Source organism: Adiantum capillus-veneris, chromosome 21, assembly GCF_014529385.1.
Source record: "Adiantum capillus-veneris isolate H3 chromosome 21, ASM1452938v2, whole genome shotgun sequence".
NCBI classification, from domain to species: domain Eukaryota; kingdom Viridiplantae; phylum Streptophyta; class Polypodiopsida; order Polypodiales; family Pteridaceae; genus Adiantum; species Adiantum capillus-veneris.
In genome coordinates, this window is record NC_140951.1 from 38,220,243 (window position 1) to 38,292,331 (window position 72,089).

General features: G+C 41.2%; 2 protein-coding genes across 2 annotated transcripts; both read left to right on the forward strand.

The window, feature by feature from the left end:
* The first annotated feature begins 15,737 nt into the window (after positions 1-15,737).
* On the forward strand, positions 15,738-19,603 carry LOC147430804 (putative serine/threonine-protein kinase PBL7). The gene is made up of 7 exons (XM_086493366.1): positions 15,738-16,863; positions 17,502-17,752; positions 17,979-18,111; positions 18,280-18,538; positions 18,625-18,757; positions 18,826-18,915; positions 19,020-19,603. The coding sequence occupies exons 1-7, from the start codon at positions 16,671-16,673 to the stop codon at positions 19,218-19,220; spliced, it is 1,260 nt and encodes a 419-aa protein (XP_086349492.1). The 5' UTR covers positions 15,738-16,670; the 3' UTR covers positions 19,221-19,603.
* Positions 19,604-20,258: 655 nt separating this feature from the next.
* Positions 20,259-45,353, forward strand: LOC147430805 (uncharacterized). Its single transcript, XM_086493587.1, has 4 exons — positions 20,259-20,320; positions 20,492-20,774; positions 28,849-28,914; positions 44,967-45,353. The coding sequence occupies exons 1-4, from the start codon at positions 20,259-20,261 to the stop codon at positions 45,072-45,074; spliced, it is 519 nt and encodes a 172-aa protein (XP_086349713.1). The 3' UTR covers positions 45,075-45,353.
* The last annotated feature ends 26,736 nt before the right edge of the window (positions 45,354-72,089 follow it).

Sequence of the window (72,089 nt, forward strand, 5' to 3'; positions counted from 1 at the left end):
AACATCATGAGCTTCTGTGAGGGAGGCACGGCATACCTAGCTAGGTACGATTGGGGACACGGGACCGCCGGCCCCGGTGGGGGGGCCGGCTGTCCCCTGCCCCCAATTGTACCTAGCTAGGTATGCGGTGCCTCTCGAGCAGAAGCTCATGATGTTATGCATGGTATGAAAAACACTGAAAAAAGACTCCGTTTTCCTACATGAGAATATTTCTAAATCTTCTTGTGAGAGATTCCATCATCTGAGTTGCCCAGTTGTAAATGATTGGGGCTATCCCACCCTCTACCTATGGGATCCATGTAATTTTCTTTTTATCTTTCTCAATATAATTATTCCACTCTCTTCATAAAATTAAAAAAATAACATTGGAAATGTATGGGTTGGAAATGAGGGGTACTTAAGAAGCTTGGCGTGGCGGCTGTCCACAAGTGTTATACTATAAATTGACCTCACCAACTCGGCATGGAAGTAAGGAGCCTTCATTGGAGTCAAAGCCCAAATCTTTGTGATTTTCAACATCTCTCACACAATTTGTATTCCCAAAAGGTCAAATTACTATCGTAACTTTTGCAAAAGATAGGTTTAGAAAGTTTGTCATGCATGCATCGTTTATTAGTAACTAGTAAGGCCGGCTGTCTTCGGCAGCCTCTCTCTCTCCCCCTCACTCACCGGATGCAGCAAACCTTGACACGTGGCACTGAAAAACAGTCTTCTTAATATATAGTATAGATGTGTTACTAGTGCAACTATGTCAAAACCAGCAAAGTTGTAAGAAGATTTGCCTACTTGCATATAAGACAAACTAGTACAAAGGCATCGCCTTTGATGGTAGCACCCCTATGTGTGTGTGTGTGTGTGTGAGTGAGAGAGAGAGAGAGAGAGAGAGAGAGAGAGAGAGGGGCCTAACTTGAAGGAAGGAGAGAAAGAGAGAAGGGGGGGGGGGATCCCTCCCCCTTATAGATAACTTGTGCAATTGTAAACATGCATAACGCACAATTATTGCAAAAAGTAACTCATAGGTGTGCATCACGTGACCACTGCCTCAATATGTGCAACAACTCAATTAGAGCTATGTAACCTTTCAATGAGGAGTGGAATTGGGAAAGCCACTTAAACGAGCAGACACCAAGGCTCCCCATGAAGTTAACGTCACAATGTACTACTTATCTAAGAGAGTACTGATTGAGCAAGATGCATAATTTTGGATTTTACACTCCTTGGTTTCACTATGGTTGCTGAAATGATTCTATTGTGATCCATGATGGTAGTATGTCTGTACATACATACTACTGGCTCTACATACACGTTATTAAAGCGAATCTTTCCAAATTCTCTCCCCCTCTATTTCACCCCTTCTGCAAGCGTGGCGTCTTGCACGCTCCACACCCCCGTCAAAGTCCAGGGGAGGGGGTTGCACATTTGAACCGTACACTTACTGGCGATTAAACTCCATAATTTTTTGCCTAAGCCACTGGATAATCGACACATCAGCAGGCGTAACATATTTCTTGAAAGCCAATGATTGGCATGCACATCAGCCCCCGTAATCTCCAATGTCACTTTCACTGTGCGTAATTTCCCAACACGTCGCTTTCAGTGCGCGGAATGCGTTCGCACGTCACTGTCTGGTCTCCCTTGCCCTGGACCTTTGACGACCGGGAATGGTCCCCTGTTTTCAGCGCTCCTGCCAATGGCTCCCGGCATCCGCCGATCGCCATGCGGTCGCCCTGAAAATAGGGAATGGTCAGCAGGGGACCATTCCCTACACCTTCCTCCTGCACTCCTGCACTATCGAGCTCTCCCCGCCCATCGACAATCCACTACAGCCCTTGTCCACGCCTTGCCAAGCTCCTCGCAGCCCATTGCACAATGCTCCACCTAGGATTCCCCTATCTAGACCTCTCCGGTGCACTCGGCATCTTCTATGTTGCAGGCGACTTGCGCTTTTCAACTATAATCACCCCCTACAGACCTCCTCCCGCTAAATATACGTCCGACCCCCGTGCAAGTGAACTCTAAAGCAAATGGTGTTGCCATGTCCCTTCTACAAAGCCCCTGTCCAACCCCCTTCTCTCGCCCCTTTGCCTTGCTCCGTTGCAAGCGCCCTCCAGAGGCACAAAACTCTAAAAACCCCTTTTTTCCATGCATACAAACTTGCACTCACCCTTGCCCTTGCCATGGGCAAATTAGCACCATCAAAATTGCAATGAAGCTCACATACAGTGTTGTGTGTTTAGGCTACTTCCTCATCACGGCTCTTACCGTGCCTGGTAAAGCGCCCTTCCACCGCTTGTAGGCTCAAAACATACAGACAAGTCAAGCGTGGATGGCAAGACGCATGTGGCAGAGAGAGAGAGAGAGAGAGAGAGAGAGAGAGAGAGAGAGAGAGAGAGAGAGAGAGAATTTTCTTTCACAATCAGTCTTCTCATGAAAAGCCACAAATTTTTTTTATTTTTGGACAAATTTACTCACAACAAGAGGTATTTTTGCAATTTTGAAAAGTTTGAAGGGTATTTTGGGAATTTCCACAAATTAGAGAGGTATTTTGGAAATTTGCCCTTAGCAATAATGAGTCCTCCCTTGCTCACACACATGCTTTCCTATTCAAACTAAAACACTTAGCTTTAGTTTTATATCCCTTGAAACAAAGGCGTCTCCCCGGATTCTACCTAAATAAATGCTTTCAAAATTGAACCGACATACTCCGACATACTGCCCGCATTTCTTTTGGTGAAATCAAAGGAGGTGCTCCTACAAAGCTAAAGGAAAGGAAAAGGGGGGCACGGGGGGGGGGGGGGGGGAGGCATGTTGAGAGAGATGGTGGCACATGGCGGGGATAACAGGCAGCGTGCGACGGCGGGGAAGGTAGCACATGCTTTTTCTTAATTGTTGTGTGGTGCTCATCACAGCAACCAATCGCTTGTGGCACTGTGGTTAGCTCGGTTGATGCAGATCTATGGCAAGAGGCCCAATTTTGATGTGCAGCCAAAGTATGGCTTGTGGTTTTAACGACTGAAGATGAGTAAACACAAAGCTGGAATTGTTGAATATTCCACCTAATGGAGTCAGATGGAGCGAGTATACTATAATAGGTCACAAAGATTTTGGGTTCATTAGTTTAGTGAGAATCCGGGAAGATGCCAAAGAAAAATGGCAAGATAAAGGGGAAGCAAAGAGAGAGTTGGGGTGTTGAAGGAAGAGCGTGCATGAGAGAGAGAGAGAGAGAGAGAGAGAGAGAGAGAGAGAGAGAGAGAGAGAGAGAGAGAGAGAGAGAGAGAGAGAGAGAGAGAAAGCCAGAGATATTTTTCGTGTTGCCTGCATGACAAGCAGAGGAAATGGAGCGAAGGACGGATCTGGCAAGGAGGGAGGATGAGCCAGAGGTGGTGGCCATGGAGGCATCTCTCTCTCTCTCTCTCTCTCTCTCTCTCTCTCTCTCTCTCTCTCTCTCTCTCTCTCTCGTTTTGCCATGATGCATTGTGGGCTATGCCTCATTCGTCTCAGCTTCTTGCATGATGTCTTGCGGCAGCTTGCATGCGTGACCTCATGTGCTACCATGCATCACAAGACAAGCATGGGGGCAAGGGCTAATTTAAATTTTTTGGAATCTGGAGAAGTGGAAGGTGGTGTGTGTGTGTGTGTGTGTGTGTTTCTCCTTGTGTCTGCATCAAGGAGAAGTGTGCAGGGGGGAGTGGGGCTACTATTTGGGAGGTGGACATGGTGCAGCAAGGAGGGCACAAATATGGCAGTAACCGGGGGTTTGTGGGGAACGTGCTCTTGAGAACCACGACGATGGGTGATGACCGGGGTAGGTAGGAGTCTGTGGGGGAATGGGCGCTTGAACAAAACGAATCTTTAGGAAACCTTAGTGTGTGCATTATGAGCTTGGAATCTAGTGAAGATTCCATATATAAATTGAGAATAGATCGAGTACGTGCTAGTAGTATGTTTGATGCCTTTTTGAATCCCAAATTACTCGTCAAATGGATCGTTTCAGTATGGAAGCTCCAAGGGGTTTTTTTTTCCCGCAAAACTCACAATGGTGAGTGAATTATATTGATAGATCCAAAAAATTACATATTCTTGCCATGCTCGTGACGAGCCATGATCACTTCAACGAATCATATATAGTTCGATTAATGACCATAGATGAGCCCACACTTTCACCTTTGCACGTCCATAATTGCGGCCCCAAGGGTCCTCTTCCACTCCTCTGAGTTCCTTTGCTTTCCAATGGTGATGATCGTTGCCTTGCTTTCTTGGACTATCTTCGCAAGCTTAGCTACTTCTAGGGAGTTCTCAAAGATCTGACAGTCCTTGTCTTCCAAATGTGTTTAAAATAGCAATACCTCACGATTTGTGTAGCAATGAGCAGTGTATGGCTCTTGAACGTACTCCCTCCCAAGAAGAGATTGTTCTTGAAGAATCCTATTTTCCAGGTCTTTTGGACCCATTTGCAAATCTTGCCTACAAGACCACAAATCATCAGACACTCCTTGAATAGGTGAGAGAGGTCTTCACAAGCCGTTCTACATTGCGAGCATCTATATGGACCAATTCCCCTGGCAAGGACCTTCACTCCAGTGGCATGGCTCCCAATAGCACCTTCCATAAGAAGAACTTCATCCCATATGATCATTGACGGCACCATATGTTCTTGATGACCGTCTCCCACCTTCACCCTGGCCAATTATTGCCCCATTGTTCATTAAGCGGGGACAACCAATCCTATGATTCCATAAGGGCAAGATACACATCCTTTTTTGGGGTTTAAGGAAGTGTATGTTTGCATGCCAGTGCCAAGCTTTCCACTCGATCTTGGATTCACAGCCTGTTGATAGATACCACCTAGTGAGCCATTCATGGGCTCTATTGATCAGTAATCTTTCTAACCCATTGAGGCTAAAGTCATCTAATATGTTCCTTTCCAACATCTCTGCTATAGTCCCACAATTCGAAGTTTTCAGCCCAACATTCAATACCAAACTCGTAAAGAAAACGTTATAGCTGATGCTTTGAGTAGAAGACCCTCACTTAATATCAACCATCACGGAAACTTTATTTGACACTATGCCTGACACTTATGCACATGATGATGAATTCAAAACGACATCGTTGCATATGATTGACAATTTTGTGCACACATTTCTTGAATACACTATTCAAGAAAACTTCTTTATTTCAAACAAAAATTGTGTGTGACTAAACCTTTTTGTACATTAATTATTGAAGAATTGCACAAACCACCCTATGCTGGACATAGAGGGTTTGTTGCAACTTTTCAAAATTTATGTTGCGATTTCTATTGGCCTACTATGAGAATTGATGTTAAACAGTATGTCTCAACTTGTTTGATTTTTCAAAAGATCAAAGCAGCTACAGGTAAGAAATTGGGGCTTTTACACCCTCTCCCCGTTGTTGAGAGACCTTGGGAACACATTTTAATGGATTTTAATGGATTTTGCAACCACTTGTATCTAAATGGTAACTCAATTTATAACTCACTTGAGTACTTTAAAAGAGTAACCACAACTAAGAGGTGTCTAAAGGCATAACCAGTTTTCAGACTTTCTGAAGGTACTGGAATAATGCAAGAAAACCTTGGCGCAACTCTCCATGAATTTGTGAGCAAGATGTCCAACTCGCGTGAGTATCTTGAAAAGTTCATAGCTACAAAAGGATAGAATAGGGAGTGTACTCATGTCAGACTTCTAAACACTTTGGAACACACAGAACTCTATGTTCACCCCTAATGTAGGTTACATGCCAACATACTTTGTCAGTACACCTACTAAATCCTTGACTTATGAAACTATTGAAACGGTATCCAACCCCACCATGACATGTGTTCAAAGTTGAAAACCTAACCGAAGCAAATTCTAAAATAGGGAGAGAATTGCCCATTCAGAATGCGTTGTGCTAACGTATGCGCTTAGCAGATCCTTTAGCAAAGAATACGTGTAAGTTTTCCATCCAATGCGGGATGAATAGCAATAGTAAGAGTGAAGTACTTCCCCCAACCACTTACAGAAAGTCTTCCCAGATGACTGGTAAACTGGGTTCACCATATCGTACAACCTTGCTGATGAATCAACAATTTCCTAAATAACCATCTTGGTTATCTTGGAACATCCACAAGCACCCAAACCGAGCAATGAACTCTATTGGTGATTGGTAGACCCAAAAGTAATCTCGTAGAGATACTGCACATAGAGTGCAAAATGCTTCATAAGCAACTGATGTAATGAATATGCATGTTGCTCCAAATCAGCCTTTGCTAAACACGAGGGCCCATAACACCTAGTGTGCATGCATTTAGCAAAAAACAGACCCGAACCTGTATATTTATGATCATCTTTGCCAAAACTTATGGCGAATGTGATGCTCCTAGCACACATTAAAAAGGAATGTAAATAGTTATGAAAAGAAACTAAATACTTGCAGCTATCATTTGCAAGCCTTGTTGAAACGTTTAAACCATAATAGAAATTGAAACAGTAATCACTTCTAGGTACAAACAATGAAACCTTTTCATTAACAACTCATAGCCTTGCTATATGCATAAACAACCATCTGTAATGTTGTTTAGCTGCACTTGTACCTTAACAAGTCATTCGAAGTATCCAACAATTTCTGGCCACCAAAATTGCTCATGACATTCGTGCTAAAAATGGTCCAAAAAACAGATTTGACCATCACCTAGGGACATCGTTGCGACACATAATTGAAGTAGCGGCGCCAGTGTCTGTCCCAGAGACTGATATTCTCCACATGTGGAATACGTCTCAACTTAGGATGTCTAAAAAAAGAGCATCCTTCAAGCACGAGATGTACTAATGAGTGGAGGTAACTGCAAACACGATGCACCGGGCGTGAGAGGGACCCTCATGAATCATGCTCCACACTGGCTAAACTAAACTCCTTGAGTGCCTAGACCACGTTGTATCCCATGTGATAACGTGTGTCAAATAAAACCCTACAAGTGGGTCCATAACTGCATAATGCAAAAAATGTATTTTGGACACAACGGCCCAAAATTATTGGCTCTTACATGACCTTGTCATCTCGCTGGAGGTTGAGCATAGTGTGCACTTATCTGGAGGGAAAAGAACCTGCCCAAATTTCCCACGTGCAAAGGCCTAGGAACACTAATTAAAAATGAGTGAAATGCAAGTAGTATTGCACATGTAACCTTGGGTGTGTCAAACCCATTGGTTAAACGTTGCATGAAAACTGCTCAACAAGCAGCCGGCCCGTGGCCTTTGTCCATGACCCCTTGGGTTTGCCCGTGGCATTTCATTACTTTGGAAGTTGAAATATTTCCACTACCCCTTGGCAGTTTGTGGACTTCTTTCCTTGAAAATGCAAGTGTTAAGGTTCCAAGAATAGACTATCAACCCTTACTTAGTGATTAATAATCACGTTCTTGGTCTTGCCCTAGATTGTACTCATATAGGCACTCCTAGTGCTAATAAGAGCTCCACTGAAATTGGACACCCAAAAATCCATAATCGTGGTCTTGTGTGAACAACCGTGCTGTCAAAATGATGGCTTCATCCATACACCTTGGTAGAGATAAGCTCTTACGAGTTTAAGACGGTCAAAAAATCAATTAGACTGGCACATGTAAAGTGTGTAGTGCTAAAATAGTGCCCAAAAAATCTCTAATGGCAAGACCCTTGCTTGTCCATTATAAGCGATGGGTACTCAACTGAGTAGAGTTGGTCGATCTTGAAAGCAATCACTGATGGATTACAAAAAGATGGCTCTTAGCCATTCCAATATAAGTGTCAATAGATGGCGCTTAGCCCTTACTGTTACCGTATTGACATAAAAAGATTTCAACAACATCATGCCTAGTTTCACTTTTCTTGGAGAGAAGTGGGAAAGAGAGAGAGAGAGAGAGAGAGAGAGAGAATGCTGCCTTGAGGAAATCCCTGTATTCTAATGTGTTGTACGCCCTTTTCAAATATTCTAGTGCAGACTGTGCATGTGTCATAGCTTATCCTATAAGCGTACAACAGTGTAATTGTACCATACCCTAGTAGAGAGAGTTACCAAAGTCACATCTTGACCAACTTACCTGGTATGTGATCGTGATTGTACCAAGGTGACTTTAAATACGGCACTTTGCCGGTGAAGAACATAAAAAATGTTGTAAGAGATCAGTGACTTATCTTGTCCTTGACGGAGTATTGAGTGTTATAGCGGAAGCGTATACAATGATGGAGTGTCATACGTCCAGCGGACTAGTATGCCGTGCATACATAGGAACAAATAGAATAGTAAGCCCTTGGCTGCAATGACAGTCTCAACCATGTGAGCCCTTGGTATACATGCCTTGCACGATGACAGTGGCATGGATACATCACAGTGCACCCTTGCGTAAACTATGAGCTTATATCCACATAGTGCCAAATATGTGTGCTATTATCATTGATCCGAAGTCAATCGATAATAATATGGCACATAAGAAAAGCCGTGCTTCACATGAAGACATGCAAAGCAGTGTGCTTTACACAGTTGCTTCGTATGGAGTCTACCCAAGCACTTTGCTTTGCATAGCAAAGAGATCTCGCCCAAAATGAAACGTAAAACATAGACAAAAACAAACATAACTTGAAAATGTACTAACCTTGTCACCTAGTTGTGGCTAGGTTTCTGGTAGTTTGCTGGAATCCGGCTCATAGCCATATATAGTGCTCGAGTGAATTAGCATATGTATCATATACACCCTCGTGTGATGTAAAAACCAGCTTGGCTTGCTTACTATATCCTGGAAGTTTGTGTAGATAGAGCCGTGCTCCCGTGATATCTTAGAAACTCATCAGATCATGCTTATCAACAATGAGTGGATCATATTCGTATCAGAATGCATCATGGGCACACAACTTGCCTAGCAGTCAAGCCCGAGAACTTGTCAAACAGTTACTTGAAATTGTAGTTAATGGTCGGCCATATCGAGTACCTGCGCCTCCTTCATCAAGGCTAGCAACATGCCTTGCTGATCTCTACGAGATTCTCAAACACTACCATGTCCCGACCTTTGCCAGGCATGGGAAGAAGCCTTGTTTTTAGATGAGATCATTGCTCACTCAAGCCTTGCTTGATTTTAGTCGTCAAACCAATCATTGATCTTTGGGCAACCAAAGTTTGCTAAACACAAACCTTGGCATGAGCCTACCATACCTGGGTTTGACGTCGTGGATAGGCCATGCTCAAATTTGATAACAACACGGTTTGCACAAGCCTTGCTTGTGTCTTGATGCAATATGTTCTGAAGGAAAGTGACAAGTGAAATTGAAAGCTATTAGTGACCTCTGAAATTCCCTCGAGCAACTTGTCTTGAGTCAAAGCCTTGCCAATACCTGCATACGGAAATTGCCAATACCTACCTTGCCAATCCTTGCCTTGCCAATACTTGCATATGGAATTGCTCCATACCAAAAGATATGGCTTTAGCATCGGCAGGTTGTTGGGCGTCCTTGAGATGGTGTGCAGCTTTACATCCCTTGCAGGCTGTGTTTTGCATGTCGTTCATGGCTATGGATACTCTACATGGTCCTTGCTATTAGCCATGCTAGTCTTAGACCATGCCTTGTCGACCCTAGTCGTGGGCTTCAACCCTTAAGTGGGTGGGGGCACCCCCAAATTAGGGTGGTCATTTAAAACACTTTAAAAAATTGAGCTTTGTTTCTTAGAAGCCATGGCGGCAGGCAATGAAGTAGCACGTGGCCCATAACCACAGTTGCGTGGCGCATAACCATAGTCTCGCAGTGACGCCTTTTCACCCTCTCCCCAACACGGCCTCAGTGAGCCTAGCAGTGGCTCAAATCGTGCAAGTCTTGGCTGCATGCAGGAGGTCGTTCCCGCAGGGGTGTTTGTCAGGCCCGTCCTTGCTTAGTAGTCCCTCATATGCGGGTAGCCGAGAGACTATTTTTCCACCCAAGGGGCCATGCACGCCCTGTAGCATCAAGAAAGGCATAGGGTTCTCCTCATGGAGCTTGCCCACGGCCATGTAGAGAGAGAGAGAGAGAGAGAGAGAGAGAGAGAGAGAGAGAGAGAGAGAGAGAGAGAGAGAGAGAGAGAGAGAGAGAGAGAGAGAGATCACACATGCAACACCATGCATCGAACATGCAATACCTTCCCCTTTCTCCATAGCTCTCCTCCACCGAGCTCTGATACCAGTGAAAGACCATGGGGAGACTGAATGCCGGATCCTCCTCCCAGCCAACCTATTATAGGAGAGCCCATGGCCCTTTGCCCTAAATGGATCCCCTATCCACACCATCAGTCCGCACCTTCCCTTGTAGACCAAGAAGAGCAACTCATCCCTGACACAATAGTTGATCACGAGACCATCACTACACGCACTGGCATGGTTTATAACCGTTACCTTTTGAATTTCAAGGGCCACCCTAGAGAGGATGCCAAATGGAAGCCTCAAAAGTTTTTTTGGAACTTCCCGTCCTTGCAAAAAGCCTCTAGCTCTTCAGGAGATAGTTTATCTTTACCTTTGTAAACTCACTTCTCCTTCGACTTATTGTTGTTGGAATTGCCTTGGAACTTTGAGCATTGTTCTTCCCTCTTGAGTCATTTTGGTCTTTGTTTCCATGGGCTTGGCATTCCTTTTAGCCCCTTGTTGGTGGATGACTTTGGTGATAGTAGTAGGCCGTTGTGAGTTGACACACTCGGCCATTCCTTCAGATAATCCCGCACAAAATTATTATTTTGCTCGACAAAGTCTATCTTTGGAAGAGTGTAGCTTTGAGATGTAAATCCCAAAACTTGTCCACATATTTGTGGATAGACTCGTTGGAGAGTAGCTTCAAACTCCGCCATTCGGTGAGCACTTTATATTTGGCATCGCTTGCAAGGAATTTCAAGAGATGCCAAATATAAAGGAATTGCTTCATGATGGAAAATCGTAGAGTTTTCCATGTTTTTGGAGCTTCACCATTGCCACGAAGGCTAGCCCACCATTGTCGAGCAGATTTTTGGAAGTGCGTAACTACACGACGTAGCTTGAAGGACTTTGTGAAGCCTCCGTCTCCAAAGGCCGCATCAAATTGCTGGATGAAGGCCAAAATGTTGTCGGTAGCACCAAAGGTGCCATCATAGGTGAGAACAGAGATGCTCTTTCCTCCCTCCTTGAACTTCTTAAGCTTGTAGGACCTTTTACAAGCATAATAGGATTTGCGATGTCCTCCCCTCTTGTATTCTCTAGAAGAAAAACAGCCGCTTTCATTAGAAGAGGAGGAAGATGGAGAAGAGGGCGTCCATTCTTTTGCCTTTCTCTTTGTTTGATTCCTCTCTTCCCTTTTGAAGTGATGAGGAGAAGGACTATAGGGCAATCTTTTCCTCTTGGGAGGAATTGGAGATCGTCGAGACCGCCATCTTTGTGGAGCCACATCTTCAAAGGAATTCGGAGATTTACTTCTTTCTTGTTCATTGGATTCCTCGTCTTCTCTCACAGGAGAGAGTCTTCTTTTGGAAGTGTCTAGAAGAGGCTTCCTAAGCTCTCTCTCCTCTTGGAGAGGTAGGGAAATCCCATAAGCACGAAGTTGTTGGATAACTTTGGCTTGCAAAGCACGGTTGCCCATAGCTTGTTGCAACCTAGTAACAAGATAGTTCACCCAATTTCAGTGACCAAAATTTGTCGGTTACTAAGCAAGGCTTGCTTTTATATTGATGATGGATACCTACTCCACAACCCCAAGGGGCAAGTTTGTGTAGCAATGGACACAAACATTCGATGCCCAATTCTTTATGAATGTCGTGATAGTCCAAGTGTAGGAAACCCATGCATAAGGAAGATTTATGCGCTCGTATGATGACAATTTTATTGGCTACACTTACATGGTCCTCTTCAAGGCTATGTCTTGCATTGCCAAAATTGTCAACTTAATAATGTAGAGAGCTTAAAGGCAGGAGGTCTCTTGCATCCTTTGGAAATTTGCAACCATAAATAGGTATCTCTATGGGTTTTATTGTGGCTCTACCAACCACCGCACAAGTCATGCGTACATGGTCATGACTCCATATGGGTGATTGTAAATAGATTGACTAGACCATGTAAGTTTATTCCACCCAAGTCTACCATTAAAGCTCTAGAGGTAGCCGGGTTGTTTGTTGACAATGTGTATAGGTTATATGGATTGCCTAGAAATGTTGTGACTAGGATCCCAAGTTTAATAGTCATTTCTACAAGCTTTCTTTAAAGGATTGGGAACACAACTCAATATTAGTACTTCAGAATAATTCAGAGACGGATGGGTAGACGTAACCTGTTAATCAGGTGCTAGAGGATATGCCAAGAGCGTCTACTAGCAAGAAGCAATTTGATTGGGAAGGTTATCTCCCTATTTTGGAGTTTGCTTAGAATAGTGCAAAGCATGCTATGACTAGGTTTAGTCTATTTATGCTTATGTACGATTTTTAGCTTAGATCACCAATTATGATGGGGTTGGCTATTAAGAGAAAATTCAACAAGTTAAGGACTTTATCTAAGATCATACGGATATGCTAAAAATTGCTTCTCAAAATGTTTGACAAGCATAGCATAAATACAATACGTATGCTGATGAGAAACATCGGCAAGTCACTTCCACACAAGGTGAAGAGGTATTCTTACGTATTCTAGAGCGTTCAGAAAGTCTGAAAACTGGCCCTACACCTAAGTTATCTCCTAGATGTTGTGGCCCATTAAATATATTTACGTGAGATGGGATATAGCCTACAAACTTTGTTTACCTGCACACTCTTGTAGTTATCGATTTTTCATGTAAGTAGTTTACGTAAACGCTTACATAGGGACAAAAAAGTAATCGATCATTAGGTTTTGGTCAATTTCATTGAACCTCCAACCCGGTTGCACGAACCCGAGTGCATTCTAGAATATTACGATTTACGTACTCATCATCTTGTGCATCATCGAGCATTAGTTAAGTGAAAAGAGCGACATGAAGAAGGTGCCACTTGAGAAAACATTAGTGTTCTTAAGAAGAAATACTGCACTTTTGTTAAACGAGGACAAAAACACTTCTCCAATGGGGGAGTAATGTGAGGCCAAGGGATCAATGAAAAATTGGCATGGGGGCCTCCCTATATGTAGAGAGCAATATGACTAGATGGAGCATTGGTTTCCACTTCCCCTAGGCTCTCAAATGCAGAGAAGATAGACTTGCGTTTTGAAGAGGATAAACTTGATTTCAAAAATGTGTAAAAACCTCTCCTTACAATCAAGATACAATTGTGTGAGAAAAGAGGGTGAGGAGTCAGGACTTTGAGTTTTGAAAGGCACACATGCACAAGAAGATTTAGAAATTTTCTCATGTAGGAAAACAGAGTCTTTTCTAATGTTTTTCATACAATGAATAACATCATGAGCTTTTGCTCGAGAGGCACCGCATACCTAGCTAGGTACGATTGGGGGCAGGGGACCATCGGCCCCCCCACCGGGCCGGCGGTCCCCCTGCCCCCAATCTTATCTAGCTAAGCATGTGGTACCTCCCTCACAGAAGCTCATGATGTTGAGGTAAGTCACAATGTGGGAATTATTGTGAGAATTTGTCCAAAACTTCTTGTGATGGAGTTTGGGGCTCACAAACGTATGTGAATGCACCCTAAAACATGAAGGGTAGAAGGGGTGTCCAATAACTCCCATTAACCACATGGGCAAAGTTTAGTAACATGAATTTATTGGAATTGAAGTGAGTTTGTGTTGGCATAGGAACAAATCTTACACATGTCACTGTTGTCGTTGAAAATGTGCTGCATGATCCCGATTCCCCTCTTCTTTCTTGCATTTAAGAGGCCTGATGCGCCCATACACCTAACACTTTTTACCACATCTCAAAAAAAGCCCATGGGTATTACACTTTATTGTCGACATAAAAAGCAAGAACGAAAAAGCCCATATATTATACTATAGTTTTTTTTAAAGAATTATTGCATTTTAACCTTTCAGGGCATAAAAGTCCACCAAATTATTGGCTGAGGAATCATTTTTTTTTTCTAGAAGGTATTCCTTTGAAAAAGGAGAATAATAATCGCTTGGGCCAAATAAATCCTCTCTAGCCAAATAAACCCTCCTCTCGATTTATCCTTTTCCCCCCGCCAAGCTTTATTTTGTTCTGGATACTCAGAGCCGGATCGCACCTCGGGTGAGTGGGGTGAGTGATTACTGAAAACAAAGGTATCCATGTTTTACTGCAGAGAAGTCGTAGCTTTCAGCTTGCGCTACTAGAACCTATAAAATACACTATTTTCATGTCAGAGAAGTTCTCTCCTTGTTTCCAACCCTCCAATCGCCAAGCAGATACACGCCATGTTCCATGTAAATGAGTTTAACCCATTCCCTGCAATACATCTTTTGGGGTGAGACCCTGTGCAAATTTCAACCCAGCTTGACCCTGCTAGCATTAGGTGCAACCCAGCTCTCAGAGAGCAAAGCTTGCCGCAATGCCTTTGGAGAGAAAGGTCGTTGACTCAAAGGATGCTCTCTCTCTCTCTCTCTCTCTCTCTCTTGGGATTGTTCCTACGACTTTTCTCTTCTTCTTCTTTGGCACGTCTGGTAAAGGTCTCTTTCAAAAGGCATCAAAGGAGTTGGCCTAGCGATAGAGGCAAAGGGTTTTAAGCGCACTTGCTATGGTCTATGGTTCAATCATTGTGACATGCAGGGGTGTCAGAGCATTTCTTCAAAACTAACTATTGCGAAGCATCAACTTGCCATTAAGAAAAGAGATTTCTTTCAAAAGGCAATGTGCATGTTTGTGTTAGACATGCTTGTTACTATGGCCATCGTGCAGGAGGTACCGCATGACTAAAGAACACGGGGTCCCTTTAATGAAGACCCCGTCATGGGATCGACGACAGGTGTGGCACGCGGGAATCTCGAGGGAGATGGACAACCAACAAAAAATGCAAGTCAACGCCCACTCGGTGATTCGAACCCGACACCTTGGCCATGGCTACTTGGTGAGCTAACCACGCATGCACATGCATTTTGGTGTTAGCAAAGCGCCAAATAAACTATATAAGCTAAACTTAAATGGGGAAAAGTAAACACGAACATAAAAAGTAAACACGGACATGTCTGTTTAAAATCAGACGGTCGGATGTGCCTCTGCTTTTGTGCGCATAGCTGCTTGCCATGGATCCCATGACGGGGTCTTCATTTAAGACCCCGTGTTACTTAGTCTTGAGGCCTTAGGTACCCCACATGGAGGGGGGTAATCGTAAAGTTCCACCTCAAAGAGGTGCAATGAGTGGAGGGTGTAATTGGGGGTACCCTTACTCGTATCAACCTATGTTCATTGGCATCCAAACTTCGTTCTTCGTAGTTGGACCGGCCAAGTGTTGGCTTGATGAGAGTTGAATGTGAATTTTCTCATCACCACGGTGGTTAACCGTGGGACTCGGCTGCCTGCAGCCTGCTCAGGCAGCCTGCTGACTGTCCAAATCCTTAATTAAAAAATTGTCCATTTCAAGATGCAAAAATTAATATAGTTAATCATTTCATTAGCTAGACTTTAATTTTCCGAGTCCTAAAAAAATATAAAGGCTCGATTTTTTTACTGGAACATGAGGTTGGCGTTTTGCACCCTTTTTTCCCGCCCATACAAAGACACAAGGCAAAACAACTGCGTGATTCTCTCTCCTCTCTCTTCCTCTCATGAGCTCCCAGGCAACAAAGGATCCCCTCTTTCTCTCTCTATGCCCCTCAGGGAGGAAATTTGAACTTCACTCTCTCGTCTCTCTCTCTCGCTCTCTCTCTCACTGTCGTTCCTGCTGGGTTAGACCTTGCCCAACTGTGCTGTGAAAACCCTGAGATGAATTGCATTGATTTGTATAGCTCAGCTTCTCTCTCTCTCACACACACAACCCCCCCACAGCTTCTCTCTCTCTCTCTCTCTCTCTCTCACACACACACACACCCACAACTCTTTAGCAGTGACCGTTTCGGGACGACTTCGCTGTTCTCGTTTCTGCTCTCATGTAGTAGGTAGGCGCTGCTGCAAATTGTAGCTTCTCTTCTCTCACTCTCTCTGTGTAGGTGATTTCTCTCATGCATAACCGAAGCTCCTTCTCTCTCCTCTCCTACCACATTTAGTCTCTGCATTCTCTGTCTTCTCAATCTCAAACGCTTCCGCACTCGCACACCCACATTGGTCGCTGATCTCTCTAGCCTACTCAAGGTAGCCACCACAATAGACTCCTGTTTCCCATCGCCCTCACAGATGCCATCCTCCAGGTAGGCTACTCACGATATCGCACATCCTCTCATAGACGCCAAGTAGTACACACAAAACACACACACACACATACTCGCAAAACCTCTCTCTCTCTCTCTGTCACACACACACACACACACACACACACACACACACACACACACACCATCTGTGCGTAAATTGGTTCACCTACACTTGTTACAAGCTCTCCTCTTCTTCACCCTCCTCCTCTGTTTTCTCTCTCTTCCCCTGTTCTCCTTCCCTTGTACTCTGCACATTCTCGTTCCAGCTGCAATGGGGGGATGACAACATAAAGTTTTGCCCACGAAGGAGGTGCACAAGCAATTTGGCTCAACAGGTAATTGAATCCAACAGCTGATCGAACCGGGAACCCTACAAACGCTTCTCCCACAGGGGTACCTACACAAGCAGGTGTATATGATTCGCAGCTTGCTACAGGTTGAAGGAGCTCCTTCTGAGAGCCAGCAGCCGCAGGATGGCGGCAGCAAAACCAACATTGCACTCATTGTGTTGGCTGTCATCGCTGCACTGGCGGTCTCTGCCCTACTCATCGTCTTCGTCTACTACTGCCACATTCGCTGCAAGGTTAAGAAGAAGTCCCAGAGTCAGAGTAAGTTCCCCCTCTGTTTTTCCAAGTTACTGTGTAATGTCTTCGGTTCAATGGAAGATGAAAAACTATCTGTGTATCATTGTTCTTCTGCAATCGAGGTCTACATGTTCTGCCTTCATTGAACAGAAATTTTTGCATGCTACAGCTTTCTCTGTTGCCGACAAGGCATGCATAGCAAAAAATTAATCTATGTGTGCTTTACCTGAAAATGGTTTTTCAATTTTAATGTAAGCACTGGCTGCCTTAACTCTACACTTTTGAGATGTTGCATGCACAGCCCTATCTCTTAGCCCATTAGTGCAATGCTAATCGCAAATTGTGTATAAAATTATTGAGAAAACACTGGCTTAGGCAAACTTTCTAGCATCCAAACCATTGTTCTGTTTTTTCAATAATTTTATTCACAAGCATACACTAATATGCTTGTGTTTAGTGTAGGCTCTTAACTATGTATTAGGTTAATTGTGTGTGTACGTTACCATATGGTACCAAGCTTTTTGTGTGTGTGTGTGTTGCCATTTCATGCATTAACAAAGATAGAGAACGCTCTTTGATACTAGTTTCTTTGCTGTTATGCGATGCCTATTTGGTTTATATCAAGATTGCCTTCCTGATTATGTAATTCTCTGCATGAGCAGGGTTCAAGAGCAAGAATGTGCAATTGCCAGATTCTACCACGGTCTCAACTGTAAGCTTGGAGCAGAGAGAGTCTCAGGTGTTTACCTTCAAACAATTACAGGGAGCTACCTGTAATTTCAATCAGGGCAATGTAGTCGGTCATGGTGGATTTGGATCTGTTTTCCGAGGAGTGCTTCCAGACGGGCGACAAGCTGCCATCAAGCAGCTAGATCGGTCAAGCAAGCAGGGGGATCATGAGTTTCGCATAGAGGTGCATATTCTTGTGTTCGATGTAAAACATGTCTGTCTACATGTGGAGTACGGTTCATGTGGGTGTGAGTGGGCATATGTTGGATGCTGGCATTCTATGTGAAGCTAGCTATAGGTTTATGGAAGATGGAAGATATTCTGTATGAGCAAATTGCAGTCTTAGCACTTATCAAAAGGTGATTTTGTGAAATTTACCTAAGTGGTGACCTTTCCTAATTGTGGGACAGGTTGACATGCTCAGCCGCCTTCATTCTCCATATCTTGTTGGTTTGCTTGGTTATTGTGCCGATCAAGATCACCGGTTACTGGTCTATGAGTACATGCCGAATGGAAACCTTCAAGAACACTTGTATTCAGATGGTATGGGCCCTCGTGTTTTCCTGAACTTATGTCCTTAACAAGAAACGAAAAACGCGGAGAGTGTGTTCACTAATGGAGCCAATCTGAGGCTCATGTTGTGTTAGCTCCCGACATGTTTTAACAAGCATACTTCATGTTTTGCTCTCAACTTATCGTTAAATGGTGCAGGAACATCTGGCAATCCTCCAATTCTCAACTGGGAAACTCGCATGAGAATAGCTCTAGACTCTGCAAAGGGTCTTGAGTACCTCCATGAGTGCGTGAGTCCTCCGGTAATACATCGCGATTTCAAAAGCAGCAACATACTTCTGGATTCCAATTTCAATGCCAAAGTGTCCGACTTCGGTTTAGCTAAGCTTGGATCTGACAAGGTTGGAGGGCTGGTTTCAACTCGTGTTTTGGGAACCCACGGCTATGTTGCCCCAGAGTAAGAATGAAGAGAAATTATGTATAGGATTTGTAGATCTTTTGAGCTCTTTCAGAGTTTCTTGATGTGCTCCAATGTCTCTGAAGGTATGCACTAACGGGGCATTTGACAACGAAGTCCGATGTATATAGCTATGGCGTGGTTTTATTGGAACTTCTCACAGGACGCGTCCCAGTTGACATGAAAAGGCCACCCGGGCAGGGTGTTCTTGTATCTTGGGTAAGCTTCAAATGGGTGAATGAGCATTCTATACTTGCAACACTTTTCTAAGGTGACATTGCTTCCAGGCACTTCCTCGACTCACAGATAGGGACAAGCTTGTGGAGATGGTGGATCCGGTCATGGAGGGACAATTTGCAGTAAAGGACCTAATTCAGGTTTGCTTGCTATTTGAGCTTGTAGGTGTTGAAATGGGTGATTCTGGATAGAAAATAGTAAAGCAGAAACTGAAGGATTTTGAATGACAAAAAATGCTGTGCAGGTAGCTGCCATAGCTGCAATGTGTGTTCAGCCTGAGGCAGATTATCGTCCTCTTATGACAGATGTTGTTCAATCTTTGATTCCCCTTGTAAAGCACAAGAAAGGGTCCAAAATTGTGAGCACTCCGGATTTTCATCACAGAATGGTTACATTAAAGTCGTCATCAATTGACAGTGGCAGTAGCGGAGCTGGAGAGAATTGAGTGAGGGCCATTTTTCTTAAGTTGGTCTCTGTAGCCCTGTTGAGCGAATTTTTGCCAGTAGAGCTTCGCTTGCTCTAAAATGGTGTCCTTTGCCATCATTCAGCTGCAACCTTTGTATGATATAGCCTGCTTTGAAGACGAAGCTGGCCAGAAGTTTTCACTATTTTTGTAGCTCTGCACTTTACCATATCCATGTTCGTTCTTCCATATAGGCGGTATCTAATTGTATGTCAAAATAGTCTCATTATATCAGCAGGCTGCAGCAGTCATGCTCACATAATGTCGTGTGTTGACGGAATTATGGTAACTGTCAGCCTCGATTGGGTCTCCTTTTGTTTATGTCTGTTGCTTGTCCTGAGTAAGATTGTATTGAGTCTTTGCTAGCTTTGTGCAGCGCATGTAATGATGGACAAATGGCACCTACCACCTTTGATCAGGTGTGCTGGTAAATTTATGTGTTTGTGGTAGTAGAACAAGCGTAGAGTCATACATATGATCAACTCGTTGAGTGAACTTGTACTAAGCCAGCTTTGTGCCAGTATATTTGTCATCACAAGTCACTCACACAAATTGCATTGGTCAGATGAGAGTGGTACCACCAAAATCAAATTTTGCAGAGTAGGATGAGATGACAATGCTTGCGTCGTTTATGAGTCGAATTTGATCGCCTTTACAAGCTCTGCAGTTGAGTAACCCTCAAGCAATCTTTCATCGTTTTGATCCCCCCCTCCCCCCCGCCCCTCCTTTGATCACAATGCTTACACTGTTTATGACTCTAATTTTATCGACTTTACAAGCTCTGCAATTGAGTTAATCCTCGACCAATCTTTCATCCCTTTGTCCGTTGAAATAGCTCATAACAGCCTTGTGTTTTTATTGTTGGCATGGGTTCCTGAAAAATGCAATGGTCCATGTGAGTTTTTCTTGTTCTTGAGTCCGTGTGTGATTGTTCACCTGGTATATCTTGTTTTGGCAATGCTGGTGGGAGTTGATCATGAAGCTTAACATTCGAGGATGCTGGTGTGAACTCTACCCTTAATGGGTTTTGTATCCCATAAAGGCTGCAAAGGATTTGACCCAGTGAATCACAAGGCCAGGAGGTAGTATAAAACTGGTGAAAAGCACAGAAAGTATGGAAGTTTGGAAAAGGAAGGAAGCTTTTGGCAGTTTAAACTCTTGAAGGCTGAAGGTGGTGGGGACACACATGCAAAGCTTGAGGTGATCTTTTCTCATAATCTCCTGTGTTGAAAAGATGCCTTGGAAAGCTGCAGCAATTACGCAGAAGCATGTGCCTCCCCCACGCATCCCAAATTGAAATCGGAAGTAAAAAAATATAATGATGGGTCTTGGAACTCTCGAAAGGTGCTTTCTTTCAAATGCAATAGGCCTCCCTCCGCGACATCATCATTCATCATTCAAAAGCCTCCCCCCCCCCCCCCCCCCCCCCCCCCCCCCCCCAACGAGAGAGAGAGAGAGAGAGAGGAGCATAGGACGGACAGAGCCATCGCAACCGAAGGCAGCGGCCTCTGGTTTTCATCCAACTCACGTTTCGAGGTAACACACACACACACACACACACACACACACGAAGTTTTGGACAAATTCTCACATTTTGACTTACCTCGGATATGTCGTAAGAGTTTTAAATTTTGATATTATGATGAATAGATATCTTCGCTATTATCTCAACATAGGGCATGTGGCATGTATTATTTGATCCCATAGGCCATAATATGACTTGTGAGGATGGAATCCAATCTCTCTCTCTCTCTCTCCCATGTGGTTGCCATATAACAAAATTTGGTAGATGAATATATATTTTTTTAAATTTTTTGTGAGGGGGAATAGTTTGATGAATAGATATCTTAGTTAGGTTAGCCTATAGACATTTTTTTTTCTCTTGTCTACATGGGTATTACCGAAAGGGTATATCAACTTCAAGAGCTAGTTGCTAATGGCCATGGATCAAATTCTTAAAATTTGACCCAAACATAAAGGTCACTTGTGTAACCTTTTTGTATAATCTTTTATTAATGATAAAACTGTGTTAAGCATGACGTTATGTCTGTGTATTTGCAAACTCTATCTACTCTTCACACCCTTGTTAGGTGTTGCCTTTTGATTCGAATTGCTCCTACACATTGCTAGGTAAAGGCTCTTCAAGTTGATGTAAGTCTCTTGCACTATTTCAAATTTGTTGGCAAGCACCTACAAACTGTTTGATGCCATAACTCAAGATTGACCAGCTATCAATTCCATAGGGTACCTCTATTTATTCCTAAGATGTAGGGTGACTTAACACAACGATTTTGATCTATCAAAATTAGGGTTAGAGTCCATTATTGTTTTTATGAGCTCATGCTATTTGGATGATCTGAGGCCATATGATTGGTCTTCCTAATCCTCTTAGTCATCCCTACAAGTTTGGTTGCATTTGAATACCATCTGGCCAATCAATTGATAGAGATTGACTAGCGGGCCAAACTAACCTTCGATGATTTGGGAGCACTTGAGCTTGAGTATGGATTGTAGCTTGCATTGATATTGTTTTTCAAGGATTTGACACATCCTTCTCGCTTCCTTGCCCAGACGTGTCTACTATGTCATTCATATTGACGTTAACATGAGGTTCTCACTAATCCTACAATAAGATTAGAGCAGGTTTAGAAAATTTTTGATAGGCTTCCAGAGTCTTTGTTGGATTTTTCACTCTCAATGCTATAGTGTCAAGTTTTGCACCCTAAATGGGCCCAGAAAGGTTAGCAAAAGGGGGTGAAATAATTTATTGTTAGTTGGAATTTTGGGGGGGGGGGGGGGGGGGGGGGGGGGGTGGGTGTGTGGAAGGCTACTATGTGTGGCAACCATTTATCCCATAGGTTTTGTGAGGCCTTGATAGGGCATATATATATATATATATATATATATATATATATATATATATATATATATATATATATATATATATATATATATGAAACCCAGATTACTAGCAATCCAAGAGAATGAGGCTCCCTTTTGGGAGCTCGTGCTCCTTGGCTATGGTGTGGATGTGTTGCGCATCAGGGGAGCCTTGTAGGCTTGCATGTTGCTATCGTGGTTGTTTCTGAATTTGTCTTATTTTCCATCATTGGTCGTTGGGCTCTTGTGTTCACAATGAGGGTGGCCACCCGTTGGTTTGGCCTACTCCCCTTGTAAGGGGCCTTTTCCTCGCGGCATAGTGGGCCATGTTCGTAGCGCCATGATTGATATAAAGATAAGTGAAGATGGATGACTCTATGGGAAATTGAGCTTGAGGCCAAAAGGGATAAACATAACCAGCTTTTTTCTTTTTGGCTAAAAATAGAAAGAGGTATAAGTGACATTTTTTGTGTATTATTTTTTGGGTGGGTGCTTGGAGGAGATGAGACGAGAAGAAGAAGAGGAGAAAGACAGTAGAGACTTATGAATGAAGGGCAATGAAAGCTCATCTTGGTTGTCAAAGTGGTCTCCATGGTTTGAGAAGAAAAGTAGAGTAAGAAGGAAGAGTCGACACTAGGTGAGGATGTTTTTTTGGTTCTCTTCTTGATCAAGATGGTTGTTTAGAGAGTTAGGGTTTCCCCATTGTTGGAGAAGCTTTTCGAACTTGTCGATAGCTTAGGGTGAATTTTTCAAAGTGTACAGATTGAGATCTCAAGTATATATTTGAAAGTATTGGTTTGGATTTTGGATAAATAATAGACATATGGTTCCTTGATCATCTGTAGTTGGTTAATCAAAATTATCATAATTCTCATATTAACACAATCTTAAGTGCTCTAGCTTAACTCATCTCACACCCAATGAGTCGATGCCTACCGGTCTCCCTACAAACAAAAGTTAGTTCAACACGGATATAGAGCATGATCTTCTAGCTTCTTTATTGTTCTAGAGTTTAGCCACTGCCTATTGTGGCTACAGTATGCTTTTCATCAATTTTAGCTTTTTGTGTATTGTTGGACATTATAACTCCAAAAAGAATTACAAAGCACTAGAAGAAATCTTCATGCATAAATCAAGTTGCTTTTTAGCCACTTTTAGAGGTGACATGTAGAATATAAAGGCTCCCAAGTACGCATCATAGAAAACAATCCTTCAAACACAAAAAGCCGAGGAGGAGTGATCGGGAAGAATCATGATTGAGTGTCTAGAGGTTTACCCCCCTTTTGAAGCCAATAGAACCATACGACATGCCATCTGAGTAGCAAATTTGAAGTTAGAGCTTTGTATCACTTTTTGGATATAAAAGGATGAAATGGACTTGGCAAATGAATAGTTCATTGAAAGCAAGGTTTTTTTATCGGATTGGTTTAGGTTATTTTGAGTCTTTAATCTCTTGTAAGTGTGTGGTTCTATCTCTCTTTGATTAATAATTAGGATAATCTTTAATTCTTATATGTGATCTACCTATTCTTATATTATCATCGCTAATTTATTTATCAAATGTCTTTACTATCATAATCAACAAGCCTTCCACTATTATTCTCACAAACTCCCGTTGCCATATACTAGGTGTCTTCTTGGAATAGTCGCAAATTACCTTGACATTTTTTTGGTGAAGCCAACATTAAGCTGGTTGGGGTGAGAATTTGTGATGATGGTGAACGAAACAGAGCTTTTATAAATTATGCAATGAATATAAGATACCAATTAGACATACAAAACAGAAAATCAAATGAATGAGCAGTGGAAACAACACTTGATGCAGTTTATAGTCTCACATCTTCCAAACATATAACATGGATGGATATCTTAATTTTATGAATCAAAGATGAACTTTAAGGGGCTCCAAAAGAAAAGATTATCACAATTTTTCAACAGCTAGTGGTTCCAGATGTAAAAAATTCCAAATGATTGCAAGGAAATATGATGCCATATACCTTGAAGTGACATCAAAGTGTACAAAGATAGAGGTGCTCTCAAAGGGGTGCAACATGATTTGCAACCCGGATAGGGTTATAATGATTATTTTGAAAGGGAAGTGGATGCTATCTTTCAAACAAATAATAAGTTCTATGTAGTAGAGGTACATCGTTACGAAGGTTGAGGAGCAGTTTGAGGGACATATGGTCAATATCGATGTTACATGTGACAAGGATTCTTGCCCTATGAGATAGGTAGTTTGGAGGGACCACATGATTTGGGACATGCCTCAAAACAACAAGAGGAGGAGGATGTTGAGCTTAAATAGTGGTTTGATGAAAGATGGGTTGGAATGGACTATGAATTATTTTCAAGGATGGATATAATGCAACTAGTCTTGAATGCATGACATTTTTTTGTAATACCTCATGTATGGAAGTTTTTTATATTAATTTATGATCCAAGTCGGGCTTATAACCAAGGTATGGTCTAAATAGGTTTACCAAGGTGGTAGAAATTTAATTTGAATGCACGATGGATGATGCATGAGACATTTGATCAGAGAGGTTGGATGGTGCATGAAACAAGTTTACCAAGGTGGTTTATTTGGAATGGTGGAGGATGATGCATGAAACATTTGATTCGAGAGGCTGGATGGTTCCATGATGGGTTCATATCTTGAATGTGCCAAGTGTCTCAAAATTTTGGGTTTATCCTTATAGACCGGGTTCAATTTTTTTTTCTTCTGATTTCATGGGGTTAGCTTATCTGTGGAATCATGTGGGATGTTTCAGAGCTAGAGAGGATGAACCTATTTCACCAATATTTTTTTTTTCAATGATGGAGTGCAAGCACAATAGTTATGAGCAATAAGAGATTTGGGATATTATTCAAGATTATGTTGGTTTTTGGACAAAGTTTCCACAAGATGGCTGGAATTTCAAGTTGGGTACTCTGAAATTTCTTTAAGGAGACTTTGGATGCTAGAAAAATCATATGTGTGCCTTCATGAACTTGATAAATGCACAGACGTCCACATTTAGAGGGGCAGACACTATGTAAAAACTTATTCAAAGCATGATCTTCTAGGTCCTTCATTAGGATCAAAGGTGCTAGTTTAACAATACATATTGTGGCTACAAAGTGGATGGTTGGAATTTTTAAGATTTCTCATTAATGTAGTTTCCTTTTGGTATTTTTGGACATTATTTTTGTAAAATAAATCCAAGAAGCAGTGTAAACCACTAGGATAGAGCTTCTTGTGCATAAGGAAGTTGCTTTCAACCACTTTTCCAGGTGACATGTAGAATATAAACGCTCCCAATTTTTCATCGCAGGTGATCACAGTTTGAAGAGAGCACCACTTTAGACATAAAAAGCAGAGGATATGATCCAAGAGAGTTTTGACTAAGTTTCTTGGGGTTTTACCCCCGTTCAAAGTCAATGGAACTATTTTCCATTTGAGTAGTAGATAATAAATTAGAGTTTTTGGTGACTTTTTGGATTTAAAAGGGTAAAAGAGGACATGGAAAAGGGGAGATTCATTGTAAGTAAGGTTTTTTAATAAAGGATTGATTTTGGATTATTTTGAGTCTCTAATCTCTTGCAAGTGTATCATTCTCTCTTTGATCTATACTTTGTTTAATCTCTGCCATAATCTCTACTTCTCAAATGTGAGTCTACCTAATCTTGTATTACCATCAACTTATCTATTGTAATATTATCATAATCACCAAGCCTTTCACTTTAATTTGACAAGCTCTCATAGCTAGAGACCCGATCTCTTCCCAACATACTGGAAAATTACCTTAACATCCTTGCATCCTCACAACAAAAATTTTCCAAAGTATTTGAACTTCCATTCTACCTCAAACTTGGCCAAGCTCGCTGTATCCTCACAACAGAAATTTTCCAAAGAATTTGAACTTCCATTCTACCTCAAACTTGGCCAAGCAAGATTATCATTGAAAGGTAGTCTCTCTCTTCTTCTTTGCATTCAAATTAATCCCTACAAGCACAACAAAAAGCAATGTATGTTAGTTACTATGAGGAGGATTAGTGAGTGATGGCCACAACACTTTGCCCATCCAACCCTATTTATAGTATAGGCTTCCCTATGTATAGGGCTCATGTGCATGCCATCTTGGAGCCTTGTTCCCTACGCTCTTAGCCATGGCTTGGAATCTTGCCTTAACATTGTTGCCCCCTTGGAGAGAATCTCGTGTCTTTAAAAAAAGAGGTGGGAAAGTTCTTCTTAAAAACACCCACCTTCTCGGTTTGTCTTTCCACTTGACTAGGAAAGAGTGTGGTGGAGTGCTAATTTGTAGGCCATTTCTTCTTCTCAATTGAGTAATTTGTGAGTAGTTGCATGGGGTGCGTGGGAAGAAGACACACATAGCATGTGATGGAGCGCAACAGGATGAGAAGAAGCCTCATCCACTCCTTATTGTTCTATTAAACCAACATATGAACTATGTTAATGATGGGTCAGTACGTGTTTGACCTAGTTGGCCTAAAACCCCAATAGTCTCCCACTTGAAGGCCAATGTGGCCCAAGTGGTAAAATACGGGGTTCTTAGCTAATGCTATAGCGCTCTAACTATCACAATGAAACACTAAAGTCTGATGAAGGCCAAGATCTCCCACTCGATGAGCTAACCACACAAATTCCTTGCTAGCACTAGAAGCTACAACATACTTTTCCTCTGTGGTGGAAATGAAGTGCAATCCTAGAGACATGACCTCCATGAAATGACTGCTCTAACAAACAAGAATACATAGTTAGATGTGGATATTCATCTATCCACATAACCCTCATAATCTACATCTGTGTAACACACCATGGACGCATCGATATTCCCAAAGCATTAGCAATTTCTAGGTGTACCCTTAAGGTACCTCAGAATGTGCTTCACTGCTTTCCAGTGCTTCTTGCCAAGATTTTCCATAAATTTACTAACCAAACCCATTACAAACACAATGTTTGGTCTAGTGGCTACCATTGCATACACAAGACTACCCATTGCTGGAAGAGTATGGCACTTTTGCCATTCCTCTTTCTCAGCATCAGATTTGGGAGCATAATCTTTGCCAAGTTTTGCATATGCCTGCATGGGGGTACTCAATGAATCCTTCCCCCTTTCATATTAAGAATTTGCAAGACTTTGTGGATATACATCTCCTAAGATAACTCTAGTATTCCACGGGATCTATCTCTCTTGATATGCATACAAGAAAGTGATTTGCATCTCCCAAATACTTCATAGCAAATATCATACTAAGTGATTTTTTTAGGATGACAATCTCATCTTAGACTTCTTAACATGAGAGTATCATTGATAAAGTATTAAGATAATTAGAAAACCATTGTTCAACTTCCAGGTATACAAGTAGTGGTATTGTTGGCTCCTCACATAACCTTGGGATTGCATGTACTTGTCAAAATTTTGGTACCATTTCCTTGAGCCTTGCTCAATCTCATCGTTTTTGTATTGGCTCTTCTACCCTATAAGTAGCTTTGTCTAAATGTTAGGGTGAACACGTAAGGATGTCACCACTCTTGTAAGAGATTTCTTAGCTTTGTATTTTAGCAAATAATTGCTTCCAAAGGTTGAAGTAGACTATTGGCAAGGATCTTAAGGCATAAGCATGTTCTAAGAGTAAAAACCTAAAACTATTATTTTTCTATGTTACCACACCAAGAAGGCTTAGTGCTATGATTTTGCTTTGTCACAAAAAAACAAATGTGTGTGTGTGTGTGTGCGTTTTTGAGAGAGAGAGAGAGAGAGAGAGAGAGAGAGAGAGAGAGAGAGAGAGAGATCCATTCCACTCAATTTACCCAAGCTACTACAACTAATAGAATAGTTCTACATGAATTAAGACACATTGGGCGTTTAACAGAATGGAATGCCAAGCTCCATTTTTGTTAGGGCTAGGGTGGATCACTGAGAGTACAATTCGTGCACTATATGTGTGTATATACGATCAAGGAGAGATAGAGACTCATTGTTGACTCAAAGTAGTCACTAAATTATGATTTTGAGTTAGAGTACAATGTTAGCTACATCTTCAGTAGACTTCATTTTAAGTTTACAAAGCTCTTTCTTCAAACCATTCTTACTTCTTCCCTTTAGCCCCAAAGGTTTTCTCAATAGACTCCCAAGTTTGTGTAGAAGTTTTTTTTTTTTTCAAAACTCACAATTATGAGTGGATAGTATTAAGAACATTAGAAATATACACCAACCTCATAGAGAAACCACAACTACTCCTAGGCTTTACTTATTACAAGATGTCATCATGACATGCATTGTTCTAGACCAGTCCTCTGAGGCTTGTTTGCCTCCGATCATGTGGATCATCACTCTGCTCTCTTGTATGATCTCACAAAAGCTTGCCACAACTAGATCCCCCTCAAACACGTGGTGGTTCCTTGCTTGCCAAATATGGTGAAAGAATTAGTATCTGATTACTTGAGTGTAGACAAGAAGAACATGACTTCTCAACCTGATACTACCAAAGTACAGATCAGTCTTGAAGAACTTAATTTGCCATGTCCTTTGAATCCACTTGCATATTTTCCCAACCATGCCACTGATTGCCTGGCATCCATGAAAATGTATTCTGCACCCCGACGGACCCGAGTCCTCTTTCTTGTAGAAGTTTTAAACTCATCAATAAAGTGCATATAGTTGTCATGCAATGAGGTAATGATAATTCTAATTTTTTTTTTCCTTCACTTGATTTCATGCAGATAGCCCTGGTTTGGGTGCTCTTACTAGATGAAGGGTCACTAGTGGGTTTAACTATGGACCATAAGGTAGCCTCTTTCCATGTATGGACACAATCTCCATTAATTTTTTTTGATTTCCTTCTCTCCCATTGTGCTTGGGAGAATTCTTGCACTTTGAGATTCTCAAAGGACAAGGTTTAAACTTCTCATGTGTGTACTTTCACTAAATCATTCCCATCGATAAGTATACTTGTTAGGACAAGAGTCCTAGGGAGCATGCTCCACGGCTAAACGCCTAGGGAGAATAGGGGCCTATACATAGGGAAATCTTTATGTAGGGGTTGGAGGAGAGGAGAGAATAGTGTTAGGGTTCAAGCTAGCTGGCCGGACACCCATCACACTGACTGTACTAACCTTACCTATTCTTTTGATCATATAGAACAATAAGGAGTAGTGAGGTAATTTTGAACCCTCGCTGAGAGCTCCACTCACATCATGCTCGTGTTCTCTCTCTCTCTCTCTCTCTCTCTCTCTCTCTCTCTCTCTCTCTCTCTCTCTCTGTGTGACACCACTTGGACTCATTTTTCTCAACTTGGATGGTTAAAATGCATCAAACAAAGTGTTTTTGATGAATAAGCTTATGTGCTTGAATATGAAAGTAGATAGCAGTGTCAATTACCACTTAAATGATTTCAGTGGATTGTTTTTGCAATTGACTTGTAAAGGGTTGAATTTTGATGATGAAATGAAATCCATTTTCTTGCTATCTCTTTGTCTACATCATGGGATACGTTTAACACTACCATTAGTAACTCTACCCCTCAGGGCAAGCTTGTTTTCAATGATGTTACTAGTTCTTTGCTCACGAAAGAGATTCGATGTCAGTCTCTTGACACTGGTGGGCATGGTGATGCATACATGGCTAATGAAAGTAGCCCAAAAAACCATCAATGATAAAGAGGTCGTAGTCACAATCACGGTCGTTCTCAAGATCATAAGAATGCATGTAGCAAGAGTTGCAGACATGACACGATGAACATTGAATGCTACCATCATCACAAGAAAAGATATATGAAAAAGGATTGCCATTTATTGTAAAGAGAAAAGGGTAAATCCATTGTCGTAAGTCCTGCAACTCCTAAGATTAGTGTGAAGATAGAGGAGCTCAATGTTCTTGAGTCTCCACATGTTGATGTTGTTTCTAACGAGATGCAACCATCAGATTTGCTAGTATTTAATTCTAATTTGAGCCCAATGGTGTTATTATATCTTGATGAATGCTATGTGCAGAATAGGATTATTGACTCACGTGCTAGTTTTCATGTTACTCCTCACAAGAAGTGGTTCTCCAATTATGCGTCTACACATGGTTCAATTAAGCTGGGTGATTCTTATCATCTTGAGATATGTGGAATGGAGATGTGAAGTTGTGCATGCATAATGGTACCGATTTTGTACTGCGAGGTGTCAGACATGTGCCAAAGCTAACTAAGATCTTGGTGTCAGTAAGACAACTTGATGACACTACAATATTTGGCAATAGTTTCTAGTTTATCAAATAAAAGTAACTTGGTCATGCTCAAAGGCCAAAAGTATGGATCATTGTACTCCCTGTATGTCTCTAGTTTGAAAGAGCTCTATCTATGTAGGCGAGCTACCTTCTACTACGTTGTGGCATAGCCGGCTTGGTCATATGAGTCACAAGGGAATGAAGCAATTGCAGTGTTTTGGCTACATCCCTATGTTGAACTATTCAAGTTTTAGTTTGTGTGAGCATTACATATACAAGAAATAGAGGCGGCTTACCACTTCTCCATTGGATAGAAAATTAGGGAATGCCCTAGCTTTGATTAATAGCAATCTATGCGGGCCTATGCCACATAAGTTTCTAGGGGGCATTATATTTCTTGACATTCATAGATGACTCTACTCAAAAGGTGTGGGTCTACCTCTTGGAGAGGAAAGAGTTTTTGCTACATTTCAAAAATTCCTTGCAATGGACAAGAACCAATCATGCAAGAAGTTGAAGGCTTTGTGCACTGACAATGGGGGAGAGTACATATCCACTAAGTTTAAGGACTTCTATAGCAAACAAGGCATTAAAAGAAACTTTACTACATCGTACACACCTGCTCAAAATGGAGTTGCTAAGTGCATGAATAGAACTATTCAAGAGAGAGTCACTTCCATGCTATCTATGGAAAATTTACCTCAAAAGCTTTGGGGAGAAGCTGTTACGATAGTAGTGCATATAATCAATAGGTCGCCTAGTTCACCTTTGAAGTACAAGATTTTCAAGAGATGTGGTAAGACAAGAAGCCTAATTATGATAGATTATATGTTTTTGAGTGAGACATTCTCGCATGTGCCTAAAGAGCTCATAAAGAAGCTTGACCCCAAGTCACACAAATGCATCTTCATTGGCTATGGTGAGATAGGTTATCATCTCTCACACTCAAAATCTTGGAAAGTTATTTGCTGCTCACAAGTGATCTTCAATGAAGCAAAGATGCATAGAAATCCTATGAAAGAGGTTGAATATCACAAATCAAGATTCTAGGATGTAGCCTCAAGTCCAGTTATGCAAATATCTGGGTCTACTACTGATGTACCTACCATTAGTAATGCTTCAGAGAGAGATAATGATACTCTTGAGAGAGCAGAGTCTAGTAGTTAGGCAGACCTACACATGTATCTTGTACTCCCAAGTGTTTTTAGCTAAGGTTAGACTATTTGTCGGTCGCTAATTTTGAAGAGCCTACCTGCCACCAAGAGGCTATTGAGATGGAAGATAGCATGAAATGGGAGCAGGAAATGCAATTTGAGTATAACTCAACTATGGAAAATGACACTTGGAGACCAACAGAGTTTCCAGAGGGTAAACAAGCCTTGCCTTGCAAATGGGTGTATAAGAAGAAGTACATGGCAGAAGATCCTGAGCCTAAGTATAAGGCTAGATAGGTTTCTAAGGGTTTCAAGCAAAGGAAAGGCATGGACTTTGATGAGATTTTTTCTCTAGTAGTCAAGATGACTACATTGCATCTTGTGCTTGGATTAGTAGTCAATGGGGACATGGAACTTGTCCAGATGGACATGAAGATGGATTTCCTTCATAGATATCTTGATGAGGATGTCTACATGTAACAACCAATGGGTTTTAAGTTAAACTTGAAAAGCCTACGGGGGAAAAACTAGTGTATAAATTGCATAAGGTGTTGTATGGACTGAAACAGAGCTCAAGGTAGTGGTACATGAAGTTCAACAAGTACACACAGCCCCAAGGTTATGTAAGGATTCAAGAATATCACTGCTTGTATACCAGGAGGTTGAACGATGGCTCCCTCATCATCATGATACTCTTTGTGGATGATATGCTCATTGCTGGGAAGTCTAAATGTGAGATTTCCATCCTGAAGAAGTCACTTAGCATGTAGTTTACTATGAAGGATTTGGGAGATGCAAGTCACTTTCTTGGTATGCATATCAAAGGGATAGAAAATGTAGAAAATTGGAGTTGTCTCACAGGAAAAACATATCCACAAGGCTTTGCAATGTTTTAATATGCAGGGTGGGAAGTTACATTCATATGAAAAATTGAGCAAGAATGATGCTCCCAAGTCTGATGCTGAGAAATCAAAAATGGCCAAACTGCCGTATTCTTCAATAGTTGGCAGTCGTATGTACGCCATGGTAGCCACGAGATCGGACATAGATTTTGTAGTAAGAGTGGTTAGCAGATTCATGGAAAATCCTAACAAAAAGCACTGGGAAACATTGAAGCACATTTTGAGATATGTCAAAGGTATTCATAAGTAGCCATGGACCACTTATAAAACATTAAAAAAAGTTTCACCATTAACAACTTTATGCATAATCTGAATGTACTGAAAAACTAAGCATGAGAAATTTGGGCTCCATATTTTAATCTTCTAGAGGATGCTCAATATATATAGGCAAATTTAAAGATCATGATTAGATATGGATGTAAGCTACAAAATTTGCTTAGTTGGCCACTAAAATTAGCAATAATTTGCAGATTAAAGTTGTTAATGTAGAATGGCTCTAATTCTTGTTAAATCAAAAAACTCAACCATGCTTGTATAGTTTTCTATATGGGGTATTGGGTGCCACAAAACTCAAGGAATAATAGTTTCATGTTATGAAACCCATGTGCATAATCAAAATTAACTTTGGATTTTATTAAAATCATAAAAAAAATCATGAATGTGTAAAATTTGACGAAAATTCACTATTAGAAAATTCTTGTATTAGGTCATAACTTTCACAATAACCATTGATTCTCCTTAGAAGCATGAAAACATGTTGAGAACCAATAATACTAGTTCTCTAGCACTATAGATCTCACAAAGATGAGTTTTCATGTGTTGTGGGTGCAATTCTTTTGAAAAAAGACCGAAAACAGTACAAGTTTTCTACATAGTTTAGGTTGAGAAATGCTTTGCAAGAATAAGGTGAAAGGTGGAATTAGTAAGCCAAAAAAAATCTTTTTTTTTTCTCATAAGCCAAATTTGTGGATATATATCACTAAAAGTTTCTTTGTGAAACTTCTCAGATAATACAAGGAAAATGATGACTCACTTAGCTGGACATAAAAGTGTCCTAGGACATATGTGTCCCATTACCAACCTAGTGTTAATTGGGGAGATATCCAACATTTACATCATAATTTTGATGCATTCAAGGAATTGAAAAATGAGTATTACCCTTGAAGACAAGGCCTTCAAGTGGTGGACGATGTATAAACCACAAAATTGTACAAGAAATGTGCTGCTTTTAGAAAGTATTACACAAAGAGTTGCTTCCTACCAATGAGATGGATTGGAGTTGGTTTGATTGGAATTTATATTTGAAGCAAAAATATCAATCATTGAAACAATATACTTCTCATTATTGGGTGTTTATACAAAATTAGACAAGCTAGATGATTTCAAGAAAGTTTGTGGTTTTATTAGAGGTCTTGATCCATAGCGTAAGAACTAGGTTAAGGCGCAACAATCAAAAGACTCTAGATAAAAACCATAGTTCAACATACATTATGATGACCCTAATAATCATAAGCCATTTTTTAAATCATTGTACATAGCACAATACATCATGCATATTAATAGTGGTACTATGTGTTGTTGGCCTCCATTTCTGTGTCTCTCAATTTATTGTAATGGTCACTCTTGTTTTGCTCAAAAAGTTCTCAATCTATTCGTTTCTAATGTAAAACCATGTCTTTTACATAGATACCAAAATAAAAGGGGTCTCTCAAATTGCTTGTTGAGAAAACAATAATCATAAGAGATCCACTAACCTCTATTCCAAAACCCATCACATCCATTCCATGTCTCCTCACAACCAGGATTAGTATTTGATCTTAACGGTGTCCTTTATATTTCATGGATCGAAGATCCTAATAATAAGGATGCTCAGCCGCATGATCTGCAAACTACTATGGTTGACCTCATCAAGAGTTCTTGAAGTATTTTTGCTATATGTATGATATGTGAATGCCCACCAAGAGAGAATTATTTTAGTTTTCATGTACCTCTATGTTTCCAAGGATGCAAAATAGTTCTTAGCTTGGGCTATGGAATGGGAAAATGTTTACATCTGGAGTTCAACAATGTTGGAAAGAGAAAAAAATAGTCAAGGTAGCTTTTGGGTTAATTTGTGGCTACTTCAGTGGATGTGTGTTGGAATTAGGGTTGGAGAGAAACACACACAGCTTGGAGAAGATGAAGGAAGCTCAAGGCACACAAATAGAGAGTGTGTTACTTAGTGTGCAATGGAAAGATAGATAGCCCTAAAGTGATGGGCGTATATACAATGCATGGGGGAAAAAACCTCCTAAAGAGGGAAAAAATGCCTCGGCGGTCCTAGTGTGTTCACACACATCACTACCACATGTATATGGTAACAAATCCCCCCTGGAGTGATGTGGTGAACGAGAGCTGGCACATGAGTGAAGGGAAGTGCCATGCCCTGAGGACAAGATCAGTCCACAAAGGGGAGTAAGCCCAGAGCTTTGCGGAAAGATTCAAGCTTCTCACGAGACAATGCCTTTGTGAAAAGATCTACAAGGTAGTCCTGTGTTGGCACATAAGCCAAGCTGATCTCTCCTGCTGAGAGCCTCTCCCTGACATAGTGGTAATGCACCTCAATGTGCTTTGTGTGAGCATGAAAAACTGGGTTCCTCGCAACTACCAATGCGCTCTGACTGTCAGTGTAGATAGTGTTGGCAGTGTCCTGTCCAACACCCAAATCAGCCATAAGGCGTCTAAGCCATAGACACTCAACCGTAGCTGTGAAGACTGCCCTGTACTCAGCCTCACAACTCGAAGTGGCCACAGTAGGTTGCTTCTTGCTCAACCATGATATACTGAAGTGCCAAGCATGAAACAAAAACCACTTGTGGACACTCGCGTGTCAAAAAAACCAGCCCAATCTGAGTCCGAAAAAGCATGTAAGTCTGGCGGCAATGATCCCCCCTTGGGATAAAACAAGCCAAGATGTAAAGTGCCACTAAGGTAGCGGAAAATCCTCTTGACAGCCTGCCAATGCTTAGACCCTGGGCTATGCATAAATCTACTGACCTGTGAGACTGCAAACTGAATATCCGGCCTCGTGTTGCATACATAAATGAGGCAGCCAACAACAGTTTGGTAAAGAGTGACATCAGCAAGATCGCCAGCATCATGTAGACTCAACTTCAAACATGTTTCCATGGGAGTGGCAATAGGTTTGCAATCCTCAAGTCCAAACTTACATAGCAATGTCTCTATGTAACTTTTCTGACACAAGGCAATACCACCATCACACTGCTTAAACTGTATACCCAAGTAATGATGCAATAGCCCCAAATCTTTCATCTTGAAAGTAGCATTCAAATCAGCCTTAAATTCAGCAATATGTCTCTCATTTGGTCTAGTGATCAGCAAATCATCAACATAAAGAACCACAATGAGAAGTACATCACCCTCACGCTTTACATACAATGTGCTTTCTGTTGGACTGTTACGAAAGCCTTGTTTGACCAAATGAGTGTCAGCTTTCTCATACCAAGCACGAGGAGATTGCTTCAACCCATACAAAGCCTTCTTACATGTGCACACTTTGTCCTCTTGTCCTTTTATGACAAAACCGCGAGGCTGCGTTACATAAACTTCCTCAAATATGTCACCATTCAAGAAAGCAGTAACAATGTCTGATTTATGTACATCCCAACCGAAATGAGCTGCCAATGCACATAGAAAACGCACAGTAGTCATACGACAAGTGGGAGCAAAAGTCTCTTCATAATCTATGCATTTTTACTGTGCATAACCCTTTGCAACAAGTCGAGCCTTATGGAGATCAATCTCACCATCCGGCTTGCGTTTCAACTTGTAAACCCACTTCGTACCAATGGCCTTTTTGCCAGGAGGCAAATCACATAAAGTCCATGTGTCATTCTCTATAAGTGCATCATATTCTGATTGCATGGCAGCCATCCAATTTTCTGAATTCTGTGCTTCGTCAAAAGACAGAGGCTCCTCAACATTATGTAAGCTAGACATAGCCAAAGCATAACAATCTGATGCATAAGATGCATGGCGAGAGCCTGAACGAGTACGACTAAACAAAGGTGCATCCAATTTACTGTCACGCAAAGTGTGCACCAGCCATTTTGGCATACCTCTAGCCTGCTCATTTTCAGCCCTTTCCTCATCAAGTACATCATGTACATCTGCATCAGTAATAGGCTGATCTAAAACATTTTCAGAAACCCCCATAGGCTGTACATTTGCCTCATTGGAACTTACATTCGTATTTCACCACTGAAAAGAGGCAAAAAAGTGTCATAAATGTCATGTGAGCTTACATTATTGTCTCTAGTACATGACAGCAAGGGCTGAACAAAATCTTCCACAAACACTACATCCCGAGAAACCAGAATACTTTTTGTTTGCGGATGATACAACCTGTAACCTTTGCTTTCAGCACTATAACCAACAAAAATACATTTGACAGCCTTATCATCCAATTTTCTGCGCTGCACTTGTGGCACCAAAGCATATGCCAAACAACCAAAAACACGCATGTGCTCAATAGAAGGCTTTCTATCATGCCATGCTTCATATGGAGTAATAGACTGCAAAGCTTTCGTAGGACACCTGTAAGTGGCACACATGATGGCCTCAAGCCAAAAAGAATGCGGCAAAGCTTGACTTTTGACCATACATCGTGCCATTTCCGTCAGTGACCTGTTTTTCCTCTCAGCAACACCATTTTGCTGAGGTGTATAAGGCACTGTACATTGGTGTTTTATCCCATGACTAGCCAGAAATGCATTAAATTCATGAGACATATACTCCCCCCTCGATCGGAACGGAGGGTGCCCATAGTACATTTCGAGACATTTTCAGCCATAGCCAGAAATTTTTTGAAGCACATAAAAACTTTGGACTTCGCTTTAAGCGGAAATACCCATGCATGCCTGGAGTTATCATCAATGAAAGTCACGAAGTACAGGTAATTGCCCAAGGATGGAGTTTGCATGGGCCCACAAACATCACTATGCACAAGCTGCAACCTGCATGTGGCCCGAACTGAACCATCTTGAACTCGATAAGAGGCGTTGTTGGCACAAGTGACTGAATTCCCATGAGGGATAGACTCGAGAGAGGTAAACAATTCACGATGTGAGGTAATGTGCTTTGTAGCACCACTGTCGAAATACCACACATGTGAATCTGCAGCAGAGCTGACAAGCATGCATCATGGACAACAGGATTGTAAGTGCACTCTGCGCTAAAAGCGCATTCTGCATCAACATCAACAACACAATCTCCTTTCACAGAAGACTCAACAATGGCTGCATTTGTAGTGGAACCAGCATTTGTAGTGGAACCACCCTCTTTCTTCTTAGCCTCTTTGGCCTTCAACTTAGGACACGACTTGATCAAGTGATCATTGGCTTTACAATAATGGCAACTCATCTTCTTTTTTCCCTTATCACCAGAATTGCCAGACGAAGTACTGCCACCAGAAGCATTAGGAATAGAATTTTTGCCACTCGCAGCAGAACCATAAGAAGTGGCTGCATTACTGTTACCGCCCTTTCTTTGAGAAGCAATAAAAGCCTGTTCAACTGCACGCTGCCTAGTCGTGTTTTTTCTAGAAAGTGACTCTTGCAAGAGCAATGTGCATAATGCATCAAACTTGACAACTTCAGGATTTCCTTGGGTCATCAGTCTCCAAGTACTAGCAAAAGTCTGGTAGGAATCTGGTAAGGCATCAAGAACAGTCTGCACAAGGGAATTGTCTGAAATGACTTCACCTACATAAATAAGCTGCTCATTGATATCCTTGACACTAGCAAGGAAAGTGTCCATATCATCTTCCTCATGCATAATCTTCGACTCCATCTCTTTACGCAGCAAAGCAATTTTAGCCTCATTGCGGCTTGCATAAAGACCTGCTAAAATATCCCAAGCCTGTTTTGCAGATTTTGCTGAACGGATGTGAGGAACAATGGTGCGCTTCACAGACAACGCAATCAATGCATGAGCCTGCGCATCCTTAACATCCCAACGAGCTTGTTCTACCGTAGGCAAAACAACTCTAACAACTGCTATCCTTGCAGCAAGACCTGCAACATCCTCAACATCGCCTACATTCTTAGAACCAGGACGTACATCAATGCCCTGCACAATGTTCCAGACACCCTTTGACACAAGAACATGTTGCATCATATAAGCCCACATAGGGTAGTTGTCCCCATCCAACCTGTCCTCAGCAGCAAACATCTTTAACACATCTGTGTTGTTGTTGTCAGCCATGGTAAAGGCTGCACCTGATGTGAAAAATGCAAATTTGAATTTATAATTATTCCATTATGTCCCTATTGTTGCTTTGGACTCAATCTATTTTATGGATAGTGTGTTTTTGGTTGTAGCTGTGGATGGTGTGTCAGATAGGTAAAATAAGGCTTCTAAGACCATGCTATGTTTCAACATTGGAGGCCTCTAGTCATTACAATCATGTTGTGTTTTAACATTCTAGCATTAGAAAGTAACATTACAAGTACCAGCCAAGGTACTTGGTGTACCTAATGTGAAAACATGTATTTTAAAAGGGAATTGTGAATCCACCCACAATGGTAGTTTAGGGTACCCTATCTGCAGATAGATACATGTGAAGAATGCTGGGAGACTACCAAATATGACACTTAAAGTACCTAACTTGCACATTGTAAAACATGCACTTAAAACCTGTGATTACCAAGAAACCCCCTTTAAGTACCTGAACAAGCAATCATGTGCTTGGAACCTAAACTATAGTAAGTTTAAACCTACTTTGAATTACACTTGTTGGTACTTTAAGTAAATGGGTGGATAGATAGTTTGCTTTCATGATATAGGCCAACCAATTTTAAATATGCCTCTAAATTCATAGAGTGTCCATAACAGAGACTAATGACACGGAAAAGGAAAGGCACATTAAAGCCAAAATAACAGACTCTTATAATGTGGCAACATGAAAAGTCAACAAAGACTCTCTACTACCAACCGATTCCTTCCCTTCAAACCTGAACACAACACATCTTGTAGCGCATCCTCCTATGTAGTCCAAAAGTCACAAGGCATGATATGACAAACATACATTACAAGGTGCACAATATGATAGAGGATATTGAACTCGGTAAAGATCCCCTTTGCAAAAACAATTTCCAGCACCAGGTTAAAATTACAACCTACTACCCCAAAAATTGTCAGCTTAAGAGATCATAATGCTCTTCTACTATTCCCCCCAAGCCACCTCCTACAAAAAGAGAGCGTCCTCTCCTTTGCAATTATAAAAATGATGCTCTGCAAGAGGGATGAAAAAAGAAAGCACCTCTAAGATCTTTGCCACATTAAAAACGCAGCAAAGAGTCTCTTGGTCCCTTTTATAGAGGAAAAGGTGGTTTTAAACTACCATTAAATGTACATTGGTCATCCAAGAGGACCCTAATAGAATTTACGAGTTTACGTTGGTGCTTTTGAGCACCAACCCCTTTGATATGGTAGTATTACTAGCATCTACATATAGATACTCTAGGTAATCTTCAAGCTAATATATTTCTACAAGGTACATGTAGCAAAATTGGTAGTATTGAAGTACCTAGTCTATGCACTTTGGCCCAAAGCACCGTTGTTTGCTTTTATGTATACTTGAAGTACTTGTTTGACCTCATGCTAGCTTCTACCCAGGGTCAAGGTATTCTTCATGGTTCCAAGTATTTTAGGAGATCCACGAGTTGATGCTGGTGGTTGAAGAGCTCCTATATATTATTATTCCATGAGTATATATTGGTGGTTGAAGAGTTCCTATAGATTATTCCATGAGTATATATTGGTGGTTAAAGAGTTCCTATATATTATTCCTATGGTGCTTGCAATGGTGATAGTAAAATATCTTTGAAATTATATTGGTGCTTCAAGAGTACCAAAAGAATGCCTTTTGGAGCATACACACCTCTGGGGCTTCATAGAAAACATTTTACTAATGTAATACTACCTATATTCAATTACTACCTATACGCATGGTACCTATACTAAAATAAAATAATTTAAGCACTTTTGTAGCATACTTGTGACTCATCAAAAAAATGTAATGGATGGTTTATGCAAGATTTTGGTCCCATACATTTTCAACACACATCCTTTTTGTTTGGGCACACTCACGTCTCCATTTGCCAAAAAGAAAAAACAATGTCTCTTATCTCTTGCGTGATGCAATGACGTTGAGGCTATTGATTTTGGGCATAATTTCAATGGGAATGCTCCTAACTCAACTTGTTTCAATCGTGAATTAGCTGTAGCAAGTTTCATCAATGCAACCCTGTGAACCTTGCACTCTCTAAATTGCTTACAGACCTTGATGGATACCCTTTGCTATTCACCAACATCATGCATAAAGCTCTTCTAAACTTTAGCTCCTCTTCAAACAAGAATTCTTTCACTTTGGTGACTGTGCCTTGAGTGTTGAAGAGTATAGACTTCTTTGATCCACTATGCAACCTTCAAAAAGTTGGCATGTCTAGAGGCAATCAGAAAGTGGCGGCTTAGCTTCTCAATTCATGCCTTTTGTAGCTTCTTGCTAGCAAAGCACCATTGTTTTGCAAATTGTACTCATTTCTGTTAGCATTGACAAGCATGATGCATCACGTTCTCTTTTCCTTTGATGACTCTCTTGTTTCATTATGGACCAATACTGTCGCATCCTATGTGTGGATTTTTGGTAAATCGTGGTTAAGTAAATGCGGCCATGAGATGGAATCCCATCATTTATTGTCATGATCCTGAGATAAGTGAGACCACTCCATTGGTTTTGAAGCTTGCTAATGGTACTCAAAACCATAATCTGCAATCATGGGCTGCTGTCCAATGTGGCAATCATTTGGAGGATGTTGTTGGAGTCCAGCTGCTTCCACAGGTATGGCTACAATCCAAGCTAAAGATTGTGTAGATAATGAGTCAAGTGTAGCACAACCCACTCTTCCAAACTATTCACACCGACAATGGGATGATGCTGAATTTCTTCTCCCAACCTATTGATGCTTGTACTCATGGGATGTCAATGCTCTTGGTGCAACAAAACCTCCTCTTCCAAGCTACTCACATCCACACAAACCCGTTGCTGATGAATTTTCTCTCCCAACCTGCTGACATTTTTATTCATGGGTATGCGAGATAGAGAGGGGTAAGTTGAGCACAATATGACAGAGAGAGAGAGGATAGAGACTAGAGACATAGGATAGAGAGAGCAATAGGAAATTTATCTACTATTTACTCTCTGTATCCTCTCTCTCTACTCTATCTTCTCTCTTTTTTAGTGTGTACTTTGATGGGACACGATCGTCTGCATTTTCCATGGTGAGGTGGCTTGGCCTGTGACATATGGTGAAGCAGTTGCAACACGATTCCTGACATCCCTCCCACTTGAGACTGGCACCAAGACAGGACTTCTCCTGCTCTTGGATGCCAACTCAAGGGGGTGTTATCATTCACTTTTGTCATTTAAGTCCCTTAACCTAAAAACACCTTTCCTTATCGGTTCCACTTACCATTCGAAGTCATTAGACTAAATTAGAACATCGACCTTCTAGGGTCAATTGGTGGGAGTTTACTAAATCACCCTTGGTTCAAGGTCACTGACAATTTTTTCTTGGTTAGGACCGAGCACAGATGTTATTGCGTTCCCCTAAGATGAGTGGAATTATTGGCTACACAAATCTCTCGTTCCCAAGTTTGGTTCCCGCTTTGTAGATTGGATTCCCTTTCCCCATACTTGACTCAACTTACTGGACAACATAAAATTGGGTGTCGAGCCATGACCTCTTCTAGCAAACATTAGTACATCGGCTAATAGGGGGACCACCCCACAACAAAAGTATAACACTTGGATGACTAAGGATTAGACTCTTAACCATGTAGTTCCGATATTGCTACAGTCACAACCTTACTCTAGTCTTCAGAGTTCCTCAGTTTCCCAATGGTAGCAATTTATTCCTTGGTTTCTTGAATGATCTTTGTGAACCTTGCTATTTCAATGAAGTTCTCAAAAAGTCAACAATTCTTGGCCTTCTAGACGTGTTTAAAGTAACAGAGCCTGACAATTTGTGTACTGATTAGAAGTGGTTGGCTCATGAACACCTTCCCACCCAAGAAGAGATTGTTCTTGCAGAACCCAATCTTCCATGTAACCCACTTGCATGTCTTTCCTTCTAGGCCACAAATCCCCGGGAAGTCCTTGAAAAGGTGGGAGAGGTTCTCACTTGTTGAGCTTCATTGTGGGAATCTATTTGGACCAATACCTCTAGCTAGGACTTTCACCCCTGTCGTAAGGCCCCAAAGTACCTTCCATACAAAGACCTTCATCCTAAGTGGCAATTGTGGGCACCAGATGTTCTTTACAATTGTCATCCATCTTGCCTTTGACTATTGCTTTACCCACTGCTTGTTCAGGGGGGAGAACCAATTTAGCAAGACCATGACGATGTTGTACACCTCCTTGAGTCCTTTGTTTGTTAATCTTTCTGGCTACCTCCGTCCAAGTAGGGTTCAACAAGATGCTTATTGCCTTAGAAAGCCAAGGGGACCAATGAAACATTGAGTTGTGAAAGTATCTAGTTACCTCTCCCCATTCCAAGGCCTTCACTGCTCTACTGCACTTTAGAGCCAGCTCACCAAAAAACCCCAAGCTTCAAGTTAGACCACCGAGGGGCAAGCAAATTGTCGTGCAGTTCTAGCCCTTTCCACTAGCCACCTTGCAAGAACAATTTGGCATTGTCCATCATCGCCTTTGTCATGCCAACCCAGCTTGATCTTGCTTCGTGATTGCAACCACAAACTTGGCATGATGGGCCTCCGTGTGAGTAACATGGTTTAGAATTTTGAGACCACCTTGCCCCACCGATCTCACTATAGCCTCCCAGCTTGCCCACTGCCAAGGCAACAAGTTTTTATCGTTGTTTTCCTAGAGGAATCTTTTCACCTCTTTTAAGAACACCTTCCAGTTTCATTTGGCTAACTTAAGCAGTGGGCCATTAATTGCTATATATGGGAGCATAAACAAATTGATCACTTTCAATCTGCTCGCAAAAGGGAGAAGCATATACTCCCACCTACACAACTTGCTCCTTATCTTATCCAACACCCATGAGAATATTTTCTTGTGGATTATATCCACCCCTAGAGGGGCTCCTAGGTGCCTAAACACCGTCCCTTTGGACATAATCTCCCTGGACCACATTGCCGGATTGAAGAGCCATCTTTTGGGAGGGAGATCAATCTAGATTTTTCAATCTTTCACTTTGACTTTAATGCAATGGCATACGTTTGCACAATCTCTAGAGCCTTCTTGTCCACTTGAGGAAAAGCTTTGAGGAGGAGTAGTGAATCATCCGCAAACAATTTTTTCAGTATTTGGTTGTTATTGGGGAGGGATAGCCCTCGAATCTCCCCACTTGAAGCACTATCTTTGAGCATTGTCATTGAGAGATGAGATCCAATGGCAAACAAAAGAGGAGCTAGTGGGTAGCCTTGCCTTATTTGATCTTTTTCCTCAAAAGCCCCCACAATCTGCTCATTAAATAAGAGCTCATATTGGATACCAACACCCAATTTGCTAACCCATCGACACATCCGAGGCCCAAACCCTAGTGATTTTGTGACCTCTTCGATAAAATATTACACCCACTTTTATAAGTGCCTCAAACATTTTTGAGGTGCTTTAATTAACGGGAATCTAATGTGATTCACTTTGACTTTAAAGAAAAAATGAAATTAAAGCAAAAATAAGGTGAAAACTCACTATGGCCTACATAAGGCTATTGAGAAGAATTTTGTAATAAGAGGCTTGTTTGTGAGAGGGAAAAATAGAAAGTGACACTATTATTTTGAAACATGTGGTATCTCAATAAAATATTATGTTTTTTGGAGAAAAGTGTAACAATGAGCTATTTAGAATTCAATATATTCCAGAAGCATAAAAAACAATGATTGAAAAACATTTGGAAGCATCTCAAGAATTTAAAACATGGTGAAGAGGCACAAAGGCTTGCTAAGTTAAGGGGGGATGAGATTTATAGAGAGTAAGTTTAAACAAATACTTACAAAATCACATGGAATTTTTATTGTGTTAATATATAAAATTATATTACTCATTATACATACATAATCACAAGCGGTTTATATATTATGAAAGACCTCATTTAAATAATGAGGTGAAAGGTGCAAATTACATATTATCATTTGAAAAAAAATAAAATATTATTCATTATATATCCATTAATCATGAATGGTTTATATATTAGAAAAGGCTTCACTCAAATAATAAGGTGAAAGATGCACATTGCACATTATCATTTGAAAATAAAATAAAATAAAAAGACACTTTGGAAAACTAAAAACAAAAGAATATTTTAATGCCCTTATTAAAAAGATAGATTTAATAAGCATAGGGAATTGAATCTTTTGTGAAGTCCTTTAATGAAAGGACTCTATATAAACCAAAATATGAAACAAGTATTATTGAACCAATACTTTACATCATGGATATAACTTCTATAATACAATCTTTACTCCTTTGTTCTCTGCTGAAAGGTCAACGTTTCAACAACGCTTCCACAAAGATTCCTTAAAGATTCTCTAAAGATTCCAAATAAAGATGCTGATGAAGTGATGAAGACAAAGATGGATGCTGTAATGTGAAGATACAAGCTCATGGACATCATCGAATATCCCGTTATTGTTATTTTGAGCCATTACGACCACTTTGGTAATGTTTATGGGAACTTTATATTTTAAGTCGGCAATTGTATTTAGGCCACAGATGCTTGTTGGATGAGCGAAGCTAGCTCACAATCTTGTAATTAAGCTCTATAGAAGCCTAGGGACAAATCAAGTCATTTTGGTCGGACTTTAGGTTTTCTAAGGTTTAGTATATAAACCAAAACCTAAAGCTTTGTAAAGGGACTTCTAATAATCTGATCTTCTGTGTCGTTGGGAGACTGCGAAAGAGAGAGAGAGAGAGAGAGAGAGAGAGAGAGAGAGAGAGAGAGAGAGAGAGAGAGAGAGAGAGAGAGAGAGTGTGCTACAAGAGCTACGGTGGTCGGAATCGCAAACGGAGAGCAGCAGTGTGTTGCCCACGAGGAGAGCTACACGTTGATGCTTACATCACGCGCGTTCGTCTGTGTTTTGGCAGATTCACCCGCGAGCTACTTTTGGAGTTTCAGTGAGTAACTGTTGTCCGTTTTTGCATTTCAGCATATCCACGCGATCAGAGCGAGTAGAGCTACACATTAGGCACTTTAGTTTTCAAAAACGTCGACTTGAAAAAACCTTGCCAGACATCCTACGCGTTTTTTGCATGGAGGGTATTGGGTAGATTTTTTGATCACGGACCTTAAGGAGAGTGGCCTATTGGTGTTGATAGGATATCTCTCAAGTTTCGTAACGTTTCGAGAACGTCTAATGGGCTTTTGACTTGCGGTAGCATCATAGGAGACTCTCACATTCACAGAACCGATAGCATGTAGATTTGATATCTCTGTAGGAAGTAGTCATTAGTCGGTCGAGTAGAGGTTGACACCCTTTGCTTGCTTCCACGCACCTGCGGGTCGAGCTTCGTCCTCAGTTGAGATTATATGTTAGGTGAGTTCTCGCTATGCTGACGTCCGTCGAGGCGTATCCGTCCAACATTGGCGCCGCTGCCGAGGACGAGGGCCCTAAGTAGGTGACCGAGACTAGTCCTTGAGGATAGAGGTCCCTCTGGCTTGCCAGAGTACTATTTTACATTTAGATAGGATCGGAGAGAGGTGGAATCTTTTGGTCTTAGAGGGAGTGTAGGGAGCGTGTGTTTGGCCTAGATTCTTCGTCTTAGGTAATATTAGGTGGTAGTAGGTTGTGGTGTAGAGTGTAGGAGTTCGAGTGGTAGATGTGGTGGTAGGTTGACTTGAGAGTCCGTGTGAGGCTAGGAAGCAATCAAGACATCAAAATCACCATCTCGCATGATGAGTAGGAGTAGGGTAAGTAGGATATCTTGATTGCTGATCTAGAGTACTTTATGCATGTCTTATTTGCTGTTAGGCTCATCAGAGAAGTGGAAAACGCTAAGTAGGAAAGACGGTAAATTGTGTTTGGAAGCTGATTTGAAGTCCAAAAGTTTATGTGATTATTGCTGACAGCTCTACAGAGCATAGGGAGTACTACTACCAGGAAAAATTTGCATTTTAAGACAGTAGACATCCTATGCGTAGGATGTCTCCAGGGCACTTTTGGCAGGGAATTTGGGGAAACTGAGGTTACCAGTGGGTTCAGAGGGTAGGTTTTACCCTAGTAACGTATTGACTTGAGTGTTTTCCCCTATTTTTGTTGACCAAAAGCCAAAAGGCGGAGTCAGAAAATGTAAAATTTCAGAAAAGGCTTAAATTGAGTGATTTTTGCATGTTTTTGCAATTGTGAAGCATACTTGCTCTTGCTGAGAGCATAAGGAAGCATCAGGGACACTTCAGTTTGAAAAAATAAGCAGTAGACATCCTATGCTTAGGATGTCTACAGGGTGATCTGGGCACTTTTTTGAAAATATGAGGTTACCAGTGTGTTCAGAAGGTAGGTTCTACCCTATTTTCACCTGGAAAGTGGAAATTTGACCAAATTTTGACAGATCAAAGCCAAAAGACGAGAATTGCCAGACATCCTACCCAAATTGTGTCCAAGGCCTAATTTTGAGACCAAACCATAGGATGACTCCATAGGCATGTTCTAAATGTTGTATTGAGTGCATGTGATAAATTTCATCTCATTTGGGTCAGTGAAAGAAAGATTGAACAGACTTTAGCTTTGACTGAAAAAGGCAGGAATAGCTAGTTTTGGGGTCTTTTGACATCCAAACTCAAATCTAAGTATACCAGTGGGTTGCTGAAGACTAGGGGAATCTTTGGTCCAAGTTTGGGTTCATTCTGAGCAAAAAGACATCCTACGCGTAGGATGTCTACTGCATAATTCTGAAACCAAAATTCTACTGTGACCATACCATGCTGTTATATAGCCTTAGATAAGCCTCCTAGGCAAATTTGGTCCAATTTGGAGTTGATTTGACTTGGGAATTCATCAAAACAGACATCAGGCTTTTGTAACAGATTCTTGATCATTTGACCAATCTAAAGGTGTCAGAATCAAAAAGTAAAAATAGCTGTGAGTTTAGCACATCAAGGGGAAGCTACAGTGCAAGTTTGAGCTAAAACAAAGCAAAAAGACATCCTACGCGTAGGATGTCTCTAGGGTCATAAAGTGGTCAAAATTCTAATGTAGCCATATAGGGAGGTTCTAAGTGTTTCAAGGATTCCAGATCTTTTTTTCAAAAGTGAATTTGGACCTTGTTTGACCTATTTACCAAGCAAAGACAAGAATTGCTATACATCCTACTCTTGGAGTGCACTAGAAGCTTATGCAGCCCAAATCTTGACCTATTGGCATCCAAATTCAATTCTGAGCATACCATTGGGTTGCTGAGCACTAGGAGAATCTTGGGATCAAGTTTGGACAAAATCTGAGCAGTAAGACATCCTACGCGTAGGATGTCTCCAGCTTGATTTAGGACTCCAAACCAACCTATGAGCACACCACTGTGATCAACACATCAAGGAGAAGCTGGGGTGAAAATTTCAAGTCATTCTCAGCAAAAAGACATCCTACGCGTAGGATGTCTCAAGGCCATTTTTAGGTCCAAATGAAATTCTGAGCATACCATTGTATTGTTGGACTTAAGGGGAGTCTTTGGACCAAATTTTGTTAAATTCTGAGCATATAGACATCCTACGCGTAGGATGTCTCCAGGCCAGTTTTAGGGTCCAAATGTAATTTTGACCATACAAGAGTGTCTAGAGTGTCACAGAGATCCAAAATCTTCTTTCAAAATTGAATTTGGACTCATTTTGACCATTCTAAATTGCAATTCACGGTTTTGGCCATAACTTTCACAAACGGTATCGGAAAAAGTTTTTATATCAAAACGTAGCTTGAGAGCGACTCTACAGATCTTAGAGCAAAACTTGAACTAACTGCATGCCCACGGCAACCATTTAGTTCAACTTTGAAAAAAACATCGTTTAAGGCCTCAAAATGCATCAAGAAGTCAGGAGTGTCTAAAACCAATAGTTCAAAAGAATTGTGAGAAAACGGTCATGGTTTTTAAAGACTGCTAAGTTAGCAGATTGAGATTATCTTTTGGGAAAACCATTGGTCACCCGCGGAAAGGTGTAAAAGTTACCTACGGCTTAGTGTACGTCCATACACAAATTTGGTAGCAGTAAGACCATACACAAGGACTCTTGATTTTGCAACAACAGTCGCAAGTTTTGGAGAACTTTAACACAAGATTTTTTCTAGCAAATCACTGCGACTTGTGCATAGTTCTCTTGTGCTAGCTTAAGTTTAGTTTAGCTAAAAGCGAACTTGAAAGTCACTTCCGAGCTCAAGGAACAAGTGTGGCAGTCAAAGGTACATCAAGAATTTTTGCATTCATTGTGAAAAAGTTTGCCAGCTAAATAGAATTTTGTAGATTGTGTGCTAAACTGAACACAGGTTAGCTCGACTCAAGAGTCACTACAAAGGGAGCAGTCGTTGTAGTATAGTGGTAAGTTGCATAACTTATCACAGTGCTTCCACTAGATCAAGGCCTGCTAAAAAGCTAAAGCAAGCAGCCAGACAAGACAATATCAACCCTGGCAAGTAAGGGAGATAAGAAGTTCAAGAAGTTCAAGCAAAGCCCAGTTCGATAACTCAGAGATTAAGGCATCCCCAAAAGCTGAAGGAACTCAAGCAAAAAAAATCAACACAAGGGTGCTAATAATTTTTATTAGCAGTGAGGTAAGCAATTAGAGCTATCACTGAACAAGTACAACAAGGGAGTCAAGAAGAAAGCAATGGCGTCTCAAAGGAATCAGACCAGTCATAGGAAGAAGCTTCAAGTACATCCACAAAAATTACAAGAGAGCAAATTCGGATCTATCTGATTGGATACTACAAAGGACTGCCATGCTATGAGGATGACAATCGGAATTTGTACATCAAGACAAAGAAAGATACAGAGGAAACTCGGACATCTCAATATGTGGAAGTTGAAACAGCGAAGAATGTACTACACCCATATCCAGATTTCATGGAAGACTGTCTGGGATCAATTTACATGAGGCACGGAAAATACATCGACAATGAGATAGAAATGTTGTACAAAGATCAACTTACAAATATCTAGACATATCCTCCAAGTAGTTTTTTGTACAAAGCACAAGATGGAAAACGGAAAATTGGTACTCTCTATGGAGACGAAGATGGTCGATACTACACGGCTGTCACAAGTCATGAAGTTCCTGTAGAAAACAATCATTATTTTGCAGCAGAAGCGTTTGGCTCAAGAGGAGAAGACTACATGTCTAAAGGTGGTAATGTATACCATCTCGTCATGGGTTTACCTCTAACTACGCACTTGGAAGAGTTAACAACGACAACTGTCAATGCAGAAATGAGTGACACACCACATGACACACAACAAGGCACAACACAAGACACAACATGGAAAGACACGGTACAAGTCTCGTGCACCAACACAAAACAAAGCACAAGCACACCAAATTGCACAAACAGGGAATACGCCGGAAGTATCACCTATGAAGATAGCACAACTTCAAAAAGAACTAGCTCGGTCTCAAGAGCTACTTAACAAAGCACAAGAAGTCATATCATCAGGCATTAAACAGATGCCAACATCAGATATGGAACCCTCTCGGATGGGGGGAGGTTAAACTCAACAAAGAGACCCTATATCTTCAAGAGTGGGATTAAGAAGTCCAACTTTACAAGAAGCAGTGTCCTTTTCAGGATTCCAAGTGGAATTTCAAGAAGCATTGGAAGATGCTGAGCCGAAGGAGAGACCACTGGAAATTCACAATGCCCAATGTAGAAGGTCAGGTCAAGATGTCATTGTGGTCGACAAATACGATAGGCACTATGAAATAGCCGATGTGAAAAATATAGACGAGTTTAGCAATTGTGGGCAACCTGTAAGTCACATACTTGGACCCCGTCCAAAAGCACCATCAAGGGAAACGGAAAACAAAGATTCGGTTCAATCTTCACCCTCGGTGCAGAACTCGCCAAAATCAACTCGGAAACATAGCCCTAAGGCTATGCAGAAGCCCCACGTCAAAGACCATATACTGATGGAATAATTAGCATTACAACTGCTAGAAAGCATGGATAGTGATTTGATCTTGTATGCAAGCAATAATGGAAGCTACTTTTAGCTTCTCAAGGACAAGACGATGAAGGATAAAGAGAGAAAGCCAGTGGATACACCTAAGTCAGTCGTAATATACAGGTTCATGCATGCAAAGAAGAGGTCATATCTGTATCTAGATACCATAGGAAACCATTATCAATAGTATTATGGAGAGCTGCCTCATCCAAAGGGTGCACATTTTGAGATAACAACATATTGCGACCAATGTGCCATTGGTCATTTAGTGAAGGACTGCCCAGCAAAGCTCTACATGGAAAAGAAGAGGCAACAAGCCAAAATCAAAGTTCAGACAGTGACAAGGGAACGAAATAAAGAATCCCCAACAAGATCTCCGGAAAAGAAGCAGATCTTGTCGCAGAGCACAAAAGGTAGGCTCAAGACACAGTTGCTTGAGGTCAAGGGTGTCAACGACATTATCATAGAGAATCAGGCTTTCAAAAAAGATCAATTGAATCAGCTAATTCAAGATTGTTTAAGGAACCTCAGTGAGGACAAGTCAAAGCATCCACAAGGTGACGAAGATGAAGCTTGTAGTTCAAGGTTCGAGAGAAAAAGAAGCCAAGATTCTGGCGATAGTGAGCCAACACAAGAAGAGGTGGCAGAGGTAACAAAAAATCTTAGTGCCACGTCACAAGTGGAAGACATGCAAATAGAGTCAATGGATGAAGCTGAAAGTCTACCAAATAAATTTTCTATTGTGGACTCTTCATTGGTGATTGAACAAATCAAAGAGTATGAGAAGCTAAAAGAAGATGTAACTGAAGACATAGAATACACAAAAGAACAGGAAATGACTGAGTCCAAGATTGACTACCAAGGACAAGCAATACAGGATATGAATGAATGTTTTTGAGAAGAGACTCTACAAAAACCCATGGAACAATGGAAACCAAAGGCCATGGCGACCATTGCATCAGAAGAAGAGAGTCAACCTCAACATCTTGCTACACAAGCTTCAAAACATTTCCAAGAAGAAAAGTCACCATTGAATGACCTTCAAGTGCTAGAAGAAGTAAATAGTGACAGAGAGCTTCTGAAATCAAGAATCAAGGCATCACAGTCAGAAACTAGCAATGAACACCAACAAGCAGCTACAACAGAAGATAGTAAGCACTTGGGACATGCTACAACCAGTCAAATGACAAAGAAGTTCAACATATAAGAGGATGACAAAGCTTCCAAGGCACAAAAGTCCAAGACAAGTACCAAAAGCAAAGAGGACATTAGTTACTTGGCAGCCAACAAGAAGATTAAATTCTCGTTGGATATGCATGAGAAACTGAAATTCAATTTTACAGCAGAGATAGATTGCACTTCCATGACTAATGTCATGTCTTATGGGCTGTGGTTACTTCTAGGTAAGCCAGAACTGTATGAAATTTAGGTACAGGTTCCTATATCACATGGAATAGCTGTCACAAGTTTAGGGGTTGCAGAAGCTACCCTTAAACTACGATCAAAGGTAATCAAAGACAAATTCCTAGTGGTGGATTCATAAAAAATGAATACACATTTGATTTTGTCCAAGAAATGGGCAAAGGCAGTTGAAGAAGAACTTGGATTTTCAACAATGGTCATCACGACTAGCTCTGAAGAAAGCCAGCTTACGACCGCTCTAAGATTATCGACTATTGACCAAGGAAAAGATAAAGTTAGCAGACAAATGTCCTACCAACACACGCATCCTCTTAAATCAGAGTCTTCAATCCAACCAAAAAAAGTTCAAGATAGAGCTTCTATATCAACTGACCACATGCTTCCACATGAAAGACAGACTCCAAAGAAAATCTTTCAACCGAAATACACTACACTGTGAGATCACAGCCGCCAAAGGTTTTCAAAGGTCTACATTAAAGCTGAGGAAATAAAGGTCAAGGACCCAATATGGGTAAATGAGCCTAGCCAATTGACGAAAGGTAAACACATGGGATGGATAGCCTCCCACTATAGCTTAGCAGAGCAAGGCTATTATGAGGGTCAAAAGAAACTTTGGTTACCAAAACCACAGACCTCGGCTTATATGGTGGTGGATAAAGGTTTCAAAAAGCGTCCCCAAAAGCAACAAAACTCATATTTATATCGCCAAAGGAAACCAACCAACAAGGCTCGCCAAAGGGATGCAGGAAATTTCAAATCCAACTGGCCTTCATACCAACATAGGACTTCATCGATAAATAATCCCAAAAATGGCACTCTTGTACATCTCAATACGACATCAAAAACATCATGGGAAGTGACATCTACAATTCTTCAAGCACAAGGTTACTATCAAGGAAATCGGAGAATCTGGCTACCAAAGATGCCAGGTAAACATTCTTCAATCAGACGACTTGAGCTTGAAGATAATTGCAATTTCACGGAAGGCAAAATCAAGGACAATGTCACACTCAAGGTAAAGGATATCTGCAAAGACACGCTAATCACACGATGCAGATACAAATGGGTGCCAAAAGAACAACACATAACGAAGAAGATTGAAGTCATCTCTAGCTCTCAAGAAATGTCAAAACATGATAGACAAAGTGTTACGGAGAATGGAGCGAGCCAATCTTCTGAACCAAGGGACCAACAACAACAAAAAGAAATTTTGACAACCAAGGTCACCCAGGTATGACAAAAGAAACCAATATTGCCAGTATGGTCCTTTACAAATCCTCTCTTCGAGGATGGGAGTTTTGAATTTCAAAGCCTATTCTTGGTCGAAAGCTCCCGAGAGTAAGTCAAGTCGCCATAAAAATCATGGCATAAGAGTCAAGAGTCGGGCAGCTGAGCCACTAAATGAGCAAGCGTTAGACCCAAGCTTCATGTCTTAATATTTTTGTGATCTATGAGTCAAGATATATGTAGATTATAGCTCAAGCTGGAAGAGTTGAGCATATTGTAAAATGGGGTCGCTCATGCTGGATAGGTGAGCATAAGAGTCAAAGTCTACCATTTTAAATGGTGGAGTGGCAAAGTAGTCCAGAAAACACTCACGCACATGAACACAGTGAGGAGAGTGAAAAAAACCTCGTCGACAAAAACCCTTCTTGTGAGTAACGGCAGCTCTTGAAGTCAAATATATTTTTGCTTTTCTAGCTATGTTCACTCCTGGAAGCACCCATTCAAACTCCTCTCGTACCGCATATTGTTTCCCATGCATCTACCTGTGCAATCATATATAATGTCCCATCATTGGACATTTGCATTTGACACGATTTGTGTTCCACTCATGCACTTACACAACAAAATGACGATGACAAAGTGGTAACAGGTTTCATAAGCATTTGCTCAACAACAACGACTCTGACTTCAAGCTACTAACACTTATCCAATGTATATCCGGTCAATAATAGTAGCCATACGGCCATAAGTACTTTAACTCAACAAAACTCGGTTACATCAATACATAAGTACATATAGCCTGGCATTTAATTGTGACTAAAGGCATTTTTTTCCCACTGGGTTTTTCCCTTTAGTCTTATCCAGGTATCCAAGACCTTCATTTTGTATTATACACCACATTTTATTTTTACTATTTTTCTTATATAAACACAAAAAAGCAGACCAACGACATCCCCAAACAACTACATGCTCATAAGCTAGAAAATCAAAGGGAAGCGGCCCAGAAAAAAATTCAAAAAGGCTTCAAGTTTACAGGTACACATGCAGGATGACACCCAAAGAACAAGCAATACAGAGCTGCCACGGTAAAGGCTTGCTGCAACAACAAACCTCACTCAACCTATTCACACTACAACAACCAATCGGAGGGGGAGAGCTATGGCTTCAACTACACTACATGTACAAGAAAAAGGTACCTCTACAACATACAAAGCATCTGGTAGAAGCAACTGCAACAAAAAAAGCTGCCACCAACACAGAAACATGAAGCACTTGTCAAGGCCAATGCAGACATAGGGTCTTGTCGGGGACGACAAGACTTCGGAGGGGAGAGTGTTGAAAGGTCAACCTTTCAACAACGCTTCCACAAAGATTCCATAAAGATTCCTCAAAGATTCTCTAAAGATTCCAAATAAAGATACCGATGAAGTGATGAAGACGAAGATGGATGTTGTAATGTGAAGATACAAGCTCATGGACATCATCGAATATCCCGTTATTATTATTTTGAGCCATTACGGCCACTTTTGTAATGTTTATGGGAACTTCATATTTTAAGTCGGCAATTATATTTAGGCCACAGATGCTTGTTGGATGAGCGAAGCCAGCTCACAGTGTTGTAATTAAGCTCTATAGAAGCCTAGGGACAAATCAGGTCATTTTGGTCGGACATTAGGTTTTCTAAGGTTTAGTATATAAACCAAAACCTAAAGCTTTGTAAAGGGACTTCTAATAATATGATCTTCTGTGTCGTTGGGAGACTGCGAGAGAGTGTGTGTGTGTGCTACAAGAGCTACGGTGGTCGGAATCGCAAACGGAGAGCAGCAGTGTGTTGCCCACGAGGAGAGCTACGCGTTGATGCTTACATCACGCACGTTCGTCTGTGTTTTTGCAGATTCACCCGCGAGCTACTTTTGGAGTTTTGGTGAGTAATTGTTGTTCGTTTTTGCATTTCAGCATATCCACGCGATCAGAGCGAGTCGAGCTACACATTAGGCACTTTAGTTTTCAAAAACGTCGACCTGCAAAAAGCGGCCAGACATCCTACTCGTTTTCTGCACGGAGGGTATTGGGTAGGTTTTTTGGTCACGGACCTTAGGGAGAGTGGCCTATTGGTGTTGATAGCATATCCCTCAAGTTTCATAACGTTTCGAGAACGTCTAACGGGCTTTTGGCTTGCGGTAGCATCATAGGAGACTCTCACATTCACAGAACCGATGGCATGTAGATTTGATATCTCTGTAGGAAGTAGTCATTAGTCGGTCGAGTAGAGGTTGACACCCTTTGCTTGCTTCCACGCGCCTACGGGTCGAGCTTTGTCCTCAGTTGACATTATATATTAGGTGAGTTCTCTCTATGCTGACATCCGTCGCGGCGTATCCGTCCAACATTCTCTCTAAAGCCTTTTCCAACATGCTAAACAAGGTGAGGAGGCACGAAGGCCTACTAAGTGAAGGGGAGATGAGGGAAAGTAAGTTTAAATATGTGCTTATAATCACATCAAATTTTTATTGTGTTTTAATATAAAATTAGATTATCTATATACATATATAATCACAAATGGTTTGCATATTACAAAGGGCCCAACTTAATAATGTGAAAGGTGCACATTGCACATCATCATTTTGAAACAAAATATAATGAGAAGGAAGTAAAATGAAAACAAAAAAATAAAAAAAGCAAAAAAACATTTTAGTTCTTTTTCATAAGAAAAGATAAATTTAATAAACATAAAAATGGTAAAGTTTTTACGGTGCCCTCAAGAAAGCAATATTTTTAGATGTAATAAATTGTGTGTGTGTGTGTGTGTGTGTGTGTGTGTGTGTGTGTGTGTGAGAGAGAGAGAGAGAGAGAGAGAGAGAGAGAGAGAGAGAGAGAGAGAGAGAGAGAGAGAGAGTTCAATAAAAATTTTGAAATAACTTGTGATTAGTTCTAACTTCCAAAAAAGCTTATTGGCTGGCCTCCAAAGAAGATCACAAAATGTGGCTGGAAGTAAAAGCCAATTTTGCTGGGCAGTAGCTCGAAGAGGTCAAGAGGGTGAGACTGATATCTAGAGGGACCTTCCTCTAGCTAGAGGGCGCTAATAAAGCACATCTTTTAAGGGCCCTAAAAATCAAGAAGAGTCGCGGATCCATCTACTCGCTCTTATATGAGAATGGGAATGCTACAAAGACCAAGGCGTAATGGCTAGGATGGTGCTCGATCACCTTAGACAAATCATTGGCCAACCAGAGACCCGCTCGTAAGATGTGGATGAAGCCAAAGAAACCTTGTTTGAGAGTGTCAACATGAAAGTTTCTCAACCTAAAGCCAATCGTCTTGAGATAGCCTTCTCTAAAGATGAATGCTCGCTTGCATTGCAAGCTCTTGGCAAGGAGAAATCCCCTGGTTGGGATGGGCTGACCACTAAATTCTTTAGAGAGTTTTGAGAAGGCTAACCAGGCTCTAGTCAAGGGGTCCTTAGATATCAATTTAAAAAGAGGGCTTATCAAGCCTATCCTGAAACATGTTTCCTACTCGTAGCTTAAGCGTTGGCGTCCCATAACTATGATGTTAGTAGCATACAGAATCATTGCCAAGGCAGTCCCTCATAGAATGGACCCCCTCCTTGACAGAGTCATCTCCCCTCATCAACATGAGTTCATCAAAGGAAGGTCAATACATGAAAACATCTTGACAGTAATTGTTGGCATTGAGTACGCAGCCTTACAAAGCAAGAGTGCATTTTGCTTTAGCTAGATTTGGATAATGCTTATGATAGGATTGTGTACAAGGGTTAGCTTTGCCCGATAACAACCAGCTCCTGGCCAAGATGTTTAAGGACAACTCCCTCCTCCTCTTGAAAGCATGCCCTCAGGTACTCAGGAAGGCCCGTGATATTGTGTAGACATTTGTCATGGCTTCTGGGTCAAAGTCTAGTATTGAGAAGTCTAGAATGATCTCCCTGATGGAAAATGACCCATTTGACCCATTGGTCTGGTCAGGGGAGATTGTGTCTAAAGGTAGGATTTTGAGGCATCTAGGGCCCCCCTTAGAGGTGGACGTTACCCAAAAAAAAAGGTTCGAGTGGGTCCTTGAGAAGATTCATAGGAAAATGAGAAGGTGTGAGTATGTGTTGCCTCCCTTCCAGAGTCGGATTAAAGTGATCAATTCATTTATGCTTCCTTTTATTGCCTTCACCAACCCACTCCTCAAAATAGCCAAATGTAATTGGAAGGAGTTTTTGAAACCAATTAAAAGATTCTTATGAAGGAACAACACTAAAGCTTCAGCATTGTGGAAATGGGCAAAATGGGAAGGTATCACTCAACCGTTGGTCCAAGGTGCCCTTGGAATTCTCAACCCTGTTGTTCATGTTGAGGCCGTGTGTGCCAAGTTTGTGGTGTCAATCAAAACTCAAGACCAGTCTTGGGCTATCATGACCAAGGATATGATTGACAAGGCAAAACTTTGCGATGAAGGTGGTCAGTGAAAAGGGATCGAGGGGCACAACAAACTTTTAGCCCCGGGGTGGGCTTGCTTAAGACTGAGTGGCAGCATGAGAGAGCTAGTGTGAAAGTGCAATAGAGCAACAAGGGCACTAGAATGGGGTGAACTAACCAAATACTTCCAAAATCCCATTTTGCACTGGTCCTCCTAACTGTCTAAAGCTGCTGGAGTTATCTTGAATCCTTATTGGAGAGAAATTGCAAGAAGGATGAACAATAAAGGACTCCAATGACCATGCCACTTTTGTGATAGAAATAGAAAGTGCTGGTCTTTGACGAGGTGGCTTCCCCATTTCAACTTAACGGCATTGAGAAGATACTTGTCAAATGTGTTGTAGAAGGCATGGACAATGTTCTGATGCTGATCTTTGAATCTACTTTTGAGTGGAAAGCTTGGAAATGGTCCATGAGTAGCCGATTCTCTAAACCCCATACCAAGGGCATCTACCAAGTGTTAATTCATGAGAAAAAATTGGTTTGCCCCTTTAAACAAGCAGTGGAAGAAGCAATGGTCTGAGGCTTGATCTGTAGAGGTCACAAAGAACATATGGTATCCAGAGTGGCTTCAATTTATGAAGATATTTTTGTGGAAGGTACTGTGGGGGGCCTTGCCAACAATCGCCAAGATTTAAGCGCGTGGTATCGGACATGATAGATGTTCATGGTGTAGATTGGCTAGCGAAGACCTCGGCCACCTTTTCTTGGAATGCCCGGCTATTAGAGGCCTTGCAAGCAAGTTGTGAAAATCGATACAAAGGACATGGAAGATAGGGTATTTCAAGAGGGATTTGTGCCTTGCTGGCAAACAATTTCAAAGTTTTGCACTTCCAATTTATACTCAAACTGTCAGATACTATTTTTTTAGTAATATTTAGAAGGCCAGGAACTATCATGTCTTTGATAGCGACCTCTCAGTGCCTAGCTTCTCAGAGATTTTTCAAGAATCAAGGAGATAATATATGTGGTAAGTAAAAGGAATAGCTTAGATGATTGGCTTAGGGCAACCCTCACCATCCGGTTGAGCCCTGCTTTGTAAAGTATTGTTAAGGCGGTTACGCCGCTAGCGGAAGCTAAATAGCGAGAACTCAACCAACAACAGAATTTGTCAGACGAGGACGGAGCTTGACCCGCAGGCGCATGGAAACAACTAGGTGGGTGTCAAATCACCTACTCGACCTTCTAATGACAATCACTACTAAGGAAATCAAATCTAAGTTCTAAAATACGCAAGTGACTGAAATCCGTACTACGAACGAATGCTATACAAAACAGGATCTAGAATCATTGAATCGATCTCAAACTCAAGGGGAAGTCTATACACTAGGTAAGAACAACACCCTAAAGACTTGAACTGCAAAATCAACCTATAATCACTCCGTGCGGTAAACGCGTATGAAGACAGGCCGAAAAATACAGGTGACCGAAACTTGACCCCGATGGTAGTAATGCGTAGCTCTACTCGTTGTGGTTCTATAGATATGCTGCACGCTCCATTCCGACACACGAGTTGGAAGAAAACTCACACCGAAGCTCGTAGGAACTTACCACACATAGAAGCCGATAGCGCGCACTCTTGGTATCTGTGCGTAGCTCTCGCCGTTGCTAACACAATGACGGTGTCGCTTCTCCAATGGCGGCTCCGTAGCTCGCGTAGCAAGTAGATAAGACTCTCTCTCTCTCTCACTCTCTCTCAGACACAGTCACGACGCTCAAAAACTCACTTTGATTAATAATCTGAATCCCCCTTAGGTTACAAAAACTTTGGCTTATATACCTCAGCCTTGGAGGTGAGAACATCTCTAACTAATTACATCAGCAAGTGAAATTACTTCGGAATTACAAGCTGGAAACTCAATTGAGTCCCGTTACTTAATGAATGGCTCAAATCAAAATTAATGTCGGAAAGACATTTATTACAATCAATGGTTACAAAAATGATGAGTGTGAGCAAAAATGTGGGTGTGATCCTCTGCTGGCTCAACACTTCAATGCAAGCTAAGAGAGTCCTGCAGATTTTCTTGAGCATCTGACACGAAAGGTCAGGAGAGCCAGTAAAGAGCTTGATGGTGCCCGTTAGGGTTTTCACCATGTAGGCTTTACCTATTCTCTCTCCTGCCTTTGGTCCTGGCATCCTGGGATAATTAAGCCAATTTGGCTTCTTTTCTGCAATCTTGCCATGCTCTTTCCAGTTTCTGACTCTTGGCACCGGGCAGAAGGTTACATTCTCCCGAATCTCCTTTGGTGCCTCCACCAAGTAGATGAGGTAGGCTGGGTATTTGTTCAGCCAACCTTTCCTCCATCTAGGTTGTGAATCTACTATCCTCTTTGACTGTTCCTCCTTTGTGATGTCGCCTTCGTAAAGAGCGACATACTGCTCCTCCTCTATTCTTTTTTTCGTCTTTAGCACTTCAAATTTCATCAAAGGGAAAGGCAGGCTGGGTTGCATCCACTCTTCATGGAGCACTTTTGTGTCTAATCCTTGAAGTCTAATGGAAATGAGGAGTCTCCTCTCCCATTCCATTTCCGCCTTGGCACTCTCCTCTGCTGACTTTTCTATTTGGTCATGGAGCCTTTGTTCTTCTTCTTCAGAGATTCCTGAAGTCGAGACCACCTCTTGAGCTGGGGCTGGATCTTCAATTGTGGTTGCCTCTCCAGTTTTTGGTAGCTCTATGGCTGCTCCACCTGATTCTTCGTGTGGTGTCTTTGTCTCTCTTCTTTGTTGCTCTTGTAGATCTTGGAGCTGTTTGCGGAGGGCCTCATTCTCTGTCCGTAGTGTTTGATTTTCTAATGTGAGCCTCTCCTCTGCGGCCAATGATCCCTCCGCAATGTGCAACCTTTGCACTTGCTCTAATCTCAGCTCTCTTTGTAAGCTTCGGATTTGGTCTTCTAAAGCTGGTATGATAACTCCCTCTTGTTCGGTTCCTGCTCTGCTAGCTCTAGGGGTAGTCCTGAGTCTAGTGATTGTTCTTTCTTGGAGCTCGACTCTTTCCCTTAGCTCAATGAGCTCATCCTTGGCTGCCTCCAACTCATCTTCTATCCTCTCCTTTGCTTCCTGTGCACTTGTTACCTCTCTTGAAGCCTCGGCTAGCTGGAGTATCAAGCCGTCTCTCTCGTTTTCCGCGTCATAGAGTGATGCTTTATGACTTTCAGATTCAGTCATAGCATTCTCTAATTTCTTCTGCAACTCTGCTTCCCTTTGTTTGGCTGTCTCAATCTCTACTTCCTTTGCCCTGGATCTTTCTTTGATCTTGCCTAGCAGTTCATGCACCATGTGCATGTCTTTTTCATCTTCATCTGTCAACTCTAAAGCTCTTTCTGCCACCACCTCCACTGGCTTCGGCTCTTCTAGTACGTTCTGTTCGTCCAGTTTCTCTTCACTCTCTTTTGTACTCTTTGTTTTTTCCTCCGTCCCTCTCCGATCATCTTGTTTTTGTAGGGTGATCCCATAAACTGCCTCAAGGGCCTCTGCTTCAGTGTATCCTATCGCTACCAGATCCTCATAATCATTTCTCTTTTGCTGAACTGGATCTATCTCCTTTTCTTTGGTCTCGGCCTTCGGCTTTTCCAAATCATCTGTGCCCATCTCTATTGTGGTCTCTTCCACGATATTTTTCGTCTTCTTCGGGCTTGGTACATCAATCATAGAGGGGTATCTGTCCTCAGCTTCCTTGGCTTTCCCCTTGTCGGCTTGCTCGTCTTTCTCTTGAGATTTAGTAGACTCATCTACTTTCCCTTTCCCCTTGTCGTCCTTTTTCAGCTCAGCTTTTAAAAGCTGTACCTCCTCTTCAGTGTATGGCTCGACAGGTTGCTGCTCCAGTATAGCCTCTGACTCCTCATAAGCTTTAATATATCGATCGTATTGATCAACATGTGACCTGGCTGAGCTAGTTCCGACTTTGGTGGGGTCTAGCACCCACTTTTCTTCAAAGTCACCCTTTAGAGCTCTTTCTGCTCTAAACTGCTCCACTAGTCTTTCCATTCTTGCCATTTTCTGACTTTTGGTTTGCTTGGGAGCACCCTTCTTCTTTACTTTCTTCATAAGCGGCTCGTCCACCTCCTCTTCAGGTTCTGAAACTATTTCTAGTTTCCGGCGTGCTCTTGTGGACGCCCTCTTGGATACTTCGGGCTGTTCTTCCTCCTCGTCGGCTTCTCTAAGCCACTCATTCTGGGAGGGAACCTTTGGCCACTGATCTCTAGCTCCAATAGCTTCATAAGCTATTCTTGTCAGAATTTCCGCTCCTCCTATGTACCTTGGCTTCTCGTTGTACATGGAAATTACTTGCTCGTGGATGTGTTGAGCGTAATTCACCTCTTTTGGCATATTGCTCTTTAATGCCCATGTGATGGTGGTCACAATGGGCATGGGGTGGTGTCGTATACTTTTGCGGTCTTTTACTGCAAACATGGAGAAACTGGTTGTACAGTCGGCAAAGGGTTGCCGCTCTTTGGTCCGCCATATCTCCATAGGTTGCATTCTGTTTCTTGGATCCATAGACCTCTATGGCCTCCCTTCTTTCCTTGACAGAGCTCCCTTTGTTGTGCAGCTTCAATGCGTCTGCAATGAGCTGTGGAGTGATCTGTACTTCTACTTTCTCTCCATCCATGGCTGTCAATGTGGCTTTCCCATCCTTCTGAATGGATGTTGCCAACTCGTACACTCTTCTTGTATCCACACCTGATGGTCTCGAGGTGAAGAAACTGTGCAAGTCTGCCCTTTCCAGGTACCTGCTGATGTCTTCTGACCTGCTATAATTTACCAATTCCTGTGGGATCATCGGTACATCCACCGCTTGCCCTTGAGGATCTCTGAAAGTCCCCTGGTAGATCTTTATTCCCTCTTTCTCCAATACTGCTTCCTCCACCCAAGTTTTGGTTGGCTTGAGGGTTTCTGCTGGAATGTCAAAGGGTTCCGCTTCTGCAAGAGCATCTTTGATTGTCGGTCTTTTTCTCTTCGTTGCTGATAACTTGGTGGAATCCATGGATCCTGTAACTCCAATTTCAGAAGTTAGCGTCTTTTTAGTACTGAAAGCCGAAATGAAGCTTTTAACTATCCAAATGACTTGAAAATTGAAACATGAGCTATTCAGGGCCTAAGGATGCAAGGTAGGTGAAAAAATATGCAAAATGGGCTCAAAATCATGTTGGAGACATCATATACGTATGATGTCTTTTGTGTCAAAATAACTTCATATTGGTTGTGCTTGTAGCTGATAGTGTATACATGAGTATCATATGCTTGGATTTGAGTTTGGATACCATTTGGTCAAGTTTTGGCCAGTTTAGTCTAGTTCCGGCTCTTGGCAAAATTTTGAAAGGGATTTGGATTTTATGATCCAAATTGGATAAAACTTGGTGGTTCACTTTCAAATGGCATGTAGATAACTTCTGTTTGGTGGTTGAAGCCCTGAGGTGCCAAAATCACATAGTGAGACATCATACGAGTATGATGTCTTTTAGTGTATTTTTGGACCAAATTTCTCTATAAGCTTGGATTTGGCTTTAGATAGGCTTATTCAATGGATTTATGAATTTTGGATAGATTTTGGGCTAAAAATCGCTCTGGAGACATCATACGCGTATGATGTCTTTTTCATCAATTTTTCATGGGATTGGTTCTGTGGACTCCTCATGTACTAGTGAAGGACTATATCTACTCAAATCTTGGTTTGGACTTGAGTATGTTGGATTTGGGCCAAAAATAGGCTTTAGGTGAAGGATTTTCCTTCAATTGGGCTAATGGGGTGATCCTCTTGACCAAATGGTTCCAAATTTCATATGTAGCATGTATTAGATATATACAATGGATGTATGATGACAAATGAGCAGTTTTGGCTCTGTAAGTGCAAATAGACATCATACGCGTATGATGTCTTTTGTGTCAAAATGGTGCTTTTTGGTTCCAGATAGCTTGTAGATGTGTTAATCAACAATCCTACAAAGTTTCATTGAGTTTGGAGTTATTTTGACAAAATTAGGACCAAAAATCAATTTTATGGCCTACTTTGCGTCTTTTTGGTTTTCCTTGGGTTTTCTAACTCCAATTCTCATGATTCTTGGTTCATAGGATGTGATTTAACATGTGGAATGAGGCTATGCACTCAAATGTTGAAATGGATGTGAAATTCATGCTGTGAGACATCATACGCGTATGATGTCTTTTCTTGAAATGTTGGTCTTTTTGTGCAAAGAATGCTTTGTGCTAGTGCCCTAAGCCCTGCTAACTAGTTTTCAACTTCAAAAGTCATTAGTTTAGCTAAAAAGCCCCCTTATAGGCATTTCAGTCTCCGAAGTCGTTTTTTTGCCTTGGAGTTGAATTTCTTCAACTTTTCTTCTCGAGAGTTGCATTTCCAGCTCATTGGATATGTTGTGAAGCCATCTATTTGGTTGAACTTGACTTTGGCTCCCCGTTCTCCATCTTTCTCCATTTGGTTGCCCGAAAGCGTCTTTTTCACCATCGGTAAGTGAATCAGCTTTCTTTTGGGTTTTGCTTGCAAACATAAGTCATCCATGTATATTTGAAGTTGCTTGTGAAGTTTCATTTCATTCGGTCGTCAATTTCAGCCGTTATGCCAAAATGACGCTTTGTGTGTCCGTAGCCGAATCGGTTGTTTTGACCCACTTTTGGTGGTCCAAACCTGGAGATACTCCATGGTTGCATTGCCCTCGATGTTGTTAAGCTTCCTGAGAAGTTTTGTGTTGTTTCGACAACTTTTTCCTATTTGCCTCTTGCAGGCTCTGTTGACCTAGGGTTTTTTCATTCGTTCTTTCTCGAGCTTTGAGTGTTAGAAACCCATCTTCTATACTAGGGTAACCCATCTATAAGTTCTTGCAAGGTTTGGTTAGGCGTTTGTGCCCCTACCTAGCATTCTTCCCCATTCCCCGTCTGCTCTTGTTTCTTGGTTTTGGTCAGTTTTCGCGACAAAAGTTAACGATAAGCATCAAAAGCTTATGGCAACGAGTTTACCTCTCATGTCTGGTGTCCTCTGAGCTCTCGTAGCAGTCGTAGAAGGCTGTAGAAGGTTGGATGCTCCTGTGTGCTCTTTGCTCTCTCCAAGAAGGTAATAGTGGAAATGAGCTTGAAAGTGAAGTGAAAAATACTTAACTTCGGACTTCCCGGATCACTTGTTACCAAATTTGACATGTGCTCCTATCTCATCGTGAAATGCACTTTAGGATTTGAAATTTCTCAATTTGGACTCCGTTTGACCTGTTTCTGAGAAATCTGTCCACTTTGCCAAAATTCTGTCATTTCGGGCTTTCCGCAACTTTTTCAGAATTGTACCCAATTTTTACCATGGGTTGCCCTTGTCATTAGGACCATCACCGTCTATTCTTTTCTTTTTTCTGATCTCGTTTCACCTGCTTTTTTATTTTTCTTTTATTTTTATTAAGAAAATCATAAAAAATAAAGGAAAACAACAAATTGAAGCCAAAAAATTCCAAACATACACGATAAATAGCTGGTAACCCTGTGTATATGAATATACACTTATTTGTGATTTCTGGAGTTGGATTACCACTTTTTTCCACTTTTTAGCTCCAAAAACACTCTTATTTAGTGATATTTACACGTCTAGAGACCCAAATTCATCATTTGATCTCTTCTTGTTGCAAAACAAGGTATATAAGGGCATAAATATTATCAATATCCGCAATCAAACATAAAAATTACAAAATCATGTAAGACACTGCCCTTGTAATATAATTTTTGTTTTTCTTTGTTTTTGGCGCTTGTAGCTGCTTTGTAACTCTTGTATACCTGTATACCTCCCGCCCTCCTAGTCTGAGTCCTCCCGGACGACTATGAAGTGTCTGTGGGCGAAGCATTGTAGTTGTTTTGGTCATAAGTTCCCAATGCAATTGTAGAGCGATGATACAACAGTCTTTCCAATAAAGCTGCTCTTTGTTTGATTGAAGGATTGGTGGTCGGGTTTTGGATTGGTTTTGGCACTTCGGTAGTAGAATCAGTAGATGGATTCTTCTTCACTTTGTTGTTCTTTTTTACAATCCAAATCTGCTTCCGCTTCACTTGTGCTTGCCACAAACTCTTTGCGACCCAAACCTGCTTTGTTTTTTGTGTTGATTTCCTCGACTTGAAATACCTAGAGTTTCCGTTGATTGTACTGAAGGGAGTTTTTGTTTACAAATCTTTGGGATCCAAATTTGCTTGCTATAGCTTTGTGCCGTCATGAACTTCTTTGGAATCCAGATCTGTTTCACTGTCCTTGATTGTCTGGAATCACTCTGTTGTCTGGTATTGAAGACTCTGTTTTCCACCTTTGTGTTCTCTGGCACAACCTTTTTTGGTCTCCATACCAACTTTGACTCCGTTTTTTCCCAAGGTTGAGCTATTATATTATTGCTTGTCTTCCTTATCCACTGTTGAGAATTCCTCGTCGAAGAGCAATCCAGTTGTATAGAAACTTTTGGTTGCCATTGCTTCTTCTTTTTCTCTGGTTGTTGTTTACCTTTGTTCTTGGATTCTTCCTTTGGAGTTGTCTCTGATCCTTTGGTGAACTTAATTGATTGACTTTCACCTTCGTATTTGATAAGCACTGATTTAGAACTCCAGTCAATCATTGCATTGTATTGCTTCTGCCATGGTTGTCCTAGCAATAATGGATGTTGTGTAGCTTGGTCTTCAACCACGTAAAACATATGAGGATACACATACTGGTTAATTTGTATATGTAAAACTGTGCATCCGACAGTTTTGATTGAATTCTCAGAGTAACTCTTTAACTCTTGCTTGGCAGTTTGTAGTTTAGTGTCATTTGTCAATTGTCTATACAAACTGAGTGAAAGTAGGTTAGTTTGAGCTCCTGAATCCAATAGTGCTCTGGCTTTGATTTGGTTGGTTCCTACTTTGCATTCAATGATGGGTTCTTCTTTGTCATTATCCATTTCTGTTATACTGACTGCGTTTATTCGTATTGCTCCTTCATTGCGCTGTTTCTGACGTAGTAGTCTTCTTTTCTCCATTCTTTCCTTCGCCTCGGCTTGCGCTTCTTCCAAAATCATTTTCTTTTTCTGGACACGCAACTTTTCTTGATGTATTTTGAGACGCATGTCTTGGGTTAGCGGCAAAAGATACTTTTTCACTTTGCATCCACTAATCCAATTGGGCATTTCTTCTCCGTCTAATGTAGCAAGCTTGACGGCTCCACTTGGTGATAGATCTTTAATCACCAGAGGTCCCATCCCTCGCTTTTTAAGCTTCTTAGCATGCTGTTTCAGAGTGTAAACTAGGACATAGTCCCCAACCTTAAACTCTTTAGTCCGCACATGCTTATCAAAAAATTCCTTTTGTCGCCTTTTTTGAGCGTAGATAGAAGGTACTGCTTTTAGGCGAAGCTCGTCTAGCTTTTCTAGGTCATCTATTCTATCAGAAAGCTCGTGCCCTGTCCACTCTAGATCCTTAGCCACCCTTAAGGTTGAAATCAAGAATTCTATTGGTAAGATAGCATTTAGCCCAAAAACCATGTTATATGGGGTCGTTCCTATTGATGTTTTATATGCTACCCTATATGCCCATAATGTTGAATGCAACTTCTGGTCCTAGTCAGTTCTCGACTCAGATACAATCTTCGTAAGGACCGTGCATATGGTTTTGTTTGTTGCTTCAGCATTAGGGGAATTTTGAGGTCACTTTTGTGCCCTGTAAGAATATGTAGAGAGAGAATATATACTTTATTTAAAAAATAGTGAAATGTTTGTAAAAAGGTGAGTTTGCGTCCTTTTTACCTCCGGGGAAACATGTCATTGTCAAATCTTTCTAGAATCTTTAGTATTCTAAAAAATACTCCCTCCAAAACTAACGAAAACGTCAGTTCTGGCCCAAAATTCAAAATTTCACTTGCTGAAACAAACCTTTCTGTGTCGTCTTCTTCCTCGTATCTGCAGAGCTTTTCTCTATAGTACTATCTCTAACAAATACTGTTAATAGACTTCCATGGAGAAGAGAAGCTTATACCATCTACACATTGAGCTAAATGAAGAATATTGTCCAGTGCGCAAGAGAAACAAATGTGCAGAGGTGTCCTCGTCCATATTTGAAGCAATGCGGCAAGATTAAAAAAAACACATTGATCTCTGGACTGATGGAAGATTGTATCCAGTGGACCCAATGACAAAGAGCACTCCCCCATTATCAAATTGTTCATCTTTGATAAAATTTGTGGGTGATGGTCAAAGAGGGTTGCTGGGTTATACACAGAGTCTTGCGGTAGAGAGAGATATTCTTAAGTTAGAAGATCATTTGGCCAAACAAATGATAAATACTCTTAAACAACAGCTTGAGGAATGTAAAGAGAGCAACGAAAAGCTACAAACTCAACTCAAACAAGCTAGAAGAAAGAATACAATGTTAGGAAACAGACAAAGAGAAAAGAAGTCAAAGAACATTGAAGCCTTGAGACGTGGCGGAGGAGGTTGCAGCAGAAGAATCAGAGCAGCAAGGTATATATGCTTATTTTATATTGTTAAGTTGCTACTATTCTTTGTTAATATGCGTAGGTTACTTTTCTTTGTTAGGTTGTTAATCTTTTTGTTAGGTTGTTATTAAGACCCTATTGCAGCTATTCTTTATTAAATGATTTAATTTAGTTGATCACTGTTTGTTTATTTTGTTGGTGTCATTTGGACAAGATCAATAATCAGTTAATTTTGTACCTTTTGATTTAGGACTTTGCTACAACCAAACTCTGCATCAAACATGGAAATGGCAGCTAAACATTATTGTGATGTTTTACCTCCCAAGGTTGCCAAAAAGATTTTCACAGAGAAGAAGTTTAACAAGGCAAAGGAGCAGTGCATTGAGGGATTTTTGTAGAGCTCTTGCTTGGACAAGGAGGATGTGCAATATAATATGGATAAGGTAGGCATTAGCAGAGATGGTTATAGCAAGCTGTTTAGAAATGTGAACTCAAGGTTAAAGCAATGTAAAGTCAGGTCCTCTTTGCTTCCAAAGCCATCCATTGTGCAGCAGGCAAGGAAAAAGATCAATGAGAGGATAATGGAGATGTTGGGTGAGCCTCACCACATTCATGGTACCTATCATGGTAAAAATAGGGATCTTCAATTTGACGAGTTCAATAATATTTTCCTTGACTTGAAGACACTTCAGAAGGAAATGATCAGATTCTATGAGCTGGAGCATACAGAAGCAAATGGTGTTGTCAGTTTTGTGATAAAGCTTGATGATTGCGAGATTGTTAAGAACAGAAAAATTGAGAGGATTTCCATAACTTTAATGAACAGAGCATTGAAACCGAAGGATACCAAGTACTTCAGCATGCAATCGGAGAAGAATGTCTGGTGGCTAGGTGCTTTTGAAGTAGAGAGTGAAGACTTTGATGTTCTGGATTGGGTTTTCCATCAAACAACAATACCCGAAGTCATTAATGCACAAGAATTAGGGGAAGAGCTTGAAGTTGAAGGGTTTGGAAGTTACAGGGTGGAATGGCACATGGGATGAGACCTTAAAACCCTTAAATGTATGTACAATGTCTCCAAAGGAGCTATGGCAAAGAGCCCTTGTCTGTATTGTATGGCATCAACAAAAGAATGTATCCTGCAAATTGGAACAAAGCACCCAATAGGCATACTCAAGATCCAAACTTCAAAGCAGTTTTAAATATTCCACTTGCTAATGTCCACATATGCACTCTGCATGCTCTTTGCAGAATTGTGGAGAAAATTGTACATTTGTATGTGGGGTTTGCCTGGAAGTTACAGCCAAAAGTAGCTAGAGATGCTGCAATGAAATGTATTGAAAGGGTTTTATCAATAAGGTTAAGATTGAAACAGACCTGAAGAGATCTTCAAATGGAAACAATGTGCCTAGAAAGGTCTTTGTTGGTGGTGTGAAGGCCAGAGCTTTCCTAGGGTTTCATGGCAAACTAGGAAAGGTAAATGCCAAGAAGGGTTCATCCAATGTGAAGTATAACCAGTGGAAAGCTCTCCACAATGCCATCAAAGATCATGGTCTTGAAGGTACATCAAGAAATGAGGTCCCATAGGATGTGGGCAAGCACATAGGATGCCATTGTGGCAAAATAACCAGCTCTAGAACCAATAAGTCCAGGGAAGAATCCAAAAATTCTGATGGCTTCCTCCTTTTCCACCAATATTAACTTCTCTAACCCTGGAGGAAGCTGATATGAACCAACAACCTTTGCATGTGCTTTAATTGCAAGCATTGGCAGCAATGGTTCTCTTGTAAACTTGTTATGGAATATAATGACAGTCTCTTTGTTGAGCTTCCCAATAAAGTGTCCCAAGCTCTGGTTCCTTCCTAAATTTAATGGTCTGGAACCCTTCCCCCTGCCAAGGAATTTGTCTGTGTCCAGTATTTCAATCTGCAAAAATATGTCTTGGTTAATTGTTTGGCACATTAATTAGACAAAGCAAAATGGTCATAAACATACCTTAGGAGACTCATCCTCCTCAAAAAAGGCAGGTTCCCATATATCAATGGATCTAGTTGCCCTTACTTCATAATCTCTGGTCTTTTCCTCTCCCATATGCTCTATTTTAAGCCTTTTTTGGATCTCATTGAACTCCTCTTCAAAACGTACACCCTGTTGCTCATATCTCAGAACAATGTCCTGCACAAGCTTTCCAACACTTGAGCTGTCAATAAAATTTTCTGCCTCTGTGTCCAAGACTGCTAAGGGGCAAGAAGAGTAATCAATGAATCCTATGTCATTACATCCCCACTCAGCCAAAACTTCCCTTAGATCAAAAAGATGTTGAATGTCATTCAGCAAAACATATTCCTTTTTGTTAACTTTGTATGTGGAAAATGTTGTTGTGCAATGCAAAGGATCAACATCTTCATCCTCAATGTCAACATTCTCCACTTTAGTGATGTTTTCTGCTTTAAATTTTGCAATGTCCAGCATCTCAATGCTTTGTAGTTTCTCTTCCTCTTCATGGAACTCCATCTCCCTCTCCTCTTCCTCCTCTTCCTCCTGATCCTCCTCAGCCTGAGAAATCTGCTTTGGAATCTGTTTGCCCTATGGTGTTGGGAGTACACTGAAGAAAATGATAAGTCCAAGGTCATACTCTACCAACTGGCAATGCATATTACCATGAAATTTTGCAAGGCTTTATGATCTTTTTCCAGTCTGGATGAAGGCTTGAACACTTCTTTGCAATACCTGTCCTTGCCAAGCTACCTGCTTTGCATATATCAAGAAAGTGAACAAGATTATCAAGCCTGTGATCTTTGGTCAATGCTGTATATATCTCTATCAATTCACTAATTTGTGTGGAGAAGCCATCCACAAGTAGTTGAAGCTCAAAGGCATCATTAAAAATCTCTTTGACACTTTGAAATCTTGCAAGTTCATTAACTTTGTAAAGAAAAGACATCAGCCTCTCATCAGCGGTCTCTTGCATATCCTCTGTATCCATTAGGACAATCCACAAATGTCTGAGAAAGAGAAAAGAGAAGTCCATCAAGACATTAAGAAGTAGACATGACATTAAGAAATATATTTCTTCTATGACTAAAATATATCAATAAACTACCCTTCCTTAATAATGCAAAAAACTAATAATGGTTTACAAACAAGTATGCAAGTTGTAAATCTAAGCAAGCAAGAAAGAACTACAACAAATTGTGTCACTTGCTATGCGAGCTGTGAGGGTGAGGAGAGAGTTGGCACTCAATAAATTCGCTTACGGCGTGCCACTGGGTAAGCGGTCGACACCTTCAAAATTCGCGCACGGGGTGTCGCGGGGTGTCGCTTGGAGGCTTTATTTTTAGCCTTGTGAAGGACAATGAGCGGAAAAGTGGGTTGGGTAGGTTGTTTATATGGCCAAAAATGCCGCGTCGGGGGGTGTGCCAAGCGGTTTCCGCCTCTAAGTTTGTGCCCAACGGCTAGTATGCGACTAGGGAGTTGTGCACCTAGGGAGTTGCGCATAGCGCCCTATACAAGCCCGAGAAGCACTCAAATCGAGCACATTCTTGCCCAATTTTTCCCGATTCTTGCTGCGCTATTATCCGATTCTTGCGGCGCTTTCACAACCCAATTTTACCCGCACTTGGAACAATTGTCACCCCGTCACCCCGTGCGCGATCTTTGTATGTGTGAACTTTTTCCTCGCTTTGCTATTTCGCCTACGGGGTGTCACTCGGTCGCGAGCCGCTTGGAAGGTGAAAACTTCCAATGCTATGGTTATCCCGCACGGGGTGTCATAATAGGAAAAAAATGTTTGTTGTTTGTTACTAATGTTTGTTGTTTGTTGTGCAGCAATCATTCCTATTCCTTTTGAAGATGGCAAGGACCAAGAAGAACAATCGTCACCCCGTCACCCCGTGTGCGA

What these genes read in the sequence shown, in the direction of transcription:
- LOC147430804 (XM_086493366.1), top strand. Translation starts at nt 16,671, where the DNA reads ATGATTCGCAGCTTGCTACAGGTTGAAGGAGCTCCTTCTGAGAGCCAG. An exon ending in AGAACACTTGTATTCAGATG is followed by an intron (nt 18,112 to 18,279) that starts GTATGGGCCCTC and finishes TAAATGGTGCAG; the next exon opens with GAACATCTGGCAATCCTCCA. An exon ending in CAGTAAAGGACCTAATTCAG is followed by an intron (nt 18,916 to 19,019) that starts GTTTGCTTGCTA and finishes AATGCTGTGCAG; the next exon opens with GTAGCTGCCATAGCTGCAAT.
- LOC147430805 (XM_086493587.1), top strand. Translation starts at nt 20,259, where the DNA reads ATGGGTTTTGTATCCCATAAAGGCTGCAAAGGATTTGACCCAGTGAAT. An exon ending in GTGAATCACAAGGCCAGGAG is followed by an intron (nt 20,321 to 20,491) that starts GTAGTATAAAAC and finishes GGAAAGCTGCAG; the next exon opens with CAATTACGCAGAAGCATGTG. An exon ending in GTTTAACTATGGACCATAAG is followed by an intron (nt 28,915 to 44,966) that starts GTAGCCTCTTTC and finishes CTCTGCTGAAAG; the next exon opens with GTCAACGTTTCAACAACGCT.